Here is a 72,089-nt window from a genome sequence, read left to right on the forward strand (position 1 = left end):
TGTATCAAGTGAGGAATGTGACACATTCTCTGACTGTGCAGACTCTCCTGGACAGACAATCAGAAAGTATTTCTGCTTAAATTAAAAGATGAATAAACCTGTTATGAATAAAATTCAAAGTCAGCTTTCAGAGCAATAAAAGTGTACTTTGGCAACTTGTAATTTCTAAATGAATAATAATACTGCACAAAAGCACATATAACCATATGGCATATAAAAAGTTGGAAAACATGTTTTTATTGAATATTATGTCAAGGTTTTATACCACTGTAATGGAATACACAGATTTTTTTTGTAGCAGATGGTTCAACAGATAATTTGACAGCTCTGATCAATTTCTTATAGTTAATGGAAATCAAAACACGATTGGATAGAAAAAAAACTGCTGAAAAATCTAATTGTGTATACCCAGCATAAGGGGAAAAATTCCTTGGAGGTGAAGTGGCTAAACATTTATTTTGTGGCAAACCAAAATACTTGTCAAATTGTGAACTGGAAAAATTTCAACCTGATTGGAGGGGGTTTAACACTATTTGAGACAAATAACTCAAGATAAAACATTGGCACCCAAAGGATTAAAAACATTTAGACCCCATCTGACTAAAGGTGCATACATGCCTTTAAAGGAGGATGAACAAGTCTTTAACGGTGGCCACTAACAGTACAATTTGTCAAACAAATTTTCAATTGTTAGTGGACAGCTGGGGGGGGGGGGGGGGGACCCACTTACCTAGTAGATATCACTTTGTGTAGTTTTTTTACTTAAACTAGATTAGCTAGATCCACCATACACACACCTGAAACCTCTCCTACCCAATTCACCCATTCCCCAACCCTTTCAAAAGGGCTCATCAACATTAACCACTTCAGGATGAGAGCAACTTTCACATATCAGCGCTGCTCCTATTAATTCACCAATAACTTTATTACTACTTATCACACCTAAATGCTCTATACATTGGTTTTTTTTCAGGACAAATAAGGCTTTTAGCATGTGATCATTTTGTTTAGTAATTACCTTATTTTCTATGCATTTTAAAGGGAAAATAAGGGAATATATATATATATATATATATATATATATATATATATATATATATATATATATATATATATATATATATATATATATATATATATATATATATATATATATATATATAACACTATTTCTCCATTCACATTCAGTATAGCTTTACAATAAACAGTGCTAACTATAAGTTAAACCCACACATTTTATTTGCTTATTCATCCTGGTTATTAAACATTTAGATTTTGTTCCTAGCACAATGTATGGAGACATTATTGTATTTGGAAAGAAAGGTGTCTTTTTCTGTTCTTTTATTTTTTTTTCTTTCTTATTATACACTTTTGATGATTACAAGACCTTATTTGCAAAAATAGTAATATACCCTCATGGCATACATATTTAAAAAGCTATGTTCCTAAGGTAACAATATATATTTTTTCTTTTACATTCTGTAACTTTGTTATCATTTTACAAGTCGTTTATTTTGGTACAGACTATGGGACAATTTAATTGCTTTTGATTCAGTTTGTGACTAAAAAGAATACACAAGACATGGGCCTCAACCCTAAAACTGTCTAAACTGTATTCTACTACTTATCCCGGTTGATATGTTACAATATATGTCTCTAGTAGTTTTCTTACAACTTTCCCAAGTTTGATCATAATTTTGAAAATTAATTTTTATGTTTTGATTGAGTTTGTCCCTACCTATTTTTTATGTGAGGGGGTCCAAGCTGTAAGAAACACCAAAATGTATTCTACAACTAGTCATGGTTAAAAGCATACCACATGTGCCACATTAGTAACAAACTGGTGGTGCATTGGCCACAAATACAATGGACGTATATATACGTCTTTTGTCATGAAGTGGTTAATATAACTCTAATGGTCTTGAGCTGATAAAAATTTAATTTAGCTAAAGGGGCCCATACACCTAACGATTTTCCCGCCGGTATACAGCCGATTCAATCACAGTGATTGAATCGGCTGTGAAATCGGCGCGCACACCGCTGACAGAACGATCGATTTCCGTCCGAAATCGATCGTTCTCGTCGATTCCCGCCGATCCGTCCGTGTGGAAGATTTTCCTCGATCGCTGGCGGGTCGGGAGTGCGTCGATAGCGGCGTTCGAATGCCCAACGACCGACGCAATACAACGGGTATACATTACCTGTTCCGCCGGCGCGACTCCCCTGGTCCTGGTTGTCTTCTTTCCGCGCTGGTCTCCGGTCCGTTCCTGCAGCTACACAGAACTTCCTGTCCCGGCAGGAAGTTAAAACAGTAGAGCGCCCTCTACTGTTTAAACTTCCCCTGGACAGGAAGTTCAGTAGCTGCAGGAACGGACCGGAGACCAGCGCGGAAAGAAGACAGCCGGGACCAGGGAAGTCGCGCCGGTGGAATAGGTAATGTATGAGGGGGGGGGGGGGGGGCGGCAGCAGCGCCAGCTCCACAGATTGTGATCGGTTTCAGGCTGAAATCGGTTCACAATCTGTTTGCAGTAAAGGTAGCCATACGATCCCTCTCTGATTAGATTCGATCAGAGAGGGATCTATCTGTTGGTCGAATCTGATGGCAAATCGCCCAGTGTATGGCCACCTTTAGGCCTCTTTTCCATGGCCTGTTGACAGGCATTTAAATGCCTCTCAAACTCTCAACTGCTCACTGCTGCCAGATACCTGCTCACTGCTGCCAGATACCTGCTCACTGCCTGGTAACTGCTTGCTGAGCACACAGCTCAATAGTCCGTGGAAAAGGGGCCTAAGGCCTCTTCTCCACAAGACAGTTGAACTGTGTGCTCAGCAAGCAGTTCAGAGTTTGAGGGGCATTTCATTGCCTATCAACTGCACGTGGAAAAGTGGCCTAATGGTACGTACACACTTGTGATAACGATCCTTTGCAAGGAACAAGATGAACAATATTGGAACGATTGGAATGCAGCAATCATACACATTAACCTCCTTGGCGGTATGAAAAATACCGCCAGGAGGGAGCGCAGCAGTTTTTAAAAAATTTTTTTTTTTTAATCATGTAGCGAGCCGAGGGCTCGCTACATGATAGCCGCTGCTGAGCGGCATCCCCCCGCCCGCTTCGATCGCCTTCGGCGATCTCCGATCAGGAAATCCCGTTCATAGAACGGGATTTCCTGGAGGGCTTCCCCCGTCACCATGGCGACGGGGCGGGATGACGTCACCGACGTCACTGACGTCGGGACGTCATTGGGAGTCCCGGGCCACCCCTCGGCGCTGCCTGGCACTGATTGGCCAGGCAGCGCTGGGGTCTGGAGGGGGGGGGGCCCGCGCCGCAGCAGATAGCGGCGATCGGGCAGGGGCCGGCGGCGATCAGAGTGCTGGCGCAGCTAGCAAAGTGCTAGCTGCGTCCAGCAAAACAAAAATTATGAAAATCGGCCCAGCAGGGCCTGAGCGGCACCCTCCGGCGGCTTACCCCGTGTCACACACGGGGTTACCGCCAAGGAGGTTAACGATCGTTCTCGCAGAAAAGGATGATCAGAGGGAAATGTTGCGTACATATTTATATAAAATTACAACAACAAAAAAAGCAAACAAACATGGGGTTACAATAGTTAATGTTATAATTTAAGTAGGCCTCAGTTACTTGGCCTGAGTTTTATGTAAAAGGCTTGTCCGCAGTGTATGCCTTTAAAATAGACAGAGGCATCTCAGGGTCTGCGTGTAGCAGAAGATACACGCAGATACTGAGAACATGTTCCTAAGAGAAGGCCATCGGTTTACTCTGACCTCCACTTACAGGACAGGAACAGTAAACATTGGCCATATTTACTAAACATTCACATTCCCGCATCTGGGTCAAGTGCCTCATCGATTATTAATCGAGTAGGTGTGTATGATGACACCACAAGTGAGTCCACCAATAGACTTATTTAGGGGGTGGCGAAGATGATGTCATATTTAACTCTTTCCTAGCCGGTATTAAATCTGGAGCGAGCAATGGAGAACTCACTTCTGCTTCTTCCTTCTGCACTAGCTCGCAAGGCCGACTGGGACCTAAGCATGTTCGTCCTTTCTGTAATCTGATATAATGTATGCTGTACATATGTAGTTTAGTGTAACGTAGTTAGGAAGAAGGTACCTGATTGACTTCAAGAGGGAGTCTAATCATGAGCTTATAACGCAACATGAAGATTGGCATGGCTAGGATATGATGAATGTATCTATCTGTATTCCTGTGACTTGAATAAATAACGGAAACATTGAAAGAAGCCTGAGCAAGTCTATATCCTGTTTGCTGTGTGGAGAGTCAAGTGATCTCACAGTCTGTGAGACGATGGTGTCGAAGCAAGGTGATAAGAACAGTTTATAACAGGGTTAAACCCTTCCCTGTTTAGCAAAACAGGTGGACGGGCCGGGGCCGAAAAAGAAGTTTTCAGGATATTCCACAGCAAGACAAGCGGAATAGACGGACGCAGACGGTAAAGCTTATCAAGCTGATACTGATAAGTGGTGTGGGATGTGTGCGGGAGTCAAGCACACGGCAGCGATTCGAAAAATCAGCGGCGAAACTCTTGGACGTTACACTGTAACTGCATGTGCACACAGTTACAAGCCTAAAAACCTGGGTCAGAAGGAACTCTCCGAGGCTACGGCTGCTCGCAACTGCCGCTGGAGATTGATCCGCTGTGGGGGAAGGTGGATGCCCCCCACTGACGTTCCGGTGTCCACAGAGGTTTCGTGGGAAAAGTTGCGGAATGCTGGTGAATTGCGAAGAATCTGCTGCTCAGGCAAGTTTGTTTACGTTGTTGTATGGCCTTATCTGTGTTGTATTTGGGTATTATAACAAGGAGAGGTTAATGTGTTAATGTGTACATTCTGTGTTAAGTGCAGCATGGTGGCTGCGGGCTTCTCATCTCTCCCATGCATGGTGGGAGGGGGGAGTCTGGTTTATGTGCTTGGTTTTTTTTTTTCTCCCTCTTCAGATTCAAGCTTCCTGTGTTGTATATTTACGGAGTGGTTATCTCTGCATTTGTCTCAGGCATGTTTGTGCTGGCAAGAAGTTTTTTTTCTCTTCTCTTCTCTTCCCGTCTCTACAGAGGCTGGGAAAAAGGGGGGGGTCCCCCGCAGCAGGAGATAAGCCAGCGGTGCTTCAGTCTGTTGGGGCTGGATGGGGGGGAGAGAGGGGAGAGAGGAGGAAAGCGAGTGTCTTTCTGTTTGTGAGATGTTCTGCACGTTTCTCGCATTTCCAGTCGGGCGGTTCTTAGTTATGTCTGTGATAGAGTGAGAAAGATTCCTACGTCTCTGGGGATCCGTATGTCTGATTGCAGTTCGGATTACAGCTGAGACGTGAAGGAATGCTGATGCTGATTTTTGTGCACTGTGGATAGATGCTGTGTGTGACTAGGCATAAAAAAAAAATAAAAAAAAAATAAATGTTTGTTTGTATTTTGTTCTCTCTCCTAGGTCTATAGGAACGAGAGGCTGCTATGGGAGCAGCCATCTTGGCTGGCAGTCCAGGACTCAAAATGGCGGCAGTGGAGAGAGCCCGCCCCCGTGAGTCATGGCCCCCACACGTCATGGCAGGGGGGAGGAGGGGCTGGGGGATCCACGTCACGTCAGGCTGTGCTCGCGGCTCCGGGAAGAGCAGCTGGAAGGGAGGGGGGGAGAGATACAGAGACATGCTACTGTGTGTCTCGGGTTGCAACGTATTTCCCCAGAGTTTTTCCCAGAGTCCATGGACAGGAATGCCAGAATAGGAAGTGTTTCCCAGCTCGGTGCAGGGACACACGGAGCAGTACAGATCAGAAATGGGTCTGTACTGTGTTGCTTATGGGATTATTCCTGTAAGTGAGGCACCTTAATGGGTGGTGCAGCATGAGTTCCCAATAGAAGGAAAGGGGGACAGCGCATCAAAGGGGGTGCCGGAGTTGGAAAAAAGGGAGTTGACCAATTCGGGTTTCCGTCGCCGCTTCTGCAGAGCGGTAACGTTTTTTCCGGTTTTGTCGTGAATAGGGCCAGAGCTGGACTGAGAGGTCTATGCTGGGCTGCAGCTGTTTTGTGTGCGTTTTTTTTCGTCCACTGATTGGTCAAATATGTTTTTTCCAGCTCCTATCAATTGTAGCACAAAGAACAAGGACTGACAACAGTTCATGGGGCAATTATACAGATGATAGAATTGCCGTTTACAGAGTGACAGTGTATCAGTACGCTGTTTGTCATGTGACTACCTTCCATGTGGGCATTCAGGGATCTGCATACAGGCATGTGACGCTGGTATGCTTAGCCCTGCACCCTGTGTAGTTTAAGTGCAAAGTGCTCCTTCCTACAGGGAGGCAGCCAGTTTTTTTGGGTAGTTTAGGTGGTGGCACGGCAAACATTGGTCAGAGGGTACAACACACAGAACTTCTAGCAGAGCTGGTATCGCGATGAAGTTCTAGACAAGGAAATGCGATAATGAGTAAGAGCATTGCAGGCTCACCTGCAAAGCAGCATCAGGTGTGGCATCCGTAATCTGTGCATGCGACGGCCGCGCATGGACAGATAAGGGGGGATGTGGAGTGAGCTGCAATGGGGGAGAGCTTCCAAAGGTGAAGCGAGCTTCCATAGGTGAAGTCCGCGGGAGCATATTTTAAACAGGTAAGTACTGAAGATAGTACTGAGGTAGGGGGGTGAAGTTTAACTCCAATCTACCAATAAGAGTAAACAGAGTTCATGAGAACCATAAAGCAACGAGATCAATTACGGTATATTGATCAATTTAAAGTGTAAAGAGTACAAGCCGCAGGGCGAATCCCAAATCATTAATAAGAATTGATTTGTTTGTATTTCGATTTCAGGTGTTTGGCAATATGGATTTGAGACAGATGCCGTGCTGGCAGCAAAGCTGGAGATGTCAGTCGGATAAGCGAAAGGTTCCAGATGCCAATCTAAGCTTGGAGGAACACGAGATTCCTGAAATCGGAAAGAGACTAAAACACGAGATTCCTGAAATTGGAAAGAGACTAAACCACGAGATTCCTGAAATCGGAAAGAGACTAACAAAACTGTCGGAGCAAAGCATAATGCAAAGTGCTAATGTTTTTCTTTCCCAGGGTGGTGCTTTTATAATGAAGTGTACCATGCTGATAGTGATCCTAGGTTGCCATTCCGTCCTAGGAGAACGAAGAGAGGACATTCTCATGTATAATAAGGGGTTAATGAGAATGCAAGGCCCAAGCATGTTAATGTTGGGTGACAAAGGTACTGATCCTTTCACACCTCCCTCCGCTTGGCACAGATGGACCATGCAGGGACGGAGGAAAGGAGCACTTGTGCCAGGAGAAAGCAAATTTCATGGCACAATGTGGGTGAAAGGTCTGAAGGGTCAAGTGTGCGGGCAGTGGGAATTTAATGGCAGTGTAAATCTGCTATTGAATGCCACACTCCCAGAATCAATGCACCCATCCAAAGGTTTGTTAAAAGGTACATTGCAGTACAATGGGTACATGCAAAAGGGGGAGTGTGTGATTCAGGGGTACCTTGTCTTGGTTATGCAGAGTGAGATGGGTCCAGATTGGAGAGGAACGAGCAGGAGGCGTCAATTCTCTTACCAGAGAGACGCAGGGGACCACATCACACTCTGGAGCTACCAACAGAGAGTGCCTCTGAAACAACTATACACACGTAAAGGCTGGAAAGCCAAGGGTGGGAGGTTCTCGAAACAAGAAGTAAAAATCGAGATCAAGCCACATTTCCAGGTGACAAAGAGGGTGGGGAGAGCGGTCCCGGGGGAGGGAAAGCCCACACAGGGAACCCCATTCACACCACACGGGTCACAACAGGGGACGATATTACACAGTCTATATGCAACAGCTTATCCTCATGAGAGTTGGGTAAGTGAAGAGGTACACTTAATCGAAAGATTGCAGAGAGTACAGTCTTCCCGACCTCAGGTACATATTGTGCCTCAGGACGTAAGGGGGGAAGAGGTCCAATCAGGACAGCTGGGGACATATTTTGTCAGCGAAAGATTGGACAAGGGGAGGTATATTAATTTTTCTGGAGAAGGATCTTTTGCATGGCAGCTTCGAGATGTTTGGGTGAACAAATGGAAACGGTGCAACATTCCTTTAGGCACCGCCACTTCCTTAGTTCCCACCTCAACCCATGTCTTACACCAGGACCTGAGAGGTCAACCTTTTTTGGTGCTAGACAGGGAGGTGAAACAAGTAGAGTTGTCCTCATGTGGGCAATTCTTGCAGAAGTACCTGCGTTGGCCGGGGCAAGTCAAATTTAGTGAAGATGCCTGCAGGCTCAATAACGCAGAGTGCGAGGCTACCATTCAAAAGATCCACCCTGAAGCCCAACCGATAGTTCTGGTGGCGGAAGGAAAGGTTTGGTTTTTTAACATAAGGTCTAATGATACATTCAAGGTATATTCTCATAATTGTTCCGATAAGGGGGAGTTTCCAAGGGGAACATATTGTGTGAGTGGAGATCCCATATGGATCCTGTCATCCAGGTTTGATGACGTTGTTTCTCAAATTGTTAAGAGAACTCTAAAGGTCAAAGTTTCACGGGTAGTTCCCGTCCTGAAAGAGAACACGACATGGGACGAAGGGGAACAGGGTTTGATCCAAGACGGCCACATGTTGTTACAAAGGTTAAACAAACAGTACACTAAGTTAGAGGTAAGATTTCACCATGATACAGGTGATCTTAACGAGGTAGAACACAAAAATGAGCAGGTGAGTTCCAGTCTGCCCTGGTGGACAAAGGTTCCGGTGATGTTCCAGGGACACTCGGACGGGGCATCTGCAGTTCCAAAGTTCTTTCTACACCCACTGGTCGTCTGGATGGGGATGACAACTTTAGGCATCGTTATCCAGGTGAGGTTGCGGGTTAAAATTACGTAAAATAAATTAACCGGTCCAGAGATTGGTGCCTCATAAACAATCTCCGGAACCAATAGTTTAAATTAAGGGATATACAGGGTTACGGGTATAGGTTTAGTAGTACCTAGGAGCTGATTGTATAAAGGCGCTCTTTTAGAAGGCACCTGGCACTGCTCCGTTTTGTAACAAACAAACGAGTTTCACTTTTCTGTGGTCATGCAAGTTTGTGAGTAATACGCAAGTGACGCAAATGCTGAGCATGTGGTATTGAGGGACTTAGAAGTAGGGCCTCCCCAGAGAGCCTGGTTACAGGAAGACCAAGAGGTCTTGCTCTCTCTCTTCCAGGGGTAACCGCCTAGAGCAGAGAAGTTGTGTGAGCACGAACATCGAAAAGTGAAACATACAAGAAAGAAACCAGGTACTGGGAGGTTCAGACGCTGAGATCTGCGGGTCAAGCCGTTTTAGGGGGGATTGTTATAATTTAAGTAGGCCTCAGTTACTTGGCCTGAGTTTTATGTAAAAGGCTTGTCCGCAGTGTATGCCTTTAAAATAGACAGAGGCATCTCAGGGTCTGCGTGTAGCAGAAGATACACGCAGATACTGAGAACATGTTCCTAAGAGAAGGCCATCGGTTTACTCTGACCTCCACTTACAGGACAGGAACAGTAAACATTGGCCATATTTACTAAACATTTACATTCCCGCATCTGGGTCAAGTGCCTCATCGATTATTAATCGAGTAGGTGTGTATGATGACACCACAAGTGAGTCCACCAATCAGGGGCGTAGCAATGGAGGTCGCAGAGGTCGCATTCGCGACGGGGCCCGCCGACCTGAAGCCTTGAGGGGGGGCCCGGCTGCCGGGCCCCCCCTCCCTGTTTGCATAATGTAATGTTTTTGCGAGGACGAGGATTGCGGCGTGCAGGGGCGTTGTTAGGCCTGAAGATCCGAAGCACGTGCTACGGACCCTCCTCACTGTGCCACGAACCTCAAGCCACATGATGCGCTGAGCAGAAGCGGCAGCATCTATTATTATGGCAGCCGCTTTCTGCTCCTCATGCAGCGTTTGTTGTTGCTATGGCAGCCGCTCTCCGCTCCCCATGTATCGCAGTGGCCAGGTAGCTTGTAGTAACAAGCCGCTCTGCCCCTTCTCTCTGTCGCCTGCTGCTCTGATGCTACAGCTGTAGCTCCGCCCCCAGAAGTGTTTGAATGGAGCCCGGGCTGATGGGGAGCAGGAAGGGAGAGTAGACTCTGCTGAGCCAGGCAGCCCACAGCCCAGGAAGGCAGCAAATCGGGACACAGAGGAGGCAGGGGCAGGTCAAATGACAGGGAGGAGGATGCCACTGTCAGCCTGAAGAAAGGATCCATTTTCACTGCAGCAGGTAGATTGTCTACTGAAATATTGCAGATGCACCTGTTATTGTGACATGTCAGCCTCAGTCTAGAGATGTAGCAAAGTCTGGTCTGTACTGTGCAGTGCTCATTGTGTTATCTAATGCTCTCTGTTATCATACCACTTGAGACTGAGTTGGAGATTCACGGAAGTCTGTCTGGGAGAGGCTGACACTACACTGCTGTAAACTGACAGTCATACCCTGCTGAATAATGCTAATGCTGTTGGATTGAATCACTGGAGAAATCTGATCTGGAAAATTCCTCTACAGGGCACAAACAGGTTGCACTACTTAAATACCCACAATAAAGAACATTATTTTCAGATGTTTTGCCTCATTTGCACAGATTTCTCACCAGCTAATTGTAGGTGTGTGTGTGCGTGCGTGCGTGCCCTGTCCTCTGTGCCTGTAATGACAGTAAACTAGCTGCAGTGCTTGCTGACCTCTCCTACCTCCAGTATGTACAGTATAAGCTGTTCTGTGCCTGTACTGATAGTAAACTAGCTACAGTGTGTGCTGATCCCTGCTACCCCCAGTATGTACAGTATAAGCTGTTACTCTGGGCCTGTACTGATAATAAACTATCTGCAGTGTGTGCTGATCTCTGCTGCCTCCAGTATGTACAGAAGAAGCTGTTACTCTGTGTCTGTATTGATGGTAAACTAGCTGCAGCATGTACTGATCTCTTCTGTCTCCAGTATGTACAGTATAAGGTATTACTCTTTGTCTGTATTGATAGTAAGCTAGCTGCAGCATGTGCTGATCTCTGCTACCGCCAGTATGTACAGTAGAAGCTTTTACTCTGTGCCTGTATTGATGGTAAGCTAGCTGCAGCATGTGCTGATCTCTGCTACTGCCAGTATGTACAGTAGAAGCTTTTACTCTGTGCCTGTATTGATAGTAAACTAGCTGCAGCATGTGCTGATCTCTGCTACTGCCAGTATGTACAGTATAAGGTATTACTCTTTGTCTGTATTGATAGTAAGCTAGCTGCAGTGTGTGCTGATCTCTGCTGCCTCCAGTATGTACAGTAGAAGCTTTTACTCTGTGCCTGTATTGATGGTAAACTAGCTGCAGCATGTGCTGATCTCTGCTACTGCCAGTATGTACAGTAGAAGCTTTTACTCTGTGCCTGTATTGATGGTAAACTAGCTGCAGCATGTGCTAATCTCTGCTACTGCCAGTATGTACAGTAGAAGCTTTTACTCTGTGCCTGTATTGATAGTAAACTAGCTGCAGCATGTACTGATCTCTGCTACCCCCAGTATGTACAGTAGAAACTGTTTCTCGGTGGCTGTATTGATAGTAAACTAGCTGCAGCATGCACTGATCTCTGCTACCTCCAGTATGTACCAGTGTAAGCTGCTACTCTGTGCCTGTTCTGATAGTAAGTTAGCTGAAATGTGTGCTGATCTCTGCTATATCCAGAATGTACAGTATAAGATGTTACTCTTCGTGCTGATCCCTACTACCACCGGTATGTACAGTATTCACTGTAAAGCCTGTATTTAACGTCTGTTTTACCTCATACTACATGGGGGTTGTAAAATTGGTCAGTGATTGACCAATCAAAATTGAGTCTGTGTATGCATCTTTACGCTATGCCTATGCTGATAGTAAACTATCTAATGAAAGGATAGGGGCCTCCATCCAACATTTAGCTGGGCAGGCCCATTATCTTTAAGGCACACCGCTCCTAAGTTTGTGTACATTTGGCCCCACCCATGGCCACACCCACTCACCACATTGCCACACCCATTCGCCTCACCTGGTGCCCTTGGGTGCCCCTGACCTCCTAGGATCCTAGCAACGCCCCTGGCGGCGCGGCCGCCGGCTCCGGCAGACCCTGATCTCATCTCATCTCTCTCTGACTCTCTCCCTCGGCTCCGCCTCCCTCCTCCCCAGCGTCAGCAGCAGACAGCAGTGAGCAGTCATTAGCGGCAGACTCGGCGGAGCAGCCAGGCGAGTCTGGCGAGATGAGTCGTCACTGTCTGTGACTATGACGTTACTCGCTCTCTCCCCTGGTGCTGGCTGGCCTCTAGCTCTATCTATTTACTGCGGTGAGTGAGACACATCACTCTTCACAGCCTGTACCGCCCTCTCACTCACTGATCTCTGGTTGGCAGGCCTAGCTCCTCCCATCTACCTAGCCTGTGACTGTCGAGAGAGAGAGCTGCCAGAGAGTGTCTGTCACAGTCAGTGTGCAGACGTGTTTGCCGCCCAGCCGCCCACCCACGTGCCTGGCTAAAACAGTTTCTGCCTGCCTGCCTGCTGCTGCCATAGTGTGGTTTGTGGAGGACTGTCAGTTACTCTTGGACGGACTTGGTCGGTGAGTAGTTGGCTAAGTTGCCATAAATGCCTTTTTAACTGCTTTATGCTTTGTGCCAAAAAACAGTGACTAGTGGGCCCTCTAAAATAGGGGTGTAGGGCCTGGGCCATGACCTATCCTGAACTTGTGCTGGAGGGACCCATGCCATGTGTCTTCCAGGTGGCTGTGGCGGCCGGTGGGTACTTGCACGGATGCAGCGGCACACCAGAGTCTCGTTGCAACGCAGATGTGGTAAATGCTACTCTAGTGTGTGTCATGGTGTGAGTACCTGCCACAGTCGCCTGGAACACATGGGCCCCTCCAGCACACAGGCACGCCAATAAGCCCTATGCCCCTGCTGCATGGTGCCCAGGGAGTAGAACCGCTATTGTGTGTGTGTGTGTGTGTGTGTGTGTGTGTGTATGTATCAGGGTGTGTGTGTACAATGTATGTATGTGTGTGTGTGTGTGTGTGTGCGTCCGTGTATCAGGGTGTGTGTGAACAATGTGTGTGTGGAACACATGGGCCCCTCCAGCACACAGGCGCGCCCATGAGCCCTAAGCCCTGCTGCATGGGGCCCAGGGAGTATAACTGCTATTGTGTGTGTGTGTGTGTGTGTGTGTGTGTGTGTGTGTGTGTGTGTGTGTGTGTGTGTGTGTGTGTATAGTGTGTGCGTGTATGTATGTATCAGGGTGGGTGTGTACAATGTGTGTGTGTGTGTATGTGTGTACAATGTGTGTGTGTGTGTGTATGTATCAGGGTGTGTGTGTACAATGTATGTGTGTGTGTGCGTGCGTGTATCAAAGTGGGTTACTAGTAAATTGGCGTGTGTGTATCAAAGTAGGTTGCTAGTAAATTGGCGTGTGTGTTCATAGGGGGGGGCAAGGGGTGGCGGGGGGGGCCCTCATACAGATTCCGCATCGGGGCCCAGAGGTTTGTAGCTACGCCACTGCCACCAATAGACTTATTTAGGGGGTGGCGAAGATGATGTCATATTTAACTCTTTCCTAGCCGGTATTAAATCTGGAGCGAGCAATGGAGAACTCACTTCTGCTTCTTCCTTCTGCACTAGCTCGCAAGGCCGACTGGGACCTAAGCATGTTCGTCCTTTCTGTAATCTGATATAATGTCTGCTGTACATATGTAGTTTAGTGTAACGTAGTTAGGAAGAAGGTACCTGATTGACTTCAAGAGGGAGTCTAATCATGAGCTTATAACGCAACATGAAGATTGGCATGGCTAGGATATGATGAATGTATCTATCTGTATTCCTGTGACTTGAATAAATAACGGAAACATTGAAAGAAGCCTGAGCAAGTCTATATCCTGTTTGCTGTGTGGAGAGTCAAGTGATCTCACAGTCTGTGAGACGATGGTGTCGAAGCAAGGTGATAAGAACAGTTTATAACAGTTAACAATATATGATAACTTGAAAACAAAGTTGTTTGAAATGTATAATGCAATAATCATTATGGGCCGTGCTACACAGGAAGTATGGGAGAGGGCCAAAATCTAACACGCGCGCATTGGCCTTTGTAACTATTGTGCTCGGCAGAGAACTGTACACACTAAAGTTTTGTAACAATTGTTGTTAAAGAGACTCTGTAACATTAAAAAGATCCCCTGGGGGGTACTCACCTCGGGTGGGGGAAGCCTCCGGTTCCTAATGAGGCTTCCCACGCCGTCCTCTGTCCCACGGGGGTCTCGCCGCAGCCCTCCGAACAGCCGGCGACTGTGCCGACTGTCAGTTCAATATTTACCTTTGCTGGCTCCAGCGGGGGCGCTGTGGCGACTTTCTGCACGGAAATAGACGGAAATACCCGATCTCCGTCGGGTCCGCTCTACTGCGCAGGCGCCGGAAACTTGCGCCTGCGCAGTAGAGCAGACCCGACGGTGATCGGGTATTTCCGCCTACTTCGGCGCCGAGAGGCATCAGAGCGCCTGCGCAGGAGCCAGGAAGGTAAATATTGCGTCACGGCTGTACGGAGGGCTACAGCGAGACCCCCGAGGGACGCAGGACGGCGTGGGAAGCCTCATTAGGATCCTGAGGCTTCCCCCACCCGAGGTGAGTACCCCCCAGGGTCCGTTTTGTCGTTACAGTTCCTCTTTAAATATGATCTGTCCTGCTGGATTTTCTCATCGTGCCGATATAGTTCGTTCATCGTTGTACTTACTGATCGTTTGGTAAAGTTCTCTACCCAATTGTCGGCAGACCGATCTTTAAAGGGATACTTAAGTCAAACAAAAAAAATGAGTTTTACTCACCTAGGGCTTCCAATAGCCCCCTGCAGCTGTCCGGTGCCCTCGCCGTCTCCCTCCGATCCTCCTGGCCCCGCCGGCAGCCACTTCCTGTTTCGGTGACAGGAGCTGACAGGCTGGGGACACGAGTGATTCTTCGCGTTCCCAGACACATTAGCACCCTCTATGCTGCTATATGGTATATGATATATGCTATAGCAGCATAGATGGCGCTATTGTGGCCAGGAACACGAAGAATCACTCGCGTCCCTAGCCTGTCAGCTCCTGTCACCGAAACAGGAAGTGGCTGCCGGCAGGGCCAGGAGGATCGGAGGGAGATGGCGAGGGCACCGGACAGTTGCAGCGGGCTATTGGAAGCCCCAAGTGAGTAAAACTCATTTTTTTTTTTTTACTTAAGTGTCCCTTTAAGCTGCTGTTTCAAATGACCATCGTCGCAATTTTGTACGTACCATTAGATTTGAGCTGGGTACACACCTTTAATTATAATTGGCCAATCACTGACCAATTTTACCTCCTCCACATAGTATGAGAGTTTACCTACATAATCTGTTCGTAGCACTCAATATCTGACCCTTAAGGTGGCCACACACAATACAATAAAATTATCCGATTTTACAGCAATTCAATAAATAAGATCGGATTTCCTGAAAAATCAAAAGCTTTTTTTTTCATTCGAGCAGTTTTTATTTGATAAAAGTTGATTGGGAGTGCTGAATTATTCTGATCAATTTTTATGAAAATTTAATGGTGTGTGGTAGATAGGGATGGCGAACGGTTCCAGGCGAACTTCCATGGTTCACGATCGCGGAGAACCGCAAACTTTTCCGGAAGTTCGGTTCGCCCCCATAGTGCATCATGAGCGTCGACTTTGACCCTCTACATCACAGTCAGCAGGCACATTGTAGCCAATCAGGCTACACTCCCTCCTGGAGCCACTCCCCCCCCCCCCCCTTATAAAAGGCAGGCAGCGTCAGGCATTGGACTCACTCGTGTGCCTGCAGTAATTAGAGAAGGGAGAGCTGCTGTGCAGAGACCTATAGGGAAAGCTTAGTTAGGCTCTTGTAAGCTTCTTAGCTTGCTCCTGGCTGATTGTTATTGCTAAAAAAAAAAGCACCCCTCAACAGCTCCTTTGAGAGGTAATCTTGTTCTTGTGATCTAATTTTTTTTTTGTGTGTAGCCCACTTGCATTATATACAGCCCTGTCAATCAGTCGCAGCGGGCCTTTGGCCCCTTGATGGTATAATTACTACTGTGCCAGGTGCACATTGTAATACCCATCACTGCATATACCTACTACCTGTTGTTCACTTCAGTGCACCCACCTACCTATGTGAGCGCGCACAGTGTCACTGTGCCTATCCGGTACCTGTCTGTGTGTGACAGGTGCACATTGTAATACCCATCACTGCATATACCTACCTGTTGTTCACAGTGCACCCACCTACCTACGTGAGCACACGCAGTGTCACTATGCCTGTCCGGTACCTGTCTGTGTGTGTGACAGGTGCACATTGTAATACCCATCACTGCATATACCTACCTGTTGTTACCTTCAGTGCACCCACCTACCTACGTGAGCGCACGCAGTGTCACTGTGCCTGTCCGGTACCTGTGTGTGTGTGACAGGTGCACATTGTAATACCCATCACTGCATATACCTACCTGTTCACAGTGCACCCACTTACCTACGTGAGCGCATGCAGTGTCACTGTGCCTGTCCGGTACCTGTGTGTGTGTGACAGGTGCACATTGTAATACCCATCACTGCATATACCTACTACCTGTTGTTCACTTCAGTGCACCAACCTACCTACATGAGCGCACGCAGTGTCACTGTGCCTGTCCAGTACCTGTCTGTGTGTGACAGGTGCACATTGTAATACCCATCACTGTATATACCTACCGGTTGTTCACTTCAGTGCACCCACCTACATACGTGAGCGCACGCAGTGTGCTATTTATTACCACCAGTCACTGTACCTGTTCACGATACAGGTGTGTGACAGGTGCACATTTGTAATACCCATCACTGCATATACCTACCTGTTGTTCAGTGCACCCACCTACCTATGTGAGCGCAAACAGTGTGCTATTTAATACCAGCAGTCATTGTACCTGTTCACGGTACGTGTGTGTGACAGGTGCACATTTGTAATACCCATCACTGCATATACCTACCTGTTGTTCAGTGCACCCATTTACCCACGTGAGCGCACGCAGTGTGCTATTCAATACCACCAGTCACTGTACCTGTTCACGGTACGTGTGTGTGACAGGTGCACATTTGTAATACCCATCACTGCATATACCTACTACCTACCTGTTGTTCATTGCACCCACCTTCCTACGTGAGCGCACGCAGTGTGATATACCACTCCGTGCATACCTGTTAACTGCACCTGTGTGACTGCACATTGTATTAGTCAAATCAGTACATACCTTTCACTTCATCCCCCCCGATTTGGACAAAACAGGTAGAGGCAGAGGAAGACCCGGAGGAAGGCCACCCGGGAGGTCTGTTCGAGGTCGTGCTGATGTGATTTTGTGCGGCCCTGGACAAAAGTACAGTGGTCAGAAGAAGGCACGTCCCATCAACTCCCAAGATTGTCAGGACGTGGTTGACTATTTAAAACAGAACACCTCATCTTCCGCAGCCACCAGCGCTACTACTAGCACCACATCCATTCCATTTGACACTTTGCAGGAGTTATTTGGTGGAGAATTACCGTATTTTCCGGCGTACAAGACGACTTTTTAACCCTATAAAATCTTCTGCACAGTCGGGGGTCGTCTTGTACGCCGAGTGTCAGGCTGCCGAGTGTCACTACATAAACATACCGAGCCGCGGGACGGGTTTCCTGCAGAGGCACATGCGAGCAGCCGCTCGCGCTGGTAATAGAGCTGCCGGTAATGCAGGGGACAGAGCAGCCGATCACTTGAGGTACAGTGCAGCAGCTCGCGCTGGTAGCAGAGCTGCCGCTAATGCAGGGGACAGTGCAGCCATCGCGCGGGTTTTAGCACAGCTTCCTGGATCAGGGATAAGCTGGCCAATCATGCAGCTTCCTGGTTATCACATGACCGATGATGCGGCTTCCTGGGGATCACCTGACTAATGATTCCTGGTCATGTGCACTCACGCTGGACCTATGAGGCTGCTGAAAGAGGAATTCAGTGGAGTGAACCAGGAAGCTGCTCTGCTGCTGACATGATGCTGGTTGGAATCAGGAAATGGCCTGAAACGGATTTTGGCTTCAGCATCTGGTATGTAAGGCAAATGCTGTGTGTAACAGCTAATGTAATAATAGCTTATATGTAGGAATGACAGCAAGTTAATATTATTATTATTATTATTATAAGTTTAAAAACGAAGTACACAGCCCCCCTCCCACCCCCCTTGGAGATGCAGCACCCAGTATGTATCATTTTGATGTGGAGTGCAGAGGGTGTACACAGGGGTGGGCCAGAGGGGTAGTCTTATACGGCGAATATATACCAAACTCTATATTTTAACTGGAAAAGTTGGGGGGTCGTCTTATACACCCAGTCGTCTTATACGCCCGAAAATACGGTAACTGATTCACAGCAACTATTGTTACAACAAGATGAAGGCGCTAAGCAAGTTACACCACCTCTTATGTCTGAGTTAGGCGACACTATGGCCATAAGGTGTGAGGAGGATGATGATGAAGTACCTGCTGTTGGTGCAGTTTATGAGTTGTCTGAGGCAAGCCAAGCTGGACACACACAAGCAATAGAACACAGCAGTACATGCATCCAGCTACATTTAAATGGTCAGCAGGTGCTCGTCAGCCAATCAGGATGCACTGTCATACACCCTTTACCTGCCATACCACATCTAGCAGCCATTAGCATTCAGGTGGGAGGCTTCAGTTGGACGCAATCGCAAGATTGCGTCGCTAGCAGGACCGCCCTGTGCAGACATCCCTCCCACGGGGGTCCCTCCCTAACTGCTCACCTGTCCGCCGTGTCCTAAAGCTGAAAAAAAAACGTTTAAAAACACACGATTGGTTCACATAATGGCCAGGGGCCCGGACCTCTCTCACTGGCCAGGGCCCCAAGGCCAACACGCGATACCTGGAGGGGAGTGCAGGTGGGCCTGGACCTCTCACACCCAGGCTCTGGACCTCTCACATCCAGAAAACCCACCAACACTGCCTCCATACTGAATGCTAAATTCAACACACAAGCAATAGAACACAGCAGTACATGCATCAAGCTACATTTAAATGGTCAGCAGGCGCTCGTCAGCCAATCAGGATGCACTTTCACACACCCTTTACCTGCCATACCACATCTAGCAGCCATTAGCATTCAGGTGGGAGGCTTCAGTTGGACGCAATCGCAAGATTGTGTCGCTAGCAGGACCGCCCAAGCCAAGCTGGGCAGGATGATTATGATGATGACGATAATACGGATGTCACGTGGGATCCTAACAGACAAGATGACCAAGGGGATAGTTCAGAGGGGGAGTCAGAGAGGAGTAGGAGGAGACGAGTTCCTGAAATAAGCAGGGGGAGCTTGTCATCAGAAACAGCTGGTGGCAGTGTCCAGCGCCATGTATGGACCTATGGCCAACCAGCCAACATGCCCTTCAACGTCAGCTGCTGATGCCACCATAGTGCCATCACCCCAGGGGGGCTCAGCGGTTTGGAAATTTTTTAGTGTGTCTGCCTTAGATCAGAGCAATGCCATCTGTTTGTTCTCTCTGCCTCCACAAATTGAGCCGTGGAAAGGCCAACACCCACGTAGGGACAACTGCCTTACGAAGGCACCTGCAGAAAAGGCACAAACTGCAATGTGAAGAGCACCTGAGGAAAAGCAGCACACAAAAGAAAAGCCACCCTCCTTCTCCTCTTCCTCCTTCAGGTGCAGCATCTTCAGCCACATTCTCCCTTGCACCTTCACAATCAAAGCCACCCTCCTCCACTCCGCCTCTGACCTTGAGCGGTTCCTGCTCCTCTGCACACAGCAGCAGCCAGATGTGTGAGGGAAATCTTTGAGCGGAAGAAGCCAATTTCTGCCAGTCACCCCCTTGCCCAGCGTCAAACAGCTGGCTTGGCGGAACTGTTAGCTCGCCAGCTGTTACCATACCAGCTGGTGGACTCTGATGCCTTCCGTAAATTTGTGGCCATTGGGATACCGCAGTGGAAGATACCAGGCCGCAATTATTTCTCTAAAAAGGCGATACCCAAACTGTACCATGAAGTTGAGAGGCAAGTGGTGTCATCACTGGCACACAGCAATGGGTCAAGGGTCCACCTGACCACGGATGCAGACGCGTAGCTTGGGGGGGTCGGGGTAGGACAAGTGCCCCGGGGCGCTGGGTCCCCAAGGGCGCCCAGTTGCTGTCATACCTCCGCATCAAATTAAAACATAGGCAGCATCGGCGCTCTGCATTTATCGGGAGTCGGGAAGGCTAGGTCTAGCAGCTTCAAGATTCCATCAAGGACCCATCTCTACTGCAGGTGTGGTGAAATTTTTTGCAACTTTATCAGATTTTGCAACCGGTTGCATTTATTTATAGGTATAGCTATCAGAAAATGCAACCTAACCATTGACTTTAACCTATCTGTATCAGAAAATGCAACCCAACCAAACCCTATTCTCACACAGAACCCTCCCCTCTTGCTCAACTAATAACCCCCCCTGGAGGGAACAATCCCCCCTCTTGCTCAACTAATAACCCCCCCTGGAGGGAACAATCCCCCCTCTTGCTCAACTAATAACCCCCCCCCCCCCAGGGAACAATCCCCCCCCCTCTTGCTCAACTAATAACCCCCCCTGGACGGAACAATCCCCCCTCTTGCTCAACTAATAACCTCCCCTGGAGGGAACAATCCCCCCTCTTCCTCAACTAATAACCCCCCCCCCCCCCCCTTGAGGGAACAATCCCCCCTCTTGCCCAACTAATAACCCCCCCTGGAGGGAACAATCCCCCTTCTAGCTCAATGGGATCTGTGGTTGCAAAAAATTACAGGCGTGTTAACAGAGAGGAGCCACGCCTACACAGCCATACACTGTCCTCTATGGCAAGTTGCAAAATATGATGGGTAGCAAAATTTTTCACTACACAGGCTGTCTCTTCAGCGCCTGTTATCTAGTGTTTAAAAAAGCTCTATATATTTCAGTTAGGCGCTGAGTAGACAGCAGGGTTGCCAACCGTCCGTAAAAATACGGACAGTCCGTTTTTATTACCCCCAAAAGCCGCTGTCCGTACCTGTCCGTATCTGGGAACAGGTGTCCGTCTGATTAGTGTGGATTTGACAGCGCTGGGTACTGCGCATGCGTGCCTTTCTGTACAGGCATATCGCTTGCTGGCTAGGGCAGCTGAGGTCCTCCTTTCTGTCCCCGACTCCCTCCCTTCCTTCCTCACTGGCTCCTGGCTGAGGCTCCCTCCAATAAGAACGGCCAGCGCCTCTCTCCTGCCAATTGAAAGAGAGAGAGAGAGAGAGAGAGAGAGAGAGGCAGATGGGCCCGCCCACATCCCCGTCCAGTGGCAGCACCCTGCAGGAAAGTGAGCAGTGAAGCTGCACCACGTGGGCCTAGAGTCAGTCCAGGAGTCACAGGCAGCGGCTGATTCACCCTCGTACCTCCTCATAGCTCTCTCACACAGGTAACTAGTGGCACCACATCAATGCACTGCATTGAAAAGAGCTGAACTAGCTCCTGCCACATCCAGCTGGGTGAAGGTGAAACGGACAGACAGCAGGAGAGGTGACTGGAGAACTATGCAGTTGTTTACATTCAGATCGGGAGAAGATGAGACACAAGCAGTGCAGGCTCAGTGACAGGCTGTCTGAAGCAGCATGCTGTGTCCCCTCTGCTCGAAGAGAACGTAAACAGACTGTGTGTAGTCACATCATCTCTCCTGCTGTGTCTGTCTCCCCCCAGCTAGATGTGGCAAGCAGCTAGTTTTATGGCCCGTACTCACGGGCTGCAGAAGTGGCCTGTCGCCAGCACACGTGAGCATGTGGGCGACAGGCCGGCGACAGCTTCTCTCCAGGTCCCTCCGCGTACACACGCGGAAGAGGGACCAGCGGCGAGACGGAAGCTGTCGCCGACGTTCCTCCTCCCCCCGCCGGAAGCTTCATTCACCTCTATGGAGGTTGTTGTCGCTAGTCCGCGTACTCACGCGGACTAGCGACAGTTGCGGCGGAGGTGCGGCGGGCGACTGTTGCCATGCGATTGAAACTTTCAATCGCATGGCGACAAGAGCGGCGGGCGACAGTTCGGGGTGCGCGCGTGTGCGACGGCCCATACTCACGGGCGACCTGTCGCCGCAACACGCGCGCGCCGCGTGTTGAGGCGACAAAAGTCCCTCGTGAGTATGGGCCATAACCCTCAGTGCATTGAGCTATAAAGGCTGGGAATTGTCTGCCTGTATGTGATCTGTCACAGTTTAGTGTTCCCCCTCCCCCCTTTTACAATCACAACCACACTGTTGAAAATAAGGGGACATGAATTGACCCCTCTTTTCTGCAAAGATAGATTTGTCTGCCTCATTCCAATGTACAATCCTCCTTCCTACACAATGTACTATTACTGTATGCCCTTCACCTATCGCTATCTCTACCATGATGTTACCATGTCTCTCTCACTTTTCCTCTAGTTGTGGCCTCCCATCTCTGTCCCATGTTCTGTTATCCACCCCTCCTCTCTCCCTCTCCCCTCCATATATTTTATCACTGTCTTTTTATACTGATATTATGGTGTGTGTGTGTGTGTGTGTGCGTGTGTGTAAGACAGCATTGTGTGTGGCGGACCTCTGCAGGGCAGCACGGTGTGTGGCGGACCTCTGCAGGACAGCACGGTGTGTGGCGGACCTCTGCAGGACAGCACGGTGTGTGGCGGACCTCTGCAGGACAGCACGGTGTGTGGCGGACCTCTGCAGGGCAGCACGGTGTGTGGCGGACCTCTGCAGGGCAGCACGGTGTGTGGCGGACCTCTGCAGGACAGCACCTTGTGTGGCGGACCTCTGGAGGACAGCACCTTGTGTGGCGGACCTCTGCAGGACAGCACCTTGTGTGGCGGACCTCTGCAGGACAGCACCTTGTGTGGCGGACCTCTGCAGGACAGCACCTTGTGTGGCGGACTTCTGCAGGACAGCACGGTGTGTGGCGGACCTCTGCAGGACAGCACGGTGTGTGGCGGACCTCTGCAGGACAGCACGGTGTGTGGCGGACCTCTGCAGGACAGCACCTTGTGTGGCGGACCTCTGCAGGACAGCACCTTGTGTGGCGGACCTCTGCAGGACAGCACCTTGTGTGGCGGACCTCTGCAGGACAGCACCTTGTGTGGCGGACCTCTGCAGGACAGCACCTTGTGTGGCGGACCTCTGCAGGGCAGCACGGTGTGTGGCGGATCTCTGCAGGGCAGCACGGTGTGTGGCGGACCTCTGCAGGACAGCACCTTGTGTGGCGGACCTCTGCAGGACAGCACCTTGTGTGGCGGACCTCTGCAGGGCAGCACGGTGTGTGGCGGACCTCTGCAGGACAGCACCTTGTGTGGCGGACCTCTGCAGGACAGCACCTTGTGTGGCGGACCTCTGCAGGACAGCACCTTGTGTGGCGGACCTCTGCAGGACAGCACCTTGTGTGGCGGACCTCTGCAGGACAGCACCTTGTGTGGCGGACCTCTGCAGGACAGCACCTTGTGTGGCGGACCTCTGCAGGACAGCACCTTGTGTGGCGGACTTCTGCAGGACAGCACGGTGTGTGGCGGACCTCTGCAGGACAGCACGGTGTGTGGCGGACCTCTGCAGGACAGCACGGTGTGTGGCGGACCTCTGCAGGACAGCACCTTGTGTGGCGGACCTCTGCAGGACAGCACCTTGTGTGGCGGACCTCTGCAGGACAGCACCTTGTGTGGCGGACCTCTGCAGGACAGCACCTTGTGTGGCGGACCTCTGCACGACAGCACCTTGTGTGGCGGACTTCTGCAGGACAGCACGGTGTGTGGCGGACCTCTGCAGGACAGCACGGTGTGTGGCGGACCTCTGCAGGACAGCACGGTGTGTGGCGGACCTCTGCAGGACAGCACGGTGTGTGGCGGACCTCTGCAGGACAGCACGGTGTGTGGCGGACCTCTGCAGGACAGCACGGTGTGTGGCGGACCTCTGCAGGACAGCACGGTGTGTGGCGGACCTCTGCAGGACAGCACGGTGTGTGGCGGACCTCTGCAGGACAGCACGGTGTGTGGCGGACTTCTGCAGGACAGCATTGTGTGTGGCACTGGCAGGCTTCTGCAGGACAGCACGGTGTGTGGCGGACTTCTGCAGGACAGCATTGTGTGTGGCACTGGCAGGCTTCTACAGGACAGTATTGTGTGTGGCACTGGCAGGCTTCTATAGGACAATATTGTGTGTGGCACTGGCAGGCTTCTACAGGACAGTATTGTGTGTGGCACTGGCAGGCTTCTACAGGACAATATTGTGTGTGGCACTGGCAGGCTTCTGCAGGACAGTACTGTGTGTGGCACTGGCAGGCTTCTGCAGGACAGCAATGTGTGTGGCACTGGCAGGCTTCTGCAGGACAGAAATGTGTGTGGCACTGGCAGGCTTCTGCAGGACAGCAATGTGTGTGGCACTGACAGGCTTCTGCAGGACAGAAATGTGTGTGGCACTGGCAGGCTTCTGCAGGACAGAAATGTGTGTGGCACTGGCAGGCTTCTGCAGGACAGAAATGTGTGTGGCACTGGCAGGCTTCTGCAGGACAGAAATGTGTGTGGCACTGGCAGGCTTCTGCAGGACAGCAATGTGTGTGGCACTGGCAGGCTTCTGCAGGACAGCAATGTGTGTGGCACTGGCAGGCTTCTGCAGGACAGCAATGTGTGTGGCACTGGCAGGCTTCTGCAGGACAGCATTGTGTGTGGCACTGGCAGGCTTCTACAGGACAGTATTGTGTGTGGCACTGGCAGGCTTCTACAGGACAATATTGTGTGTGGCACTGGCAAGCTTCTACAGGACAGTATTGTGTGTGGCACTGGCAGGCTTCTACAGGACAATATTGTGTGTGGCACTGGCAGGCTTCTGCAGGACAGTACTGTGTGTGGCACTGGCAGGCTTCTGCAGGACAATATTGTGTGTGGCACTGGCAGGCTTCTACAGGACAATATTGTGTGTGGCACTGGCAGGCTTCTGCAGGACAGCAATGTGTGTGGCACTGGCAGGCTTCTGCAGGACAGCAATGTGTGTGGCACTGGCAGGCTTCTGCAGGACAGCAATGTGTGTGGCACTGCCAAGCTTCTGCAGGACAGTACTGTGTGTGGCACTGGCAGGCTTCTACAGGACAATATTGTGTGTGGCACTGGCAGGCTTCTGCAGGACAGTACTGTGTGTGGCACTGGCCGGCTTCTGCAGGACAATATTGTGTGTGGCACTGGCAGGCTTCTACAGGACAATATTGTGTGTGGCACTGGCAGGCTTCTGCAGGACAGCAATGTGTGTGGCACTGGCAGGCTTCTGCAGGACAGCAATGTGTGTGGCACTGCCAAGCTTCTGCAGGACAGCAATGTGTGTGGCACTGCCAAGCTTCTGCAGGACAGTACTGTGTGTGGCACTGGCAGGCTTCTGCAGGACAGAAATGTGTGTGGCACTGGCAGGCTTCTGCAGGACAGAAATGTGTGTGGCACTGGCAGGCTTCTGCAGGACAGAAATGTGTGTGGCACTGGCAGGCTTCTGCAGGACAGTATTGTGTGTGGCACTGGCAGGCTTCTGCAGGACAGCATTGTGTGTCAGCTCAGTAGGACTGTTTCACATGAGCCTTATGCAGTAATCACCTGCTTCAGCTAGGTTGCTCTCCTCCTGTAATCCACAAGAAGTTTCAAAAAAAGCCCGCTACTGACTCCGCCCCCTGACTCCACCCCCTGTCCGTCCAAACCTTGGGGTGTCCAGATTTTTTGACCATTTTGTCCAGGAAAATTAAGAAATTGGGTTGGCAACCCTGGTAGACAGCCTGCAGAGCAGTGTGGGGTCTTCAACTTTGAAGTATGGAACCCCGGGAATATGCAGAGCGCTGGTGGTGATGGGATTCATGGGAACACTGCAGCTGGGAAAGGGGAGCAGAGATGGAGGGTGACAAGTTGCTGCTGCTCCTGTGAAAGGAATGAGCTACGGTATGATGTATCTCAGGCTGGTCAGGAATGGTATGATGTATCTCAGGCTGGTCAGGAATCCCTCCTCTTTTCTTCACGCAGCACAGTGGTGCTTCCAGCCTGGACTCTGCATTCCATGTCTGCTCTCATGGTAAGGGGGGAGGGGGTACTTAACCCCTTCAGTAACTTGGCTGACTTTTTCAGGAAGTGTGTGTGTGTGTGTGTTTTCAGTGCGTACATTGTGTGTGTTGATTTGTTAAAACAGAGATTTCTGCTCCCTTTTTTTTTTGTAACCCTATACATTGTGTGTGTGATTTGATGATAGAATGTGTGTGTGTGTGTGTGTGTGTCTGTGTGAGAGAGAGAGTGTGTGTGTGTGTGTCTGTGTGAGAGAGAGAGTGTGTGTGTGTGTGTCTGTGTGAGAGAGAGTGTGTGTGTGTGTGTGTGTGTGTGTGTGTGTGTGTGTGTGTGTGTGTGTGTGTGTGTGTGTGTGTGTGTGTGTGTGTGTGTGTGTGTGTGTGTGTGTGTGTGTGTGTGTGTGTGTGTGTGTGTGTGTGTGTGTGTGTGATTTGCTGATAGAACAATGATTTGTGTGAGATATTTTCTGATAGAACGATGATTGGTGTGTGTGTGTGCGTGCGTGCGTGTGTGATTTGCTGATAGAACAATGATTTGTAAGTGATTTGCTGATAGAAGAATGATTTGTGTGTGTGATTTGCTGATAGAAGAATGATTTCTGTGGGTTTTTTTGTAACCGTATACATTTTCTGTGCGTATGTGTTTTTTTTTTTTTTTTTAAATAGCAACACCAACATCTTCCACAGCGCTCACTTAAAGGACAACTGAAGTGAGAGGGATATGGAGGCTGCCATATTTATTTCCATCTAAGCAATGCCAGGCCCTCCTGCTGATCCTCTGCCTCTAATACTATTAGCCATAGCCCCTGAACAAGCATGCAGCAGATCAGGTGTTTCTGACATTATTGTCAGCGCTGACAAGATTAGCTGCATGCTTGTTTCTGGTGGTATTCAGACACTACTGGGGCCAAATAGATCAGCAGGGCAGCCAGGCAACTAGTATTGATTAAAAGGAAATAAATATGGCAGCCTCCGTATACCTCTTACTTCAGTTCCCCTTTAACTGTCTCTTAGAAGGGCTCACAATGTAATACCTACTATAGTAATGTGTCCATTGTAGTCTTAGGCTAATTCAATTAACTTATCTGTATGTTTTTGGGATGTGGGAGGAAACCAGAGTGCCCAGAGGAAACCCACACAGACATGGAGATAGTGCCCTGGCTGAAATTCGAATCGGGGACCCAGCACTGACTGCAAGGGTGAGAGCTCTAAGCACTGACTGCACCACTATGCTGAGGGCATAATTTTTTTTTAATTATTATTATTGGGCTCGGGTGATCCACTTCCTGCTTGTAGCAGCATCCAATGTTACCCTTTCTAATAGCAAATTATCTTTAGGGTCACTTTGCCTGTGTTTTGGGAGAAAATGCTGGTGCATTAGGAAGGGGGGGGGGGGGGGGTGATGGCCTGATGATGTGTGAGTGGCCCCAAAATTTCTGATGGCGGCCCTGCCAGTTCCTGCCTGACAGCCCGCCGGGGGAGTATGGGAACTCGGAGTGTGCAGCGCGATTTTGCTGGTGCTGCCGCTCACACTTGGGTGACTCGTGGGCGCGGCTGCTGGAGGGAGGCTCACGGTACAGAGCAGCTCCAGGACTTCCGGGGGAGGATGGACGGGAGGCTACTGCACGGCAGAGGAGATTGTCAGACCAGGAGAGGCTCCCCCAGGACTGTGTCGGCTCCATGCAGAGAAACAGGCTGTGTGAGTGACAGCTGAGGGAGGGGGCAATGGGCGGACTGCAAGGCTCAGCATGCATTGAGAGAGCGCCTAAAACTCAAGTGCCAGCATAACATTCACCTAAAGCACTGCAAGTCCGGTGCAGGCTATGCTGACACTTGTCGTGCATTACAAACTGGCTATTCTGGTACTTGTAGTTCCTCACACTCGAGCACATACAGGCTATACTCGCACTTGTAGTTCATCACATACTGGCTCTTGTAGTGAAACTTGCATTTTAAGTGCAAGTATATCCTGTGTGTGATGCACTACAAGTGCCAGTATATCCTGTGTGTGATGCACTACAAGTGCCAGTATATCCTGTGTTTGATGCACTACAAGTGCCAGTATATCCTGTGTGTGATGCACTACAAGTGCCAGTATATCCTGTGTGTGATGCACTACAAGTGCCAGTATATCCTGTGTGTGATGCACTACAAGTGCCAGTATATCCTGTGTTTGATGCACTACAAGTGCCAGTATATCCTGTGTGTGATGCACTACAAGTGCCAGTATATCCTGTGTGTGATGCACTACAAGTGCCAGTATATCCTGTGTGTGATGCACTACAAGTGCCAGTATATCCTGTGTGTGATGCACTACAAGTGCCAGTATATCCTGTGTGTGATGCACTACAAGTGCCAGTATATCCTATCCTGTGTGTGATGCACTACAAGTGCCAGTATATCCTGTGTGTGATGCACTACAAGTGCTAGTATATCCTGTGTGTGATGCACTACAAGTGCCAGTATATCCTGTGTGTGATGCACTACAAGTGCCAGTATATCCTGTGTGTGATGCACTACAAGTGCCAGTATATCCTGTGTTTGATGCACTACAAGTGCCAGTATATCCTGTGTGTGATGCACTACAAGTGCCAGTATATCCTGTGTGTGATGCACTACAAGTGCCAGTATATCCTGTGTGTGATGCACTACAAGTGCCAGTATATCCTGTGTGTGATGCACTACAAGTGCCAGTATATCCTGTGTGTGATGCACTACAAGTGCCAGTATATCCTATCCTGTGTGTGATGCACTACAAGTGCCAGTATATCCTGTGTGTGATGCACTACAAGTGCTAGTATATCCTGTGTGTGATGCACTACAAGTGCTAGTATATCCTGTGTGTGATGCACTACAAGTGCCTGCATAGCTTGTATGTGATGCACTACATGTCAGCACAGACTGTGTGTGAGGCACTACAACTAGCTATACTGGGGCACTACCTACCTATACTGTAACTTGGCACTATACTAGCTATACTGGGGCACTACCTACCCATACTGGGCACTAACTAGCTACACTGGGGCACTACCTAGCTATACTGGGCACTATACTAGCTGTACTGGACACTATACTAGCTATACTGGGGCACTATACTAGCTATACTGGGGCACTACCTACCCATACTGGGCACTATACTAGCTACGGGCACTACCTAGCTATACTGGGCACTATACTAGCTGTACTGGGGCACTACCTACCTATACTGCGCACTATACTAGCTATACTGGGGCACTACCTACCTATACTGGGCACTACTGCTAACTTCCTGTACATTTGGCTCCACCCATAACCACGCCCACATTTATTATGTGGCCATGCCCCTTTTTTGGCACGGCGGAGCCTTCACCTTAGGGGGTGCATTAATAGTCTTTGTCCCCGGGCGCTGAAAGCCCTAGCTACGCCTCTGCACGGATGCCTGGTCTGCCAAGCACAGTCAGGGCAAGTACATTACTTACACAGCCCATTGGGTCAACCTGGTAACCGCTGACAAGCAGGGAGTACGTGGCTGTGCAGTGGACCTACTTGTGACACCTCTACGTCTTGCAGGCAGGCCCGCTGCCACCTCCTCTCCTCCTGCTACATCCTCTTTGCTGTCGTCCTCCTTCTTGGCTGAGTGGCAGCGCAACTCTACTGGTGCTGTGATCTCCTCTCCAGCTACACAGCCCCAGCTCCCCAGGGCCTATGCTGCATGCCAGGTACGACGGTGTCACGCCATCTTAGACATGCCTTGCCTCAAAGTGGAGAGTCACACTGGAGCAGCTCTCCTGACTGCTCTGAACCAACAGGTGGATCAGTGGCTGACCCCGCACCAACTGGAGATCGGCAGCGTGGTGTGTGACAATGGCAGCAATCTCATTTCGGCTTTGAATTTGAGAAAGTTGACATATGTACCCTACATGGCACATGTGCTCAATCTCGTAATTCAGAGATTTGTGTCTAAGTACCCAGGCTTACAGGACGTCCTGAAGCAGTCCAGGAAGGTGTGTAGGCATTTCACATGGTCTTACACGGCCATGGCACGCTTTGCCGATATTCAGCAGAGAAACAACTTGCCGGTGAGAAGCTTGATTTGCGATAGCCCGACTCGCTGGAATTCGACCCTCCTGATGTTCGACCACCTGCTACAACAGGAGAAAGCCGTCAAACAGTATCTCTACAACTACAGTCAAAGGACACAGTCTGGGGAGATGGGGATGTTCTGGCCGAAGTACTGGACACTGATGCGAAATGCCTGCAGGCTCATGCGGCCGTTTGAGGAGGTGACAAACCTGGTGAGTCGCAGTGAAGGCGCCATCAGCGACTTGATTCCATATGCCTTCTTCCTGGAGCGTGCCATGCGTAGAGTGGTGGATCAAGCTGTGGAGGAGCGTGAACAGGAACGGGAGGAAGAGCTGTGGGAGCAATTCTCAGCAGAAGTGTGAGAAAGCGCGGAAGAGCCGCCGCCATGAGCCAGCGGCAGGCGGCTCTTTCCGCGCATAGTGGACCTGCACATGGAGAGGCAGCCGCCTCCTCTCGGTATGAGGCGGCTGTCTCCCTGCAGGGCTCAGCGGAGCGCGGAGAAACCGCCGCATTGGACGCGGCGGTTAGCGCGCATGCCCCCGCTGCGGAGACACCGCAGAGTGGGGCTGCTGTGGCTGGGACTCGTAGTCCCTCCAGGTTCAGAGTGACGCGCGTGCGCGCACTCAGGCAGGGAATTTATGACAGCCAGAAAGGAGTCAGCTGACCAGGCTGGTCAGCTGACTCTGGCTCCACTCGTCATTGGTCCAGCACTTAGGGAGGTGCTGGAAGGGTACCTGTCTTTATATACTGCTACCTGGTCATTTCTCTGGTGTCTGGCGTTGCGATCACATACGTGGGAGCACCCAGATCCGTAGTCAGATCCTTAAGTGTGCTGGGACCAGCTGGAGCTGTAATCCTACACTTAGCTAGATTCTGTTGATAGCTAAAGTACTAGTTTGATTGTGATTATCTGTTATAACTTTTTGCCTGCCTGACTATCCTCCTGAACTCTGACCTTGTACCTCGATATTTCTGATACTCTGTTGCCGAACCCCCGGCTCGTCCTTAGACTCTGTTTCTGCCTCCTGATCTTGTACCTCGATATTTCTGATACCCTGTTGCCGAACCCTGCCTGTACTTTAGACTCCGCCTCCGCCTACTGTAATTGTACCTTATCTGTCCGTGTGTTAACGACTTGGCTTGTCCGACCTCGAGAACCGACCTCACTATTGGAGGCGGTTCCCCGTCCTGTTAGTGACACTTCCTCCAGAGTGTCACTTTCAGACAATCCTTCCTACTGTCAGCCTGACTCCTCCTGCCTTGGAGAGTTTAGGTCTTCGGAAGGAATCCGTGCAGTACTCCTTACTGCACTGAGGCCTAGTCCTCTAAGTGTTACTGTTACACCAAACACTACACTCTACTCAGGTTAACAGAGGTTAGCTGGTATATCGGATTATCGGTGATACTGCAGATCACTTATAATCTGGTATACATCTGTATTCCCCCGTGATACTGCAGATCACCGGTAATCAGATCCTCTCTGTGCTTCACCGATCGTTACAGAATGCCAGACCCAAACTTATATGGACGGACACTCTGACCGTCTGGGAGCAATGGCCTCCTCAATGGACGAGATCAATCGAATGCTGGGTGGGCACCAGACACTGATTGATTCTTTGTCCGGGTCGTTACAAATACTCCGGACGGCTATAGATGAGGTCCGATCCCATCCTAGTACTGATATATGTATGCCAGTACCCGAGAGATTTTCCGGCCACAGATCTGACTTCCGCAATTTTAAGAGTAGAGTGTTGTCGTATTTTGAGTTGAGACCCCAATCCTCAGGCATGATGGCCCAAAGGGTCACATTTCTTAAGACATTACTGACAGGCAACTCTCAGACCTGGGCGTACAGCTTACCTGAGGGTGACTTAGCCTTAACATCTGTTGATGAATTCTTCAAAGCAATGGCGGTAATCTACGACGACCCAGATATTGCCTTAACCTCAGAGCAGCAGCTCAAGTTATTATGCCAAGGCAAGGGTCCAGTCGAGGATTACGCCTCTGAATTTAGGAGGTGGTCAGTGACAACCAGGTGGGACAACTTCGCCCTGTTAGACCGTTTCCTATCTGGGTTGTCGGATGAGGTCTCCAGCCTCATGTTGAGTCAGCCAGAGCCCACGACACTTGATGGCGCCATTTCGACGGCCATCAGGATTGATCGCAGATTGCGTGATCAGCGACAAAACCAGGTTAAACTTGTCTCTTACGCAGCTCCTCCTGAGACGCCACCTACGCCTGTTTTACCTCCACCTGAACCTATGCAGATAGGTCGGTCAAAACTATCTCAGGTAGAGCGGAGACGCAGAATGACAGAACAGTTGTGTTTATATTGTGCGGAGCAGGGTCATAGAGTACGAAATTGCCCCAACAAGCCAGGATATGGCCCCAAGAAGGCAGGAAACGGGCATGCCTAGGAGTAGTGGGGGGTGACACCCTAGGCACTCTATTCTCACCCCGTAAAGAGAAAAAATTGCTTCTCCCTTGTGCTATTACATGGGAGAACAATTCTATAGCCACTGAAGCTTTTGTGGATTCCGGTTCAGTGGCTAATTTTATGAGTTTTGACTTCGCTAAAAGAATGGGTATTCCTCTCACCCCAGTGAAACCTCCCATCCAAGTCACGGCAGTGGACGATTCTCCCTTGCAACGGAATCGTTCTCTGTCCCAGACTCCAGAGATGAAGGTCACTATTGGGGTACTGCATGAGGAACTATTGCAGTTTTTTGTTTTACAAATGTCCACCTCCACTATCATCCTAGGCATGCCATGGTTACAAATCCATTCACCGCAGATAGACTGGGCCACAGGGCAGTTAACAGCATGGTCACCTCATTGTTTCCAGCAGTGTTTGGGGAGGCTGACGTTAGGTCAAACCAGGGTACAGGTGGAAGGTGTACCTGAACAGTACTCGGATTACGCCGATGTGTTCTGTCCTAAGGCTGCGGATAAATTGCCCCCGCATCGCCCTTTCGACTGCCCCATTGACCTCCGTTCTGGCTGTATGCCCCCTCGAGGCCATCTGTATAATTTATCTGGCCCTGAAAAACTAGCCATGCAGGAGTATATCCGTGAGAACTTGGCCAAGGGCTTCATTCCTCCGTCCCGGTCACCGGCTGGGGCAGGTTTCTTTTTTGTTAAGAAAAAAGACGGGGGCTTACGGCCATGTATCGATTACCGGGGCCTTAATAAAATCACAGTGAAGAATCGCTACCCGTTGCCATTAATAGACGATTTATTCACACAGGTCACGGATGCTAGGATATTCTCGAAACTAGATTTACGGGGGCATACAACCTGGTGCGAATAAGAAAGGGCGATGAATGGAAAACGGCCTTCAATACACCTGACGGGCATTACGAATACCTGGTGATGCCCTTCGGGTTATGTAATGCCCCGGCTGTTTTCCAGGAACTCATTAATGAGGTCTTTAGGGAGGTGTTAGGGAAGTTCGTTTTAGTCTACCTAGACGACATTCTTATCTTTTCTAACAACCTCTCTGAACACAGAACCGATGTCAGAATTGTATTGGACAAACTGAGGCAGAATTTGTTATACGCTAAACTTGAGAAGTGCATTTTTGAGGTTACATCGGTTGCCTTTCTGGGATATATAATCTCCACCTCGGGCCTGTCCATGGACCCTGCCAAGGTCTCCGCGGTCCTGGAGTGGCTGCAGCCGGTGGGGTTAAAGTCTTTACAATGGTTCTTGGGTTTTGCAAACTATTATAGAAGGTTTATTAAGGGGTACTCCACAGTAGTCGCACCCCTCACCAGTCTTACCAAGAAAGGGGCAGACACCACTCATTGGCCTCCCGAGGCCTTACAGGCATTCTCTACTTTAAAGGGCTTGTTCTGCTCGGCGCCCATACTGAGACACGTGGACACTTCTTTCCCGTTTATAGTTGAGGTAGATGCCTCAGAGGTTGGGGTAGGGGCTGTGCTGTCTCAACGTTCAGGTCTTCAGGGTAGATTACACCCGTGTGCCTATTTTTCCCGGAGGTTCTCTCCGGCAGAGAGAAACTACGATATAGGCAACAGGGAGCTCCTAGCCATCAAATTGGCCTTCGAAGAGTGGCGTCATTGGCTAGAAGGAGCAGAGCAGACAATCACGGTTTATACCGACCACAAGAATCTGGAATACATCGAGGGGGCCAAAAGGTTAAGCCCTCGGCAGGCTCGATGGTCTCTATTTTTCTCGAGGTTCACATTCTTGATTACGTACACTCCAGGTAGTAAGAATACCAAGGCGGATGCACTCTCAAGGTGTTTCGAGCCAGAGACAGCACAGCCCTCTGTCCCCGAGACCATTGTTCCACGAAGATTGGTGTTAGCCACTACCGAGACCTGGGAGGACTGGAAGGAGACTTTGAGTCCTTTCCAGCAGGATATCCCGGAAGGGAAACCAGATGGGGTTCTGTTTATCCCGTTACCATTCCGTCTCCACTCTCCAGATCCTGGAGATGGTCCACTCACACAAGAATGCGGGACATCCTGGGGCGTCTAGAACGCAAGATCTCGTGGCCAGGTGTGCGTGGTGGCCCTCTCTAGCAGCTGACTGCAAAGAGTTTGTCAGGGAATGTGCGGTGTGCGCAAAAAACAAGCCCTCCCGGCTGGCACCTGTAGGTACACTGCAGCCTTTGCCCACCCCGAGTGAGCCATGGACCCACTTGTCCATGGATTTTGTGGGTGAGCTTCCTAGGTCTGAGGGCATGTCGGTCATCTGGGTGGTAGTCGACCGCTTCAGTAAAATGGCCCATTTTGTGCCTCTGAAAGGACTCCCCTCGGCCCAAGAACTGGCTGATTTATTCATCACACATATCTTCCGTCTGCACGGCATTCCGGAAGACATAGGGCCTGATTCACAAAGCGGTGCTAACCCAGTTAGCACGCCTAAAATACTTTAGGCGTGATAACCATTGCACCATGCTGGTGAAAAGCCAGTTTAGGCGTGATAAGTTTAGGTGTGATAAGTTTAGATAAGTGTAGATAGCGCGCAAAGTCCCGCACGCAAAGCAGCACCATTAAACTGTATGCGAAATGCACCAGACTTTGCTAGCGCAAAACTTTTGATCAGCTGTGCACTGCGGTGCTAACGCAGTTGGTGCTTAAACTTATCATGCCTAAACTTATCACACCTAAACTTATCACACCTAAACTTATCATGCCTAAACTGAGTTTAGGCGTGATAAAGGGCTTTTCACCAGCATGCTAACTGTTAGCACCGCTTTGTGAATCAGGCCCAGAGTATCCGATCGGGGAGTCCAGTTTGTCTCAAAGTTTTGGAAGGCATTCTATCACCAAATGGGCATGAGTCTGTCATTTTCGTCTGGCTACCATCCACAGACGAATGGTCAGACTGAGAGGGTCAACCAATCGCTAGAGCAATTTTTAAGATGTTACGTTGCCAAAGCACAGAATGATTGGGTTAAATTCTTACCTTACGCAGAATTTGCGCATAATAACTTCCTCGGGTTTCTGTCCTTTTCAGATAGTAACCGGGAAACTGCCCAAGTTCTTCTCCTTGCCGATTGCGTCCACTCCATTTCCTGCCTTGGAGGCCTGGCAAAGGTCATTCAAGGACATGTGGTGGACCATAAAGGATAACCTGGTAAAAGCGTTTCAGAGTCAGAAAGGTCATGCCGACAAGAGACGCTCTTTAGAGTGGAGATTTCTACCAGGAGACTTGGTCTGGGTGTCCACCCGCCACTTGGCCTTGAGACAGCCTTCGGCCAAGTTGGGACCCAGGTTCATGGGTCCATTTCGGGTATCAAGAAAGATCAACAATGTCACGTATACCGTTGATCTTCCTGCTAGCATGCGTGGTGGAAGGTCTTTCCATGTATCCCTACTTAAACCTGCAGTTCATGTAGGTCTTTCTTCTCCTCCTCCTCCTGTAATAATAGATGATCGACCTGAATATGAAGTTGAGAAGGTTTTAGACTCTCGGGTAGTACAGAATTCAGTACAGTATCTGGTGCATTGGAAAGGGTATGGCATTGAGGAGAGACAATGGGTACTAGGGACTCGCATGCATGCCGATGAGTTAAAGAGGGAGTTTCACACTTTGCACCCAGAAAAACCTGGAAGGAGCTGTCCGGAGTCCACTCCTCGAGGGGGGGGTACTGTGAGAAAGCGCGGAAGAGCCGCCGCCATGAGCCAGCGGCAGGCGGCTCTTTCCGCGCATAGTGGACCTGCACACGGAGAGGCAGCCGCCTCCTCTCGGTATGAGGCGGCTGTCTCCGTGCAGGGCTCAGCGGAGCGCGGAGAAACCGCCGCGTTGGACGTGGCGGTTAGCACGCATGCCCCCGCTGCGGAGACACCGCAGAGTGGGGCTGCTTTGGCTGCGACTCGTAGTCCCTCCAGGTTCAGAGTGACGTGCGCGCGCGCACTCAGGCAGGGAATTTATGACAGCTAGAAAGGAGTCAGCTGACCAGGCTGTTCAGCTGACTCTGGCTCCACTCGTCATTGGTCCAGCACTTAGGGAGGTGCTGGAAGGGTACCTGTCTTTATATACTGCTACCTGGTCATTCCTCTGGTGTCTGGCGTTGCGATCACATATGTGGGAGGGAGCACCCAGATCCGTAGTCAGATCCTTAAGTGTGCCGGGACCAGCTGGAGCTGTAATCCTACACTTAGCTAGATTCTGTTGATAGCTAAAGTACTAGTTTGATTGAGATTATCTGTTATGACTTTTTGCCTGCCTGACTATCCTCCTGAACTCTGACCTTGTACCTCGATATTTCTGATACCCTGTTGCCGAACCCTGCCTGTACTTTAGACTCCGCCTCCGCCTACTGTAATTGTACCTTACCTGTCCGTGTGTTAACGACTTGGCTTGTCCGACCTCGAGAACCGACCTCACTATTGGAGGCGGTTCCCCGTCCTGTTAGTGACACTTCCTCCAGAGTGTCACTTTCAGACAATCCTTCCTACTGTCAGCCTGACTCCTCCTGCCTTGGAGAGTTCAGGTCTTCGGAAGGAATCCGTGCAGTACTCCTTACTGCACTGAGGCCTAGTCCTCTAAGTGTTACTGTTACACCAAACACTACACTCTACTCAGGTGAACAGAGGTTAGCTGGTATATCGGATTATCGGTGATACTGCAGATCACTTATAATCTGGTATACATCTGTATTCCCCGTGATACTGCAGATCACCGGTAATCAGATCCTCTCTGTGCTTCACCGATCGTTACAAAAAGTAGATGATACCTCAATACCTGCGGCAGCACAGAGTGGGGAGGAGGAGGAGGAAGAGAAGTCAGATGATGAGGAAGGTGTTGTTTTAGAGGAGGAGGATGAGGCGGAAGAACAACCGCAGCAGGTGTCGCAGGGGGCTTGTGCTGCTCAACTTTCCCTTGGTATTGTTCGTGGCTGGGGGGAGGAGGAGAACTTAACTGACATCACTGAGGAAGAGCAAGAGGAGATGGAGAGTACGTCTGCATCCAACTTTGTGCAGATGGCATCTTTCATGCTGTCCAGCCTGTTGAGGGACCCCCGTATAAAAAAACTCAAGGGGAATGAGCTGTACTGGGTGGCCACGCTACTAGACCCTCGGTATAGGCACAAAGTGGTGGAGATGTTTCCAAATCACCAGAAGGCAGAAAGGATGCAGCACTTGCAGAACAAGCTGGCAACTATGCTTTACAATGCATTTAAGGGTGATGTCACAGCACAATGCAATAAAGGTACCACTGCCAGTAATCCTTCTCCCATGTCCACGCAGGCAAGGACAGGACGCTCCAGCGATCTCATGGTGATATCGGACATGCGGACATTCTTTAGTCCAACGCCTCACCTTAGCGCTTCCGGATCCACCCTCCACCAACGCCTGGACCAGCAGGTAGCCGACTACCTGGCCTTAAGTGTGGATGTAGACACTGTGAGCAGCGATGAACCCTTGGACTACTGGGTGCGCAGGCTTGACCTGTGGCCAGAGCTGTCCCAATTTGCCATCCAACTCCTGTCTTGCCCTGCCTCAAGTGTCCTGTCAGAAAGGACCTTCAGCGCAGCTGGAGGCATTGTCACTGAGAAGAGAAGTCGCCTAAGTCACAAAAGTGTTCAGTACCTCACCTTTATCAAAATGAATGAGGCATCGATCCCGGAGGGCTACTGCCCACCCGAAGACTAAGTCAGTCCCCTCACACAGCATCTCTGCCTGCACGCAGTGTGAATGCCTGCCCCATGACTAATTCGGTCCCCACACAGCATCTCTGCCTGCAGGCCGCTTTTGTCTGGCTGCACTGTGGCTGTAACAACAAAACAAAAGGCATGTACATGTGTCAATTCCCCTTCGTGATCGTTACCTTGCCACGGTGAAGGGGCTTGCGTATAACAATGAAGCAATAACCGCCAGCTATATGAGTGTCTCGGGGGTGGCACACCAAAGATAATAAGGTCGTTGCTTCATTGTGGACAGACCAAATTCAATCAGCTAGACAGTCACTGTTGTTCTGTTATTGAGCTACCTCAGCCTGGCGACCATATGGGCTTGAAAACTGATATCGCCTGCACTCTCGCCATGGTGCTCACTAGTCTAGCACGGCCGTCACAACACAAACAACTCTTTGCGGTGCATTACACAGTGAGTTTTGTGTGTCATTGCGAAGCAGTACTCTAATTACACTCCCTGATTGATGTATACACATGCAAGATGTTTTAAAGCACTTTAGGCCTGCAATTTAGCATTCAATTATTTATTTTATTTATTATTTATTTGTTGTATTTATAAAGCGCCAACATATTACGCAGCGCTGGACATTAATTTAGGTTACAGACAATATTTAGGGGTGACAAACAGCAATATGACAATACAGGAATACAAGAAAACCAGATCACACAGCACAGTATGAGTACAAGGTAATGCTTAGTCAGTCACTGGATGGGAGCATGGAGTTAGGCAAGTTAGGTTCACTCAAATGCATAGCATGGGTGCACAGTAATAGAGGTGCATGAATAGGTAGGACACAAAAGGAGTGAGGACCCTGCCCAAAGGCTTACAATCTAGAGGGAGAGGTAGGGACACGAGAGGTAGGGGACCAGAGTTCGGCTGTGGGTTTAGAGCAATTGTGAGGGGTGGTAGGCAAGAGTGAAAAGGTGAGTTTTGAGGGCCTTCTTGAAGGTGTTGAAGGAGGGGGCTGCCCTAATGGGTGGAGGTAGGGAGTTCCATAGTGTCGGAGCGGCTCTTGAGAAGTCTTGGAGGCGTGCATGGGACTGGGTGATGCGGGGGACGGTCAGGCGAAGTTCATTGGAGGAGCGGAGTGAGCGGCTTGGTGTGTATCTCTGAGTAAGATCAGAAATGTAGGTTGGACAGGTTTTGTGGATGGATTTGTAGGTCAGACACAATATCTTGAATCTGATTCTGGACTGGATAGGAAGCCAGTGGAGGGATTCACGGAGGGGAGCCGCCCTGGTGGAGCGATGGGAGGAGTGGATAATTCTGGCAGCCGCATTCATGATGGACTGCAGTGGGGCTATTCGGGTCTTAGGGAGTCCAGACAGAAGGGCATTGCAGTAGTCGAGGCGGGAAATTATGAGGGCATGGATGAGGAGTTTGGTGGTGGCAGGGGTCAGGAAAGGGCGAATCTTACAGATGTTACGAAGGTGGAAGTTGCAGGACTTTGTGAGGTTTTGGATGTGGGGAGTGAAGGAGAGTGCGGAGTCCAGGGTGACACCCAGACAGCGGGCTTGAGAGGTAGGGTGAATAGTAGTGTGGTTAACAGTGACCTGCACATCTGGGAGGTCCAGGGATGACCGGGGTGGGAAGATCATAAATTCCGTTTTGTCTAGATTTAGTTTTAGGAAGCTAGCGGACATCCAGGAGGAGATGGCAGGTAGGCAGGAGGAGACCTTGTCCATGGTAGTGGTGGATATGTCAGGGGTGTGGAGATAGATTTGGGTGTCATCTGCATACAGATGATAGTTAAAACCCATGGAGGAGATAACCTTGCCAATGGAGGATGTGTATAGGGAGAACAGTAGGGGGCCAAGGACCGAGCCTTGGGGGACTCCCACTGAGAGGTGGTTGGGGGTGGACGAGGACTCATTGAAGGAGGTCATGAAGGAGCGGTTGGAGAGGTAGGATGAAAGCCAGGTCAGGGCGAGATCGTGAATGCCCATGGATTGGAGGGACTGGAGGAGTAGGGGATGATCTACTGTATCAAAAGCTGCTGAAAGGTCAAGGAGGAGGAGAATGGTGTATTTACCTTCAGCTTTAGCTAAGGCAAGGTCATTGACCACTTTGGTGAGAGCCGTTTCGGTTGAGTGGGCAGGCCGAAATCCAGATTGCAGTGGGTCTAGTAGTGAGTTGGCATTGAGGTACTGGGTCAGGCGTTTGTGAACCAGACGCTCAAGGAGTTTTGAGGCAAAGGGGAGGAGGGAGATCGGGCGGTAGTTGGAGGGTAGCGAGGGGTCGAGGGAGGGTTTCTTGAGCAGAGGCAGTACAGTGGCCTGCTTGAAGTCTGAGGGGAAGGTGCCTGTGGATAGGGAGAGGTTGAACATGGTAGTGAGGACTGGGGCCAGATCCGTGAAGTGAGGCTGAAGTAGATCAGAAGGGATAGGGTCAAGGGGGGAGGTAGTGGTATGGGAAGTCTGCAGTAGGTGGTTGACCTCCTCAGTGGTAGTAGGAGTGAAGGAGGTGAGGGGAGGATAGGGTGGAGAAGGAGTAGGTTGTGAGCAGGTGGGAGGTGAAGATTGAAGATTGGATATTTCCTGACGGATGGAGACTATTTTGTTGGTGAAGTGGGTGGCTAAATCTGTGGCAGAGAGGGAGGAAACAGAAGGTGGGGGGGTGGGTTTAAGCAGGGAGTTGAAGGTGCTAAAAAGACACCGGGGATTGGAAGCTTGTGCTCCGATGAGCTTGGTAAAGTATTCCTGCTTCGCATGAGCAAGGGCAGTGTGGAACTGCTGCAGGTTAGTCTTGCACTGTAGGAAATCCTGGTTTAGTCGAGTTTTCCGCCATTTTCGTTCAGTGGCGCGTGTTTCCCTCTGGAGGTTGCGAGTATGGGTAGTGCGCCAGGGCTGGGGGTTAGGGGGTCGGTTGCGGCGGAATATTGGTGGAGCAGCTTTCTCTAGGGCTGATGAGAGAATTTGGTGATACTGAGCTGCAGCAAGATTAGGACAGGTTAGGGTGGGGAGAGTGGAGGATAGGCCATGGAGGGAGTCAGCAAGGACGCCAGGGTTGAGCTTGCGTAGGTCTCGCTGCCATCGACCAGGTGGGTGGGCGGGTAGTTTGGAGGTGCCTTCCGTGAGGAGGTTGAAGACGAGAAGGTAATGGTCTGAGGGTGGAAATGGTGCGATGTCGAGGTCTGCAATGGTGGTGGATTTAGTGAATATAAGGTCGAGAGTGTGACGTGCAGTGTGAGTGGGGGCGTTGGTGTGTTGTACTAGGCCATGTGAGTTGGCTATGGTGAGTAGCCGGGTCGCAACAGAGTTCTTGGGTTCATTGATGGGTATATTGAAATCCCCGAGGATGATGGTGGGGAGGTCAGAGGAGAGGATGTGTGGGAGCCAGGAGGCAAGGTTGTCGAGAAATTGTCGTGTGGAGCCCGGAGGGCGGTATAAGACTGCAACAATGGCTGGGAGGGGATTGTAGAGGCGGATAGTGTGGGCCTCAAATGATGTGAATTGTAGGGAGGAAGGTGGAGTGAGGACACGGAATGTGCAGGATGGGGAGAGGAGCAGACCCACCCCTCCCTCGGTCCTGTTGTCTGGTCTGGGGGTGTGACTGAGGTGAAGCCCCCCGTATGAGAGGGCAGCCTCTGCGGCAGAGTCAGAGGGGGTGAGCCATGTCTCAGTGAGTGCGAGGATGGTGAGGGATTTGGAGAGGAAGAGGTTGTGGACTGCTGTAAGTTTATTGCGGACGGATCTGGCATTCCAGAGACCGCAGGGTAGGGGGAGCATGTGCTTGTGAGTGGGATGGATGGAAATGAGGTTGGGGCAAGGATGGGTGTTGAAGTTATTTGTGGACAGAGAGCTGTGAAGCGGGTCAGCAGGGGATGCTTGTCTGGCAGCAGGCTGTGGCCCAGGGTTAGGCGATATATCACCAGCAGCAAGTAAGAGTAGGAGGGAGAGAGTAAGCAAATGTGAATGGGATTTAAATGTTTGTGAGGTTTTTGAGCTGCTGGAGGGAGAGAGAGATTTCAGGAGAGCTAACAGTTCATGAAAAGCTGAGTAAGGTGAGCAAAGCAGAGCAGATGAAATGAATATGGAGTGAGGTACACTGGGAGGATGCATATTGCAATGCAACTTGTAGATGTTTGCAGACAGGCAGAACATAAGAAAAAGTGCAGTAAACATGGTAAGTGTCAATGATTATCAGCAGGAAATTTCCAACTCCTAAACAGTTTATATGAGTATGCAGTTAGTGCAAGCAAACCTGTGTACATAAAGAGTCTACTTGGTAGTTCAACATATGTCCAGCAGTGGCATTTTGAGCAACAGCATTGGAGGCAGTTGTGGATGCAGAGTAGTAGTTTCCAGCAGAGTCCTTTGGCTGTTGATTCCTGTTTGAATTCCTGGGTGAATTCTTGGTAAATTCTTGGTAAGTTGTTGCAAAGCACTTTGTAATAAATGGCACTTAGGAATTAAATGGCACTGTAAGGAAACGCGGAAAAGCCGCCATCTCTCGAGGTGAGGCGGCTGTTTCCGCGTCCAGCATGGCGTCACAACGCGGAAAAAACGCCGCATGCCGCATAGGCAGTGCGGCGGAATCCGCATCAGAGGCGGCTCCCGCACTAGATACATTGCATGACAGTACTGGTGTGGCTGGGACTGATAGTCCACCAAGATTCAGACTTACACGCGCGCGAGCAGAGAGGCAGAGTTTAAATAGCAGTTAGAAGGGTGTCGGCTGACCAGCTGGGTCAGCTGACAAATTCCACTGCTCTCATTGGACCAGCAATTAGGGAGGTCCTGGAAAGGTCCTAGAGTATATATACTGCTGGTTGTTCACTTGCTCTTTGTCTGGCGTGCGATCACATACGTGGGAGCACCCAGATCCGTAGTCAGATCCTGAAGTGTGCCGGGACCAGCTGGAGCTGTAATCCTACACTTAGCTAGATATTTGATAGCTAAAGTACTAGTTTGATTGTGATTATATGTTATGACTTTTGCCTGCCTCGACTATCCTCCTGAACTCTGACCTTGTACCTCGATATTTCTGATTCTCTGTTGCCGAACCTCGGCTCGTTCCTAGACTCTGTTTCTGCCTCCTGATTTTGTACCCCGATATATCTGATACCCCGTTGCCGAACCCTGCCTGTACTTTGACTCCGCCTTTGCCTACTGTATTTGTACTTTATCTGTCCGTGTGTGTACGACCTGGCTTGTCTGACCTCGAGAACCGACCTCACGATTGGAGGCGGTTCCCAGTCCTGTTAGTGACACTTCTTCCTGAGTGTCACTCTCGGACTTTCCTTCCTACTGTCAGTCTGACTCCTCCCGTCTTGGAGAGCTCAGGTCTGCGGAAGGAATCCGTGCAGTTCTCCTTGCTGCACTGAGGCCTAGGCCTCCTAGTGTTACTGTTACACCAAAACACTACACTCTACTCAGGCGAACAGAGGTTAGTTTGTATATCGGATTATCGGTGAGACTGCAGATCACTTATAATCTGGTATATATCTGTATTTCCGGCGATACTGCAGATCACCGGTAATCAGATACTCTCTGCGCCCACCGATCGTTACAGGCACCAAATGACCTAGGCCACAAGTGACCTTCTTGCAGCGTTTAAATAGGTATGATAGCTGCCATGGCTGAAATGGAAGTGATTCTCAATTAGAAATTGAGAAAACAGTTCAGCTGGGGATGGGAGTGGCTACCAAAAAACAGGCCTGTAATAAATAATTCAATGTGATTTCTGCCCTTAAAACGCTGCTTTGCGTCAAATCCAGATTTTTCCCCGGGACTTTTGGCATCTATCCCACTTATCCATGCAAAAACTCAGATGTTAGACCCCTGGAAACATCTTTTCCATCACTTTCATGGCCAGCATAAATGTTTCTAGTTTTCAAAGTTCGCCTCCTCATTGAAGTCTATTGCGCTTTGCGAAAGATCACAAGTCCGCGAACCTAAAATTGGAGGTTCGGGCCATCTCTAATGTCTATATTGTGTAGTGAATGTATTGCAGTGTAGGGCCAATTTAGGGGGGAAGCCAATTAAATTATCTGTATGTTTTTGGGATGTGGGAGGAAATCAGAGTGCCCTTGCAGATGCTGACCTGGCTGGGGTGCGAACCGGGGACCCAGCGATGCAAGGCAAGAGCGCTAACCACTACGCCACCATGCTGTCCATAGAATGTTATAATTTTAACTAGAATCATCTAGAATGTTATAATTTTAACTAGACATTGCCCTGTTTTTTCAAAGCGCGTTGATATATTTGCCTTTTGTCTCTTATAATCCATTCTGAGAAAAAAAAAATGTTTTTTTTTATTGTACATTGTCCTCAGCTCAGAAATGGAGGGAGATTTAAATATGGTTTCAAGTGAACAGACCGTTTGGTGTTGACATAAAGGTGTGATCAGCAACATGTGAAGACTGTTCTATTCAAGAGAGAGGAAAGAGAAAAAAAAGGTTTATGTGTTACACATAAAAGAGAAGTTGACAATACAGCTGCGATGGGACAATACTAAATCGGTTACAGTTGCGCATGACTTCCGTACCATTCATGACTCCTCCCAAAATCATAATTAGACAGAGATCCCACTAAAAACATGACTCCTTTCACCCTCATCTCTTACCTCCAAAGACTAAAACGACGCACAAGAATGAACCATCACCGCTTTAAAATCAATGAGGGTAAAATGGACACACCAGTGGCCCAACTCTTCTGTGAATCAGGACACAGCATGCAAGGTCTCAAAGTACTTATTCTTAAAGAAAACCTGAACTGAAAATTAAAAGTCAAAATAAGCATACACAAGTCATACTTACCTCCTGTGTAGTCCACTCCTCAATCTCTTCTTCCTCTCCTGCACCCTGTTTGTCCACTGTGATCCTCCATCTCCGACCTCCATTTTGAAAATGGCCATTACACCATAACAGCTTTCTGGTCAAGCACACAGTTAAACTGTAACATCGCCCATTTGAGCAATAGGGAAACATGGACACATCAGTTCTCCTCTCAGCTGTAACTGACAGCAACTGATATATAACTGACAGCAACTGATATATATAACTGAGAGCAACTGCTATATTTCAGTTCTGACAAAATGTTGTCAGAACTGGAAGGGATCATTGTCAGAAGAAAATGGTGAGCTTCTGAGAGGAATTGATGGCAAGGTAACTATGCAATGTTCATTTGAAGTTACCTCGAGTGTTTATTTTAAATAATTTTACTCAGTACAGGTTCTCTTTAAGGGTAACTTCAAAAAGGAACAATCAAGAAAGATTTCTGAGTCCAAATTGATGAAAATGTTTAAGACATTAACAGAAGATTTACATTGTGGAATGAGATTCATGACACCTTATGTAACCTGATTGACTTGGTGTCATGATCTTCAGAAACCTGCTTGATTTCATGTTTGCTTGCATGAACTCAATGGCTCCAGCCTGCTGATCACCTGACATCTAACTGCTAAACAGTAACCAGCACAACTACCATCTAACGTGTTTTCTATTTGCCTGCATCAGTGTTTTACTTCAGCTAACATATGGAAATATGCCTGAAGAAATGGAATAGATCCCAAAAAATGTGCATAATTTAAAATAATTTATCAGTTAGCCATTAAAAGGTATTGTCATGCACGATATGGAAAGTCGTGCGTAATCGCCAATGATTTCCGTGTAATCCAGCAGAGCTAAATGGACTTTTTTTCTCTCCTGTCTTCTTTTGCTTTCTCACCATCACCCACACTGAATGTGAGCAGAGTTCCTCACCCACTTCACACCTAAGTGAGAGCAAATGGTCCTTTCATTAGTAACCAGAGATTGTCCTCAAAGGCAGTTTTAAAAAAGAACTTCCCACTAAAAATTTCCCTCCGAAAAGTGAATTTAGACAATAGGAACATCCCATGTATTAATAATAACTCGAGATGGAGTTATCACGGACAGAAAACAAATACATTTTCCCAGTTTCTAAAAATTAGAATAATAACTCTGTTAACTTATGGCATTCTAACGACTATAGAAACCGAGTTATTCAGCGTTCGCTGACCACACAGGATAACCTATCCAAATTTAGTCTCATTTGATCAAACATCGGCCGCAGGTTACAAATCTGCCCTCGGATTCGCTGTGCGCCAATACAGACAGAAATGGCTCAGGTCAGAGCCGGGACAAGGTCCTCCAACACCCAAGGCTGAGACACCAAAGTGCACCCCTCCATCCCTGCCACCCGAGCCATCAAACACTGATTGCTATTAGACTAAGAGGCGCCACAGGGCCCACAACCTCACCAACACCTTAATCTCTAGTTATCTGGCTTGCAGTCACTGCCATGTATCCCCTTTTCTTATTTCTTTCTGCTTCAAACACAATTAGGAATGACAGCTGAATGAATTGTGCGCCCCCTCCTACACTGCGCCCTGAGGCTGGAGCCTCTGCAGCCTATGCCTCGGCCCGGCCCTGGCTCAGGTTATTGGTAAATTGTGTCATTCTGTGGTTGTACAAAACCCTGCCTATCCTGCTCCGCAGGAGGTAGAAACGCCCATCTTTTACTAAAAGACAGCCCACCAAGGCAGATTTTATAAAAAACTGGACCCTCAGCCACCATCTTTGTCTTCCAAAATTCCGCCGACAAAGAACTTTCTCCAGGCATGCGCCCTAGGAGGACCGGACGCACGTCATATAAGAACTTTTGAGATCAATGCCTGCATTTGAACTGGACTTTATTTCACTCAATATCCCCACAAGAACTTCTAAGCTAAGTAAACCTCACTGTAATTTCCCTTTTATTTCAAGCTTTGTATTTATATGTTAATTAGTGTATCTAAATGTGTGTATTGCATTTTTGTTAGTAAAACGTTTAAAAATCATTTTAGCGATTATGACCTGTTCCTGAACATACACAATTGTACTTGCTCCTCCGAAAGCGTTACCTTGTGTTCTATGGTATTTTGCATCTACAACCCGTATGCTTGAATAGACAGATCTGGCGCCGATCCCTGCATACAGCTAAGGATTAAGTTACAGTGTTCTCAGTGTGTTAAATAGTTAGTCGTGCGCTGACTCACACGTGGTGGCAAGCATTTGAATTGTATGTGTGTGGTGAATCCTTTGGAGTCAGAACGCTCCTCTTGGCTAGTCTGCTTACAGATTGCGTATTCACATATGGGCATCTATGCGCAAAGTGACAGCGAGACTAAGTTTCTGACTCTGAGCGATTGACCCAATCAAGGATCGGCCCTTGCGGTCCTTGACAGGTATTACTTTTACAAAACTTTTTTTGTTTCATGCAAATTCTGATTTCATTTAAAGGCGTATAGGTTTAATTTTTTTTTACTATTCACTATAACAGAGACATTTTTTACAGGAGGATTTTATACCTGTACAGTATTCTGAAGTTTAATAGCTGAAGCATGGAACTTGGTGCTGCAATATCTTATTTTAACACTAGATGGTGATCTCTACTAGGAAGTATTCCACGTGCAGTAAATATTGAGAATTGCTAAACCATTCAATAGAAAAAGAAAGGCTAGTTCAGTGATGCCCAAATAACTTTAATTTTGCATAAGCTCACGTTGTTAACATTCCATATTTCAATTTATTTTTTACTCAGATGTTTAACTTTAAAAAAAAAGCAATGACATAGATCGCCCAAAAGCATCACTAGGCAGATGTTCCCTCAAATCCTAAATTCATTTTCACCCCCAGTAAACTCACAGTAAATAAGTAATGAATTAATTAATCAGCTGGTGTCATGATCCCCAATGTGATTAGACCATTGTAAAGTTATATATTTTTCTCCACATACATACAGGATGATTTAATATCTGTACAGACAGTCCCCTACTTACAAACCACTTAAGTACCATGTTTCAGAGATACAAACAAAGTTATCTTCATGTACACAATATACTTTTTTTATTTCATATTTTTGTTTTTAAATGTTACAGTATTGTATAAAATGTTATAAGTTGTTTAAAATATGTAAAGTGACTTCAAACTGTCCTCTCTTGTTCCCCTCGTTCCAGTGCCACCACCACCATTTAAATTGCCGCCTTTGAGTGCTTCAGAAGACAAGTGGCTCTGTACTGCGCATGCGTGAGTGCGTGTGCAAGCGCACTCACGCATGTGCAGTACAGCCCCGCCTTCAGAAGCACTGAGTTTCCAAAGTCATGGATGTGTATTTGACCAGTTGGTCGAATACACACAACGGGGGGGAGCGGCTCTATAGAGAGGAGAAGGCTCTATAGGACCCACCGCCTTCTCTCTCCGTAGATAAGTATATCTTTTTCTTTTTTTTTTTTTTTTTTTAGTCACTTTCCATTTACTTTAAAAAACAAACGCAAAAAAACAGTTTATACTATATGTCTAAATCCAGAGTTGTATGAAAGTAAGTCATTTATTCATGTTTCATCATTCAACACAGTACTCAATTTACAAACAAATTCAACTTAACTACCTGCGGACCGACGTAGTTGAAATCTACGGCGGGCAGGGGGCGCTGTGGTTCTGACCGGACGTAAGCTCTACGTCCCATTCATCGCGCGCCCCTGCCGCTGTCGCTGCTCTATCCCCGCCGCAATGCGTTGCCCTGCCGCCTCTATGACGGCAGAGTGCTGTGAGCCGGGCAGGAGCCGTTCCCATTGGCTTACATGGAGTGACAGGGTCAGCAGCCAATGAAACCCGCTCCTGACCGGCGCACAGAGCTCTGCCGTCATAGCGACAGCAGAGAGAGCAGCCTGCGGCGGGGACAGAGCGGCGTGACTGGCGGGACTCGGGAGCGGTGGATCATTGCGGCGATTCGTCGGGAAGTGGCGGTTTACTGTACCAGCACCCTCTGGTCCTTAAGGGGGCAGAGGGTGCTGGTACTCAAGTGGTTAAAAACTTACAGTCTCCCGCTACGTAACCTGTTTGTAAGCAGAGGACTGCCTGTATTCCATGTTTGCTGGTACCTGAAACCAGAACTTGGTGCTGCAATATCTAATTTCAACTCTAGATGGCGATCTTTACTGATAAGTATCCTACATTCCACAGTAATATTCACAACTAAACCATTTATATAAAATGAAAGGCTGAAAATGTATTGATGGTCAAATAACTTTCATTTTGTATAAGCTCACTTTGATAACATTCCGTTGTTCTGTTTATTTTTAGTCAGACGTTTCAATTTGAAAAAAGTAAGAATAACAAAGAAATAAGAAAAAACACTTTACAAATGTTGTTTGTTGTACTTGCCAAAGTGACGGTTCTCTGTGTGCCACTGCTATTCAAACCAGTATGTTGGCATATAAAAGCCATGCAGTTCAGTCCGTACAGATGATTAACTTTTTTGACAGAGGTAGATCAACAGCCTTCCATAAGGGCAATAAAAACTTGTGCTGCTCTCATAATACAATGGGGGGGAGGGGGAAGCAGGAAAGAGATAAAAAGAGTCAATAATTCATAGATTTGAGCTCTGGCATACTTAAATGAAGAGGTTATTGAGCAGAAACAATGAAACAGTAAAAACGTAGAAACTAGATTTAAATATAAAATAAAACTGTGGGACATCTAAAACAAGTCATTTTTAGGAGAAGGAGGATAGATATAGATGTTTCTTGTTAAACAATACCATTTGCCTGGCAGTCCTGCTGATCTCTTTGGCTGCAGCAGTGGCTGAATCACACACCTGAAACAAGCATGCAGCTAATCCAGTCTGACTTCAGTCAGAGCACCTGATCTGCATGCTTGTTCAGGGGCTCTGGCTAAAAGTATTAGAGACACAGGATCAGCAGGAGAGTCAGGCAACCGGTATTATTTTTAAATGAAAAATCCATACCCTTCTCAGTTTAGGTTCCCTTTAAGTAAAACATTTTGTTACGTAAAAAAAAGCAGTTGAACTTCTTGCAGCCCCCTGCAGTCATCCTGTGCCCGCCCCATCCTTCCGGGACCCTCCAGCGAGCAGTGGCGACCCCTTTCAAAGCTGGCTGGTCGTGGGCAGTTGTAGGCTACTCCGCATGCGCGGCCCCAGGCAGTGCACATCCTGATCGCGCTCCCATTGCCGAGACCGATCTGCGCACGTGCAGTAGAAATTTTTCCGTACTGTGCATGCGCAGTATACAATGAGGGACGCAATGAGGAGGTGCGTGGTAGGCCAGCTGTTAGGGGGTTGCCGCTGGGGGGTCTCGGGAGGATGGTGCTGGAACAGGATGACTGCAGGGGGCAGCCGGCAAGTAGAGTTGGGCCGAACGGTTCGCCTGCGAACGGTTCCATGCGAACTTCAGTGGTTCGCGTTCGCGTCCCGCAGGCGAACTTTTGCGGAAGTTCGGTTCGCCCCATAATGCACCATGAGGGTCAACTTTGACCCTCTACATCACAGTCAGCAGGCCCAGTGTAGCCAATTAGGCTACACTAGCCCCTGGAGCCACTCCCCCCTAATAAAAGGCATGCAGCGGCGGCCATTACGCTCACTCGTGTGCCTGCGTTAGTGAGAGTAGGGCGAGCTGCTGCAGACTGTCTCTCATAGGGAAAGATTAGTTAGGCTTAGCTTGTTCCTGGCTGCATACCTGTTCTGTTAAGTGAACCTGCCACTGCATACCTGTTCTGTGAACCCACCACTGCATACCTGTTCTGTGAACCCACCACTGCATACCTGTTCTGTGAACCCACCACTGCATACCTGTACTGTGAACCCACCACTGCATACCTGTACTGTGAACCCACCACTGCATACCTGTTCTGTGAATCCACCACTGCATACCTGTACTGTGAACCCACCACTGCATACCTGTTCTGAGAACCCACCACTGCATACCTGTACTGTGAACCCACCACTGCATACCTGTTCTGTGAACCCACCACTGCATACCTGTTCAGTGAACCTGCCACTGCATACCTGTTCTGTGAACCCACCACTGCATACCTGTTCTGTGAACCCGCCACTGTATACCTGTTCTGTTCAGTGAACCCGCCACTGTATACCTGTTCAGTGAACCTGCCACTGCATACTTGTTCTGTGAACCCGCCACTGCATGCATACCTGTTGTGTTCAGTGAACCCGCCACTGTATACCTGTTCAGTGAACCTGCCACTGCATACCTGTTCTGTGAACCCGCCACTGCATACCTGTTGTGTTCAGTGAACCCGCCACTGTATACCTGTTCACAGGGCCGGCGCTACCATAGAGGCAAAGGAGGCAGCTGCCCCAGGGCCCCAGAGCATGTAGGGGCCCCCAGTGGCTACAAGAGGAAAAAAAATTCAAATCGACCTTATAGTTTTTGGGAAAATCGATTTTAAAGTTTCAAAGGAAAAAAAAAACACATTTAAAAACCAGCCGACTTTAATGGTTAATAGCAAATCCACCTTAAATTCTAGAAACCCTAAATTTGCAGTATATGTTAAGGAGATCATTGGGAATAAGAGGAAAAAACAATTTTTCAAAAAGACATAATAGTTTGTGAAAATCGATTTTAAAGTTCAGAAGGAAAAAAGTATACTTTTAATTGCGCCAATAGAATAAAAGTCACTTAAACGAGCTTAAAACCGATGGGGCAGTGGTGGGCCTATCCCATCCATGCGGACAAAGCAAACAAAGGAAGGACTGTGGCATCAACAGTCAAACAACAATTTTATTTATACTCCACGGTAAAAATAGGCAACGCGTTTCACGGGCTCAATCCCGCTTCATCAGGCCAATCAAAAGGGAGCATACAGCTGAAAACAAAGTGTCAGAGGACATAGTGTAAGGCAAAGTGTCCTCTGACACTTTGTTTTCAGCTGTATGCTCCCTTTTGATTGGCCTAATGAAGCGGGATTGAGCCCGTGAAACGCGTTGCCTATTTTTACCGTGGAGTATAAATAAAATTGTTGTTTGACTGTTGCTGCCACAGTCCTTCCTTTGTTTGCTTTTTCTGCATGGATGGGATAGGCCCACCACTGCCCCATCGGTTTTAAGCTCGTTTAAGTGACTTTTATTCTATTGGCGCCTTTGGAAAGCTTCTACATATTGCTAAGTCCACCCTTGGTGGAGGGTTGTACCCATCTTCTTCCCATCTACAGAGAGCGACTTTTAATCCTGAGTGGGGGCAGGTTAATCTCCCCACCTGCCTTCACAGTGGTTGCCTAATGGTAACCCTGGTTTTGTGAGTATTAAATTGTTATATTACTCATTATTAATTATCATCTATACAATATCACACTATTGGGCTCTTGGTGTCCCCCCTCCCTTTATACTTTTAATTGCGGTAAATGTCACTTTTAGTAGTAAACCTAACGGTAGTGTAATTTTACATGCATCAAACGAAAGCGCAATAAATTTCCTGACAGGGTTTCCAGGGGGTCTATACGCAGCCGCAGTGCTTTGGCCAGGGATCGCTATACAGCCGCAATATGGCTGTATGAAGATCCCTGGCATTTTTTTCCTATTTTCCAATTTTTTTTTTATGTTTAGAGTGTGGGAATTTTTTTTTATAAATTATGTGGGGTCCCCCCTCCTGAAACTTTTTAGCCTCTTGTCCCCCATGCAGGCTGGGGTAGCCAGAATGTGGAGCTCCGACCGATTGGGACTTCACACCCTGACTATACCAGCTGCAAAAAAGGTCCCTTAATGCTGATTTTTGCTCCGGGGTATCTGTTGGGAGGCCCCCCCAGGTTTATTTTGCCCTGGGGCCCCATTGTTGCTTAAACCGGCCCTGCCTGTTCAGTGAACCTGCCACTGCATACCTGTTCTGTGAACCCACCACTGTATTCCTGTTCAGTGAACCCGCCACTGCCGACACTACACAAACAGCTGTTTGCGGTGCGTTACACAGTGAGTTTGGTGTGTCAGTGTGAAGCAGTACCTTAATTACACTACCTGATTGATGTATACACATGCAAGATGTTTTAAAGCACTTTAGGCCTGTCATTTAGCATTCAATGTTATTTCTGCCCTTAAAACGCTGCTTTGCGTCAAATCCAGATTTTTCCCGGGGACTTTTGGCGTGTATCCCACTCCGCCATGCCCCCCTCCAGGTGTTAGACCCCTTGAAACATCTTTTCCATCACTTTTGTGGCCAGCATAATTTTTTTTTTTTTTCAAAGTTCGCATCCCCATTGAAGTCTATTGCGGTTCGCGAACCTTAACGCGAACCGAACCTTCCGCGGAAGTTCGCGAACCCGGTTCGCGAACCTAAAATCGGAGGCTCGGCCCAACTCTACCGGCAAGAAACCCCCAGTAAGTTAAACTGCTTTTTTGTTTAAGATTTAAAGAGAACCTGAGATAAAGGATTGATACTTACTCAGGGTTTCCTCCAGCCCCATGACCACCGCTGGCTCCCTCGCTGTCCTCCCGGGTGGCTCCATTTGCCTGACTGATGCAACTGAAAGAAGATTACTGGCACCGATAGCAGGCGAACTGAGCAACCCGGGAGAATGGCGAGGAAGGCAACGGTGGTCATGCCGGGTCTGGAGGAAGCCCTAGGTAAGGATCAATTCTTTTACAGCCTTCATCCCAGGTTACCTTTAAGATTTCATTTAAAGAGAAACTATAGCGAAAAGGAGAAAAAATAAATCAATACATTGCAAAGTGAAAAGGTAATAGAATAGCCTAATAGACGAGAGATCAAGAAATTATTGATATTCACCACTTAATTTGTTCATATTGTTTGCTCCCCAATAAGCCTGCACACAATCATCTTTACTACTGGTAGACATGAAAAAAGAGACAGCACCAACTGCCATTATCTCTGACCACACCTCCAACAATGCGATAGGCTGAAAGGATGTTTCTTTTATAGATATACATATGCGCAGAGGAAGACGATACTGGTTGCTTGGCAGTTGGAAACAGCTGTTATTACCCACAATGCAAGAAGGCTCAGAGACAGGAAATTGTCAGGACCATAGTCCTGACATCCCACGGTGGGAGGGGTTCACCGCAATATCAGCCATACAGACACCCCCCCTCCCCCCCCTTCCCTGATGATCTAATCAAGAAAAGAAGATTTCTTGTAGGAAAGGGGGTATCAGCTACAGATTGGGAATTTGGGATGAAATTCAATCCTTGGTTAAAGAGAATCTGTATTGTTAAAATCGCACAAAAGTAAACATATCAGTGCGTTAGGGGACATCTCCTATTCCCCTCTGTCACAATTTCGCCGCTCCCCGCTGCATTAAAAGTAGTCAAAAACAGTTTTAAAAATTTTGTTTATAAACAAACAAAATGGCCACCAAAACAGGAAGTAGGTTGATGTACAGTATGTCCACACATAGAAAATACATCCATACACAATTAGGCTGTATACAGCCTTCCTTCTGAATCTCAAGAGATCATTTGTGTGTTTACCTTCTGTCCCCCTGCAGCTCTCACCCACTCAAGTGACAGGCTTCCTGCAGACAGCTCTGCCTATGTTGTTAAAGAGAAACTCCAACCTAGAATTGAACTTTATCCCAATCAGTAGCTGATACCCCCCTTTTACATGAGAAATATAATGCTTTTCACAAACAGACCATCAGGGGGCGCTGCATGACTGATTTTGTGCTGAAACCCCTCCCACAAGAAGCTCTGAGTACCGCGGTACTTTTGGCAGTTTGTTACAATGTAACAAGGCTCACAGACAGGAATTAGCTGTTTACAGCTGTCTCTAACAGCCAAAACAGCTAGGAGCATCTACATAACCTGCCCACAGTAAAAATGTCACCATGTAATAAATGTCAGAATGTAAATCGGGGAGAGGAAAGATTTTACAATGAGCAAACACTGACTAAATCATTTATACATAATTGTGGTAAAAATGAAGCACTTTTTTTACTACATTATTTTCACTGGAGTTCCTCTTTAATTCCTCAGTATGTGACAGCCCAGCTCCTTTCACAGCCTAACAGAGGAGGATTTTTATCCAGCTCTCTTCTATCACTGATAAGATAGCAGAGACGCTGCTGGCTTATGTAAATAACACACACATTGGAGTGTGCATAGAGGAACAGATCAGCAGGGAAGAGTTGGCAGCCTTCCAGACACAGGGCGACAAGTCTGACAGGGGAAAGATACATTGATTTATTACAGAGACGGTGATAGTAGAAAGTGCTGCAGTAAGCCAGAGCACATTAGAACAGGTTTAGGAACTTGTAGGATGGTAGAAAAAACGTTGTAATTTTTGTTACAGAGTCACTCTTTAAGTAATGCTGATCGCCCCAACTCTGCCCCTCCCAACGGTACTCTCTATTACAAACCTCTCTTAGGGGTATTCATTTTATATATTTTTTTAAAAATCAGGTGCTGAGTTACCGTTAATGTTGTATTCTGCCAAAAAGATTCTCTAACCCGGCACTGTATTTATTTCACAGAAGAAAAAGGAACTGAGGCCTTGTCTACATCTAATCTTCAGCCACACAGTAAACAGATATGAATATAGAACACCATTGTATACACCGCCATGCAGATGAGTTCCGGGAATAATGTCTGCTCAGCATCGGCCTTTGCCCCTATGACATCACCACAGCCAACAATCACACAACTATCTCCGATGGAACATCTTTTGTATATGCTTTTCTTATAAACGCATTCCATATTTTGTTTTTACACTTCTAATAAAATGTTTACCAGTTTATTTCAACACAGCTTAAAGTGGATTGGTACTCGGACAAGAAACTAATAACAATGTTTATACAAGGCGTAATACACATGGAAATTACTTACTTACGTCTGTAATTATGCATGGACGGTTTCCTGGTGTAATGATCGCTGCTGCAGCAGCTATTACTGGAAGTAGTAGTGCTGCAGCTCAGGCAGTTCTGATCTATTTCCATGCAAGTTGCATAGCTTTGTCTGTCTTTCCCTGCTGTCAGCTTGTGACTGATTATCATTCACCTGTGTGGGAATCTGCATGTCTGCTCCCATTGGATGACCTCAGTATAAAGATCTGCTTCCTGCAGGGTTTCCTTGGGTTTTCATAGCTTCAGCTTAAGCCTGTCTTGCTGTCGCTTTAGCCCCCGATCGTGTTTCTTGTTATAAAGATACTTTGCTGGTCTTTGCATCATATATTGGTTCATTGCCAATATATATGCATACCAGCACATTTATTATTTTCCTTGTATTTGTGTTACGTTAATACATCAGTGTCGCTGATGTATACGTACACGAACTGTTTATATCCTGTGTGCAGTTAGTCAGCTTTCCAGCACGTTTTGGTAGGTTGCGCGTACCGTGACCACCCGTGCTGAGGTAGTTACCCTGCTCCTGGTTCTGTTTGTGGATTGCGTTCATCTCTGCGAAGAGATAACGAATCCTTCTGAATCCTGTTCTGTTACTGTTTGTGGATTGCGTTCATCTCTGCGAAGAGATAGCGAATCCTTCTGAGTCCTGTTCCCTGTATTACTCTAGTCCTAGTCAGCGTTCCTGCTTATGTCATATATCGGTTCATTGCCGATATATACATATGTTAGTCAGACGTTACAAATAGTTTCATTGATAGCTGTAATTGTAATACGCTAGGAAAACATACTTATTGTATATTTATCTGTGTTACGTTCATCTATCTTGATCCTGCTGTTTTCTGACTGTCCTGTCCTGTCTTTGTGAGGCACGCCATCGCCGCATCGCATTGGCTGTCTCATTCCAGTCTGTCTGGTTTTGGACGCTTGCTGTCGCTAAGTAGCCGCTAGCTAGCAAGCGTTCATTCTGTCTACCTGTCCTGATCTCCTCAGTTCTGGTTTGTGCGCTCAGCGCTACTTTGCGCTGAGACGTTATAACGAAAGCATTGTTTGTGGCTGTCAGATCTGCACCGGCTCTGTGCGCCACAATCTCCTATTGGAGTCAGTCCTCCCCTCCACTATACTAGGGATAGCCTGTTTCCTGGTGCTAGTGTGTGTACCTCCTCCACGCCAGCTCATGCGTTGCATGCTGACTGTGGAGAATACACCACCAAGCCTTACATTATGAAAACCCCATTACCAATCCCCATTGTGGGGGGGATTCCCAGAAAGTATGACACTGTTAATTATGGTTCCTGTTCCTTTAAGAAATTTGAAGAACTTAGCTCCGAAACAGAAAATGAGTTTTTCTCTGAATGTGCCAGGTTCCTGGCCAATCCTGATCTCCAAGCGACTCCTGTTTCAACCTGGGCACTCCAACTAAGTTATATTTTGTTTAAAGGGGAATTATTCCAGTGGGCATTTGATGTTCTCAATCATTCCGATTTGAAAGATAGACCGCTGGAATTTCTAGCGTTTGTGATCCATAACTGGTTGCGCATAGATCCATTGCCTTTTCCTCTTAATGAACTCCTGGCAGCAGGCCAATCAGCTACTCCTTCAATTGCTTGCAAGAATGAGCAGCAAGCAGAAAGTGTTACTGATAATTTTCCTGCAGCTTTGAATAAATCACCAAAAACCGCAAGGTCAAAGGCAAAACGCAAACGTTCTAAGAAACGTGTCCAATCTGCAGAATCGTTATCCTTAGCGACTGAGACCTATAATGAGATTCTGCCATTAACAGATAATGAAATGCAATTGTCTTTCAGGGGAGTTAAATGGACTTATGTAACTACTAATGAACTTTCCTCCCTGGCTAGGGAAAATAAAGATTTTTGTTTAAAAAAATTATCTGAGTATGATTATGAGGAGATATTACAGAGTATTGAACAAATCAACTTATTTGTAAAGCAAGGAAAGTTTGCATACACTACAGTTCAGCACTTGCTACAGGTATTGGAGATTCTTAGGAATAAGGAATCTGCCAATCACCTGCTAATTAACCCAATATATGTCCCTGCTACAATCATATCTGCAAACCATGATCTGCCTGTTAAGTATGCTTGGAATCCTCCATTTGAGAAAGGAGAGATGGAAGCTCTGGTCAATGAATGGAAGAATGATTCAAGTTCATTTTGTCAATTTTACAGTGCAAAAAGTGAATTGGTATTGAATGCATGCATTAAGTCTGCCTATAACCTAATAAAAACTGGTGTGTGTGAGTATGACTTTGTGGCTCCATTGATTGATGTGTGGGAACTGATTTTGGATGATTTTTTTGTGACTCCGAATTCGCAAATTTGGCGTTCTGACCCGCCTGCTTCAGCACCTTTGGCTGATTCAGCAGGTGATTCGGAGCTCTTTTTGTGTGAAATTGAAGTTCCTGCAATTCCACCCTGTACCATGGATAACTCAGTGTTACTTCCCAGTAAAACAGAAGCCACTGATACATTCTTAACCTTGCCCTGCGCAAATTTCTCAGCAGAGAATCCAGAGGTCCTGCTGACTTCCGAGTCCAGCCTAGCCAGTACTCATGACTCTTTGTTTAGTGAAACAGACACCAGAAAAATCTTGCCTGTCTCTGCAAACACTTCTGCAGAAATTACCTGTGTTAATAAAGTTCAACTCCTGTCTGATCCAGCAGATGCGCAAACATTGTGTCTTGATCTTCCTGTTTCTACACCTCGCTCTAGTTTCGTGAATAGCTCAGAGCATCTGCTATGTGAACCTGAAATCGCAGAATTATTACCTTGTTCAGAAAATTTTCCAATAAATTTGCCCTGTACCATGAATTGTGCAGTAGATCTCTCCAATGAAACTCAGGTCACAGAATCATTATGCTGTCCAGCAGGTGCTTCCATGGTTTTGCCCTGCAATATGGACTGTTCAGTGATCCTGTCCAGTGAAGCTGTGGTCGCAGAGTCTTATGCTTCACCCAGTATTTTGGATACTTTAAACCCTCTAGCAGAGGAGGCTGAAGCACTGCTTACCTCAGTTGGTGTTGCAGTAATATTCACTTGTCTAGCAGCTGTTTTGGAATTACAGTCTGCTCTAATAAAACTTGATGAATTTCTGCCCAGCAAAGCAGAAGCCATTGAAATATTGTCCTCGTCAGCAAGTGTGTCAGATACCTTGCCCTGTACACAGTCTGATTTAACCAAAGTTGTTGAGTCCCTCTCCAGTGTTGTAACAGCCGAGGAACTCCAGCCCTGTCCTCTGAATGTTTCAGAAGTCTTGCCCTGTAACATGGATAATTCTGATTCTCTGGTCAAAATAATAGAAATCTCAGAATTTCAGTCCGGTCTGATGAGTGTTCCTGAAACCCAGCCCTGTATCCTGAAAGATTCTAGTTCTCTGGCCGCTGTGGCAGAGGTTCCAGAGTCCCCTTCCTGTCCAGGGAATTCCTCAGTTTTGCCTAGTCCAGTGGGGGCTGCTGCAATACTGACTTGTTCTGCAGCGCCTCATGAGCTCCAATCCAGTGTATTAAATGAGTCTCTGTCCAGTCCAGAGGTAGTTGTGGAGTCCCTATCTGGTTCAGTGCATACATCAGATTTGTCCTGTTTTGTTGGTGCCCCTGAATCTGATTTGTTACTGACTTTGCTGGAATCAGCGACATCTAAGTCTGATCCAGCATTCTCGTGTAAAAGTCCAGTGGTTGCGAAGTTTAGTCATGATGATTTTTTTTTGGCCAGTCCTGGTTTTGGTCCTGTCTTGGCTGACCCTGAGGCTCACAGTTCCTTGACATGCCCAGAGGTTTCTCTTGTGCCGGTGTGCCCAGATGTTCTTTGTGTGCCAGAATGCCCAAGTGTGTCTAAGGTGTTAGCGTGCTCTGATGCTTCCTTAGTGGGAACACGTTCTGATGTTGCCAGTCTGCCTGCATGCCCAGAGATGGTTCTGGTCCCTGAAAGCCCTGATATTGATGTTTGTCCTTGTGGCCCTGACTCGGGAATTGCCCTAGGTTCCATAGGGGTTCTTGATAGTTCTCCATGTGAGCCTAAGAGGCGTTCTGACCTATGGGGATCTCTTTGGAGCTTCAAGGTGTTCTGGGAGGTCTCTGAGAAAACCTGTCCTGGTACCTTGGACTGGTTCAACAGTGGGTTTTGTGTTGGTAAAGACAGTACCGGTGGGCATTGCAAAGGCTTTGGCGTTTCTGAACGGTTCCTGGAAGGCGGTGGGTATCGCTCAGGGAATTTCGGAGGGCTTTCTTCTGGAAATCATGGTTCTGATGGGTGTCACACTGGGGCTTGTGGTACTGATGGGCGTGGTTCTGTAGGTTCTGGTTCTGATGGGTCCAGTCTTGTGGGGACTGATTCTGGAATTCGGTCTTGCCGGGCTGTCCCGGTCATCATGAATTATCAGTCAGACTGTTTTGTTGGGAATTTCGGTTTTGAAAAGCGTCTGGAATCCGCTTTTAAAGGCGGGGGTACTGTAATGATCGCTGCTGCAGCAGCTATTACTGGAAGTAGTAGTGCTGCAGCTCAGGCAGTTCTGATCTATTTCCATGCAAGTTGCATAGCTTTGTCTGTCTTTCCCTGCTGTCAGCTTGTGACTGATTATCATTCACCTGTGTGGGAATCTGCATGTCTGCTCCCATTGGATGACCTCAGTATAAAGATCTGCTTCCTGCAGGGTTTCCTTGGGTTTTCATAGCTTCAGCTTAAGCCTGTCTTGCTGTCGCTTTAGCCCCCGATCGTGTTTCTTGTTATAAAGATACTTTGCTGGTCTTTGCATCATATATTGGTTCATTGCCAATATATATGCATACCAGCACATTTATTATTTTCCTTGTATTTGTGTTACGTTAATACATCAGTGTCGCTGATGTATACGTACACGAACTGTTTATATCCTGTGTGCAGTTAGTCAGCTTTCCAGCACGTTTTGGTAGGTTGCGCGTACCGTGACCACCCGTGCTGAGGTAGTTACCCTGCTCCTGGTTCTGTTTGTGGATTGCGTTCATCTCTGCGAAGAGATAACGAATCCTTCTGAATCCTGTTCTGTTACTGTTTGTGGATTGCGTTCATCTCTGCGAAGAGATAGCGAATCCTTCTGAGTCCTGTTCCCTGTATTACTCTAGTCCTAGTCAGCGTTCCTGCTTATGTCATATATCGGTTCATTGCCGATATATACATATGTTAGTCAGACGTTACAAATAGTTTCATTGATAGCTGTAATTGTAATACGCTAGGAAAACATACTTATTGTATATTTATCTGTGTTACGTTCATCTATCTTAATCCTGCTATTTTCTGACTATCCTGTCCTGTCTTTGTGAGGCACGCCATCGCCGCATCGCATTGGCTGCCTCATTCCAGTCTGTCTGGTTTTGGACGCTTGCTGTCGCTAAGTAGCCGCTAGCTAGCAAGCGTTCATTCTGTCTACCTGTCCTGATCTCCTCAGTTCTGGTTTATGCGCTCAGCGCTACTTTGCGCTGAGACGTTATAACGAAAGCATTGTTTGTGGCTGTCAGATCTGCACCGGCTCTGTGCGCCACAATCTCCTATTGGAGTCAGTCCTCCCCTCCACTATACTAGGGATAGCCTGTTTCCTGGTGCTAGTGTGTGTACCTCCTCCACGCCAGCTCATGCGTTGCATGCTGACTGTGGAGAATACACCACCAAGCCTTACACCTGGATTTTTCTACCCTTCCCCCCTGAAAGTACGGCATATCTGAGAAAACAATACTAACAATACTAAATTCTGTCTGATACCCCCAAATCACTCTAACCCACTTCACCACTAAGGGGTTTTTCCCCTTATGGACCAAAGCAATTTTCACCTTTCAGTATTCCTCCCATTCATTTGCCAATAACTTTATCACTACTTATCACACCAAAATGATCTATTCCTTGTATTTTTCGCCACCAATTAAGCTTTCTTTGGGTGGTACTTTTTGCTAAGAATGATTGTATGTTTAAAAAATAAAACCCGCATATTTTATTTTCCCATTTGTCCCAATTATTACAACATTTAAATAATATCCCTATTTCAATGTATGGCAACAATATTTTATTTGGAAATGAAGGTGTATTTTTCCCATTGTGTGTTTGGTTTTCTCATTGTACTCTATAAATAGTTACAAGCTCTAATTTGCAAAAATAACAACAATATACCCTTATAGCACACACATACTGTACATAAAAAGCTGAGTCCCTAACATAACAATTTATGTATTATCTTTTAAATTCTGTTCCTTTTTTTAACTGGGGGGGGGGGGCTATGGGGGTTAGAGTGTCATTTAATGGGTTAATGGGCTCGGTGTATTTAGCTTTCTAAGCTAAAACAAAAAAAAATGGAAGTTAGTGGTTTTTTTTATAAACCATTTTACCCCCAGCGGTGCAGATATCTCCATCCCTTTTTTTCATCCTTTCACCCCCAGGGAGGAGATATCCACACTCCCGCCGCTGCCCGCGCTCCCACTCTCATGCACGTCGCCGCCCCGCTCGCCTGGAGATCAATGAACGGGAAAAACGTTCCCGTTCGTTGGTCTAAGCCCCCACAATGATCGGCTGCTTCTATGTGAAGCAGCGATCATTGTAAAAAAAAAAACAAGTTTCCCAGCCTCATAACACTTCCTGCAAGTGTACTTCCTGTACGCTTGCAGGTTGCATAAACAAAAAGTTATTGTGGCCATCTTGTGGCCAAATAGTAAAACTACACCCTAAAGCATTTTTCATATACAAATACAATAGTTTTACACAAAAAATTAGAACTCATAACCTCCCACACTCCCCAATTTTTTTTTATTTGTAATAAAAAAAAATTACAATAAAAAAAAAAACATAAATAGTTACCTTAGGGACTGAACTTTTTAAATATTTATGTCAAGAGAGTACAACACTGTTACTTTATAAACTATGGGCTTGTAATTAGGGATGGACGCAAAACTGAAAAACATGCACCTTTATTTCCAAATAAAATATTGGCGCCAAACATTGTGATAGGGAAATAATTTAGACGGTTTTATAACCGGGACAAATGGGCAAATACATTTCATGGGTTTTAATTACAGTAGCATGCATTATTTAAAAACTATAATGGCCGAAAACTGAAAAATAATGGTTTTTTTCCCAAAATTTTTTCCTATTTTCCCATTAAAACACATTTAGAATAAAATAATTCTTGGCATAATGTCCCACCTAAAGAAAGCCTAATTGGTGACGAAAAAAACAAGATATAGTTTATTTCATTGCGATAAGTAATGATAAAGTTATAGGCGAATGAATGGAAGGAGTGCTGAAAGGTGAAAATTGCTCTGGTGCTCAAGGGGTAAAACCCCTCAGTGGTGAAGTGGTTAAACCACTCTTAAAGAAAACCTGAACTGAAAATCAAAAGTCAAAATAAGCATACATAAGTCATACTTACCTCCTGTGTAGTCTACTCCTCAATCTCTTTCTCCTCTCCTGCATCCTGTATATCCACTGTGATCAAGGGAATTCTCCGTCCTCCATTTTGAAAATGGCCATTACCCCATAACAGCTTTCTGGTCAGCACACTGTTAAACTGTAACATCACCCACTTGAGCCATAGGGAAACATGGACATTACCGGGCATATCAGTTGTCCACTCAGCTATAACTGATAAATAACTGACAGCAACTGATATATTTCAGTTCTGACAAAATGTTGTCAGAACTGGAAGGGATCATTGTCAGAAGAAAATGGTGAGCTTCTGAGAGGAACTGATGGCAAGGTAACTATGTAATGTTCATTTGAAGTTACCTCGTGTGCTTATTTTAAATAATTTTACTCAGTACAGGTTCTCTTTAAACTACACTTTTTAAAAAAAAATCTTAATCCACATTCATTGAATGAACTCTGCTGTTCTAACTTTTTGGAGTGAAGGTTCCTTGATGGGTTTAAATGAAGGCTCCCCTGGGCAAAAAAAAAATCAAATCAAAATGCTGTAATGAACTTTATTAGGCAGCACTTCCCTCCCCCAGTAGCTGGTGATGCTTATTAGGCCACATTCTGCCTTCAAGTAGTCAGTGACCACCATTAGGCACCTCCAAGTGGTCACTGACCCGCCCATTGTATATCAAAGTGTGGTTGCATTACCTGATGGCAACGCACAAAGGTGGCACCCCTGGGAGGTTCTCAAGGTGCATCAGGGTGCCGCAGGACCCAGTTTGAGAACCCGTGCTCCAACTGAAAATTATCGATCATACTGGACAGAAGATCTTGCTCAAACGGGGTAGGAGGGGCAGAGTGACGGGCTTCCGTCAGGTACATGAGATGAGGTCACAGGGTACAGCCAGCAATGGAGAGAAGACAAGACAGGTGACCAGTTTCCACACTCATCATGGGCCCCTGGGCAGGGGTGGACCTACCATGAGGACCTGGCGTGAAGCCAGCTGAATCACATGATTCGGGCAACAAAATCTAGGGGGCGGTGCTTGGGCAAACAGTTTGAGCCTCCCGGAGCCTGCCCCTTCTCCACTCTCCCGTCTGCCTCCTGGCACGCATTCCACCCTCCTCATCCAGCATGCATTGTTCCCCCTCTTTGCCCCGCCCATTCTCCATCATGCACCACACCATTATCCCTCCTCCCCCTCCACAGCATGTGTGTTAGGAACTTACCTGATCGAGCCTGCGATGCGGGCGCCCTCGCTGAAACTTGGGCCGCTCTGTCCACTTCCGCGTCTGTGCGCTCCGCTCCTGCGCATAACAACCCCAGCATCCTTCCCAACAGGGGTGTGCGCACACACAGGTCTGAGATCGGGGCTTGCGTGCAGTAGCCATATGCACTCAGGTGCAGGAAGAGCTAGTGTCAGCTGTCATTGCTAGTCAGCTGACGCTCAGGCAGCTTGTGTTGTTGTCAGCTGATCCATTAGTCAGCTGACATTCAGGCATGGCTCATAGTGTCTGATTTGCTGTTTGGAATGTGTGGCCGGCCACTGATTGGATGACTGTAGTATTTAAGGCTGCTCTGTTCATTTGATCCATGCCCGTGATAGCGATAGCTTCATAGCTGCTGGGTGCTCTGTACTTTGTGCTAACCTATGTTATTGGACTTACGGGATTTTGACCTGTGCCTGTTTTTTGACCATTCCTGTCTGCTGCCTGAACTGACCTCTTGCTTGGATTATCATTACGACTATTGCTGCCTGGACCAACCTCAGATTGCCTCTTGAACTGATTTTGCCTTGCCCCGTGTACTGCATATCTCTGATTATCCTGTGTATGACCCTGAACTGTTACTGGACTTGCTACTTCTGTACTGTTGTTTGGCTTGGATGTTTATTTGCTCACCCTGCATTCAGCTCCAATACCTTGCACATCAAAGGCCTGGGTGTAACCGAAATCAGGCAGGTGTTGTCACCTCACCTCATGTTCAAGTGGGAATGCGTCACATAAGGTGAAGACTGTAGGGATAGATTGGGGCATTGAAGCTTATTCGTGAGTGGATATTCTGACAGGCCTTACAATGTGTGTCTGTACAGCACTCGGCCCTGAACCATCACCCACCCAGTTCCGATTATTGCGGGTGACAACCATTCCGCTTGCGGCTTGTGTATGCACTTTTAGGCTAAAGTTCTCAAAAGATCATCACAATAGTCCTATGAGTGAGTCCTAGCCTCTCCAGTAGCTGCGGAGTCCTGTAAGGCAGAAGACAGATCCAGCTTAATCAGTCTGTGTGATTACATCATGTTTCCAATTACAGAATCAATGCTGGTCTGCGGGACATACAGGACTCCCAGGCACATGCTCCATATCTTATTATATCTGTCACCACCATACATTGCGCTCTATTAGGCTAACGTTTCATTGTTCTTGTGGAAGCTGCTAGAGGCGGCCGAGCATTGATCACTCACAACAGGAAGCTTGTCTTGTCTCTTTCCATTTGCAATAGATTATTATGTAATTGTGTTTTCATGTATCCAAGATCGGTGCGTCTGGTACAGAGAAACTGCAAATAGGCTATCCAGTCATTTGGAGATCTGTTCATATAATGTTAGGATTGCTGATAATACTGTGTAAAGCAGGGGTCTCAAACTAAATTTACCTGGGGGCCGCAGGAGGCAAAGTCAGGATGAGGCTGGGCCGCATAAGGAATTTCACAATCGCGGCGCATCGCCGCCTCTGCCCGCCCCTCTCACTCTTCCTTCACAGGGAGGGGTGGGGAGAGGCGACGGTTGACGTCAGGAGGGGCAGAGCTGAAGCTGAAAGCTCTGCCCCTTCCAGGAAATGCCGGCGGATTGCCCCCCGGGCGATTTGGGGGCTCTGCAGCCCTCGTTTAGCGGCGGGGATGCGGCGGTTTACTTACTTGGGAGCACTGAAGCGAACTATAAGGAAGCTTTTGCCGGCGAGGGCCACAAAATATTGTATCGAGGGCCGCAAATGGCCCGCGGGCCGCGAGTTTGAGACCCCTGGTGTAAAGGGATGAGCGCAATGTCGAGCGATAATTCATGAGATCATGTTTGTGAATAAGCACATGAAGAACGCCCCCGATGGGATTGCGGGCTTGAGTGCTGTACAGATGCATTGTAAGGCTACAGCCTTGTTAGGGCCCGTTTCCACTAGAGCCAATCTGCATGCCTTTCCTGCATGCAGATTCGCATAGACAATAAAAGTGGATGGGCCTGTTTCCACTTGTCAGGATTTCTGAGCGTTTTTCTGTGCAGAAAAAAATCTGCATGGTAGACCCCGGAGAATTTGCATACCGCTATGCGATTTGCATACAATGTATTTGATAGGAAATTCGCATGCAGTTTCGTATGCGAATTTCACCGCAAATTCACGGGCGTTTTCGCATAAAATCAATGTAAAAGCACACAGGCACTGACATGGTTAAATTCGCATACTTCCTAACATATGCGAAAACGCCCACGAATTCATACCCCCCAACCGTCCCGTTTTCGTCGGGATTCTCCCGATTTGGGGGGGCCCTCCCGCTATCCCGGGCCCCCCCTCTTGAATCCCGACGGCTGGCAGAGAATAGAGGCGGAAAAACTGATCGAGGCTCCAGCCGCGGTACTGAGGGATGCGGGAGCCCGGCTTCAATACTTCCTCCCTCCCTCCCTCTCTGAATGCCCCCTAATGTATGTCCGTGTGCCCCCCTCTCCTCCCCTCCCTATAGGCAGAGTGAGCGCAGCGGAGCGGGCAGTCGGGTCCTCTTACCGCTGATGCACACATACTGTCTCTGGCATTGGACCTCCATGTGCTTCCTGTTTACTATGACGTCACAGGAAGCACATGGAGGTCGGATGCCAGAGACAGTACGCGTGCATCAGCGGTAAGAGGACCCGACTGCCCGCTCCGCTGCGCTCACTCTGCCTATAGGGAGGGGAGGAGAGGGGGGCACACGGACATACATTTGGGGGCATTCACAGAGGGAGGGAGGGAGGAAGTATTGAAGCCGGGCTCCCGCATCCCTCATTACCGCGGCTGGAGCCTCGATCAGTTTTTCCGCCTCCATTCTCTGCCCAGGCGCCCCCCCCCCCCCCACCTAAAAGTGGCACCCTCCTCCCCACCCACGGTGACGGGCATTCTCCCCCCCTCCACTGACAACCCCCCTAATTAATGTTAATCACATAAGGGGACACTGGGGGCACATTAGGAGGGAGGGAGGGAGAAGCTTAACAGCGTCCATGCGGCATCCATGCCGCATACGCATCCCCGGAATGGTGCCTCGATCGGGTTTTCTTTTCCCCCCCTCGGCCACCCTCACCACCCTCCTCCCCCTCCCACTGGCACCCTCCCTTTCGGGAGTAATTAATTAAATTTTTTTAATAAAAAATAAATTAAAAAAAATAAAATAAAATAAATTAGTGGGCGTGACTAGGGGGTTGGGGGCGTGGCCAGGAGTGTGGCCTAAGTGTCCCGCTTTCGACACTTAAAATGTTGGGAGGTATGCGAATTTGTAGTAAAATTTGCGGCAAATTTCGCATCCACGTGCGAATTCGTTTTGCGTTTTCCGTGGTTAATTCGCCCGCACATGTGGAATCGGGATCTAAAGCTTTCTGATGCTATGAAGGGAGGGGGGAAGGGGAGAAATGGTACAGTGCATGGTGGAGCTACTTCCAGCAGGAGGGGTAAGGAGGAGAACGATGCCCTCGGCCGGCTCTCTGGATCTCTTAGCGACGCATCACAAAGGGTTTACGCACAAGGGGCTTAATTCACTAAACTGTGATAACTCAAATATCACACCTTATGAAAAGATATCACACCTTATCAGAGATCACACCTTATCAAAGATATCATCCCTTATCAAAGATCACACCTTATCAAAGATATCACCCCTTATCACATCTTGAACTGGTCTGCTGAAGCTGATTATATGGTGTGCTGGGAGGTTAGATGACAAAGTCCATGTGATCTCAGACCTGCCCTCATTAGCAGTCTGCAATAGAAATGTTCTTGAAGTAGAGACCTCTGCTGGTGGGCAGAGAGCAGTTCAGGCTGCATAATCCCTGAAGAGACTGGTGACATAGCAAGTTCATCCAAAGAGTTCATGATACCAGCAGATGCAGACCGTGACACACACCTTATGAAAAGATATCACACCTTATCAAAGTTAACACACCTTATCAGAGTAGCATAGCGAGCGCTACAAACTTATGCCTGCTAATTTTCAATGGCACTCGTCCTGCCCTAAGCCCCTGCGGGTTTGTAGCGCTCCCTATGCTACTCTGATAAGGCGTATTAACTTTGATAAGGTGTGATATCTTTTCATAAGGTGTGATCTTTGATAAGGTGTGATATTTGAGTTATCACAGTTCAGTGAATCAATCCTACTGGGTGCTAACCCTAAAAACTAATAACAGAAACATGAATCTGAAACATGAATAAGGACCAAGAATAGGCAGACACAGTAGATGTAGACGGCTAAGTATTTTTCTTTATCTTGGGCATCTCAGTGACCATATTAGATGCAGGGCTAGCGCTACCATAGTGCCAACCTGAGCAATTGCCCCAGGGTCCTGCACCACCTGCACCCCCCCCCCCCCAACCGGTCACTCCTCAATTTAAAGTGAATGGGTATCCTTTTAAAAATAAAAAAGTCAGATACTCACCTAAGGAGAGGGAAGGCTAGGTCCTAATGAGACTTCCCTCTCCTCTCCCGGTGCCCGGTCCTGCTCAGGATCCCCCGTAGCAGTAGTCGACCAGTTTGGTCAAATACTGCCACTTTGGCCGCTGAAGGGAGGTTTCGGAAGTCTTCGGGAGCACTCGGGCTCCCGAAAACGGGCCGCTCCATACTGCACATCAGCGAGCACCCTTTATGACGCACTCGCGCATGCGTGGTATGGAGCGGCCCGTCTTCGGGAGCCCGAGTGCTCCCGAAGACTTCCGAAGTCCCCCACAGCTGGGGATTTGAATGGAGGATCCACCGGGCATGGGGAGAGGAGAGGGAAGGCTCTTTAGGACCCAGCCTTCCCTCTCCTTAGGTGAGTATCTGACTTTTTTTAAAAAAAATCGGTACCCATTGGCTTTAAGTAGTGTTTCACCCGTCCTCTGTCAGTCTGTTGCTCCACGTGAATGCCATCTTCATTCTCACAAGGGCATTTCTCCTCTGTGAACCAAACCATGTTACTTCATAATTACAGGCATGGGTCTTAGAGAAGATGCGGCCAGCGGTGGATGAAGACGAGGAGAGCATGGAGCCATGGACTGACAGAGGAGCACGCCCACAAGGACAGGTGAGACTCTACTCTGCCGAAGACTTTGGAAGGCCCCAGGGACCATCCTTAAGTTAGGCTGTTGACCTGATTAAACCTGGCAGCCAGCTTCTGGGTTTGGGGAGAGCGGTTGGTGGAGGGGAGGGGGGATACGGCATCAACCAAAGGTCCCCTAATCCTACTTTACGGATGTTTGGGGTTTCTGTCTGTTGGGGAATGGATCTGGCGGTTAATTTTCCTGGGGGCCCCACTGTAAGTAGAATTGGCATAGAAACAGGCACAAACCCATGCTCTGGGTTTGAAGAAGATCAGCAGCCTCAATAAGAGGTAGGTTGGACCCACTTGTTCACTAGCAGAGCTTTCTCATGGTACAGAATTGCTCTGGAAAGTCATGTCATAGTTAATATTTTCTTTGGAACCAAAACAATCATCCTAGAAGTGTCAGTTTGAGGTCACAGTTACAGTGAAGAGTAATGATGACATGGACCACAGATTAGAGCTCAGAGGACTCAGAATAAAAATAGTGCTATGACGTCAACCGGAGCGCAGAAATCCGTCACATTAATCACCGCAAATGAGAGAATTTATGGTACAGTGTCATCAATCCATGGAATGTCACAATATTTAAGTCAGATCTGTTTAACTTGTAGACGGACACCTTCCATACTGCAGCCATAATTCATTCTGAACAGCTCAAACCCAACCAGGGCTTGGTGAACTCCAGCTAAGCCATAGAAAGGGACCTGACAAGAGGGAAGGTACGAATTCTATCTTACAGTGCCAAGGGGAGTTTCTAGGCCTTAGCGCTAACATGGAAAGGATGTTTCATTTGAGCCCTCCCACCAGGGGTGTTGCTAGGATACGAAGAGATCCGGGGCACTTTTGGGCACTCCAGCTGGAAAATGGGTGTGACCACGCACAATAATGTGGGTGTGGTCATGGGTGGAGCCAAATTCATGCACCCCCAACTCCCAGCATGCCCCCATAGAGGAACCACAGCTCCCGGCATGCCCCATAAAGGCATCACAGTGCCCAGCATGGCAGCACAGCACCCAGTATGCCCATACAGAGGAACCACAGCACCCAGCATACCCCCGAATGAGGCACCACAGCTCCCAGCATGCCCGCCATTGAGGTAACACAGCTGACTCTGCATGGGAGACATCCGGGGCACCCCAGAATAGATCCGGGGCATGTGCCATTGATCTATGGGGCTAGCAACGCCCCTGCTCCCCACCATAAACTCTGACAGCAGTTGGCTGATAGTGTAATGGTTAAGGGCTCTGCCTCTGACACAGGAGACCTGGGTTCGAATCTCGGCTCTGCCTGTTCAGTAAGCCAGCACTAATTCAGTAGGAGACCTTTGGCAAGTCTCCCTTACACTGCTACTGCCAATAGAGCGCGCCCTAGTGGCTGCTGCTCTGCTCTGGCGCTTTGAGTCCGCAAGGAGAAAAGCGCAATATAAATGTTATTTGTCTTGTCTTGTCTTGACACACTTCAGTAGCCAGAGAGCCCCAGTTAAGGTAACCAAAGAGCCCCGCTGCTGGGGTGGCCAGAGAGCCCTCATTTAGGTAGCCAGAGAAGCCCCCCTTTTAGGCAGCCAGAAAGCCCCAGTTAAGTAGCCAGGGAATCCCCCCATTTAGATAGCCAGAGAGCCCTCCCCCCCTTTAGGTAGCCAAAGAGTCTGCCCTCCCCCTTTAGATAGCAAGAGACCCCCCATTAGGAAGCCAGAGAGCCCAACCCCCTTAGACAGAGGCGCTTGGTACTAACCAGACCTGCATTTGTTATATGCTCCTGTCTATACTGCCTGATGAAGTGGTGACATGCCTGTGAAACGCGTTGCATTGATTCTCAGAGTATGTAAATAAAGGTTATCATTACATCTATCTTGTGTCTACTTGGAGGAGGTAAGTCCACCACTGCCTCCTCTATTTTTAAGCATTTTAGCAAATGTTATTCTTGTGGCGCCTCTGTTTTACTACAGATTGTATCAGTCGACCCTTGGTGGAGATGTGTTAATCCCTTTTTCCTCATCTACACAGAGCAACTTCTTAATCTTAAGGTGGGGTCAGGACTAATTTCCCCATCTTTTGTAGCCAGGGAGTCCCCCACTTAGGTAGCCAGAGAGCAGGGTAGGCAGAGGGGCAGGTGGGTGAGTGCAAGGGAGGAAGCAGCGGTGGGGGTTGAGGGAGGAGGGCTCAGCGGCGGAGGGAGTGCACAGAAGAAGTTATCACTCACCTCCCGTTATCCACATGCAGCATGTCCTTTCCTCTTCCTGGTTCTAAGCATCCTGTATCATGGTAACAGCGCCCCCTGTGAAACAGGGTGCCTAGAAGCAGGACGGACATACGGCACGGGGATCCTGGAAGGTGAGTGACAACTTCTGCTGCGCACTCCCCACCCCCCGCCCCTGCACCCTCCTCTTTCTCAACCCCACCGCGGTACCCCGGGCAATGCCCCTCTCCACCTGCAAAAATGGAAACTTAGCCTTAAACTATAATGATCTGAAAA

At 48.1% G+C, this 72,089-nt stretch overlaps 1 long non-coding RNA gene across 2 annotated transcripts; it reads left to right on the forward strand.

Moving 5' to 3' along the window:
• Positions 1-17,966: 17,966 nt before the first annotated feature.
• On the forward strand, positions 17,967-55,906 carry LOC137571014 (uncharacterized). Of its 2 annotated transcripts, none has more exons than XR_011031280.1 (2): positions 17,967-18,095; positions 55,556-55,906. It is a non-coding gene; the product is annotated as an uncharacterized lncRNA (long non-coding RNA). The 2 variants fall into 2 exon arrangements; XR_011031281.1 differs by lacking the exon at positions 17,967-18,095 and adding an exon at positions 21,347-21,468.
• Positions 55,907-72,089: the final 16,183 nt, after the last annotated feature.

This window comes from Hyperolius riggenbachi, chromosome 4 (assembly GCF_040937935.1).
Source record: "Hyperolius riggenbachi isolate aHypRig1 chromosome 4, aHypRig1.pri, whole genome shotgun sequence".
NCBI lineage: Eukaryota > Metazoa > Chordata > Amphibia > Anura > Hyperoliidae > Hyperolius > Hyperolius riggenbachi.